The 71,663-nt window shown below is 33.8% G+C and overlaps 6 protein-coding genes across 16 annotated transcripts; 4 read left to right on the forward strand and 2 right to left on the reverse strand.

Annotated features, from left to right (window-relative positions):
- The first annotated feature begins 5,232 nt into the window (after positions 1-5,232).
- Positions 5,233-9,661, forward strand: LOC104883781 (B3 domain-containing protein Os01g0234100). 3 transcript variants are annotated; one of them, XM_048646341.2, is made up of 6 exons: positions 5,233-6,289; positions 6,386-6,433; positions 6,549-6,608; positions 6,882-7,007; positions 7,132-7,338; positions 8,511-9,661. In XM_048646341.2, the coding sequence occupies exons 1-6, from the start codon at positions 6,278-6,280 to the stop codon at positions 9,429-9,431; spliced, it is 1,374 nt and encodes a 457-aa protein (XP_048502298.1). In that variant the 5' UTR covers positions 5,233-6,277; the 3' UTR covers positions 9,432-9,661. The 3 variants fall into 3 exon arrangements, with proteins under 3 accessions (XP_048502298.1, XP_048502299.1, XP_019102988.2); XM_048646342.2 differs by having other exon boundaries at positions 5,233-6,029; positions 6,870-7,007; XM_019247443.3 differs by having other exon boundaries at positions 5,233-6,433.
- A 4,090-nt stretch (positions 9,662-13,751) lies between these two features.
- Positions 13,752-23,072, forward strand: LOC125498296 (B3 domain-containing protein Os01g0234100-like). Of its 3 annotated transcripts, none has more exons than XM_048646340.2 (6): positions 13,752-14,601; positions 18,812-18,866; positions 18,973-19,123; positions 19,218-19,424; positions 21,215-21,305; positions 21,726-23,072. In XM_048646340.2, exons 2-6 carry the CDS (start codon positions 18,856-18,858, stop codon positions 22,403-22,405), a joined length of 1,140 nt encoding a protein of 379 aa, XP_048502297.1. In that variant the 5' UTR covers positions 13,752-14,601; positions 18,812-18,855; the 3' UTR covers positions 22,406-23,072. The 3 variants fall into 3 exon arrangements, with proteins under 3 accessions (XP_048502297.1, XP_048502296.1, XP_048502295.1); XM_048646339.2 differs by having other exon boundaries at positions 18,835-18,866; XM_048646338.2 differs by lacking the exon at positions 13,752-14,601 and having other exon boundaries at positions 17,389-18,866.
- A 1,475-nt stretch (positions 23,073-24,547) lies between these two features.
- LOC104883769 (B3 domain-containing protein Os01g0234100) lies at positions 24,548-42,806 on the forward strand. 7 transcript variants are annotated; one of them, XM_048646330.1, is made up of 8 exons: positions 24,548-24,821; positions 25,673-25,751; positions 26,282-26,313; positions 26,399-26,519; positions 26,674-26,880; positions 27,937-28,018; positions 28,112-28,818; positions 39,471-40,254. In XM_048646330.1, exons 2-8 carry the CDS (start codon positions 25,710-25,712, stop codon positions 39,798-39,800), a joined length of 1,521 nt encoding a protein of 506 aa, XP_048502287.1. In that variant the 5' UTR covers positions 24,548-24,821; positions 25,673-25,709; the 3' UTR covers positions 39,801-40,254. The 7 variants fall into 7 exon arrangements, with proteins under 7 accessions (XP_048502287.1, XP_048502288.1, XP_048502292.1 ...); XM_048646331.1 differs by lacking the exon at positions 25,673-25,751 and having other exon boundaries at positions 28,112-28,504; positions 28,583-28,818; XM_048646335.2 differs by lacking the exons at positions 25,673-25,751; positions 39,471-40,254 and adding an exon at positions 42,467-42,806.
- On the reverse strand, positions 35,189-36,547 carry LOC104883768 (hypothetical protein). The gene is made up of 2 exons (XM_010668326.4): positions 35,809-36,547; positions 35,189-35,626 (listed from the first exon to the last, which is right to left on the reverse strand). Exons 1-2 carry the CDS (start codon positions 36,301-36,303, stop codon positions 35,573-35,575), a joined length of 549 nt encoding a protein of 182 aa, XP_010666628.2. The 5' UTR covers positions 36,304-36,547; the 3' UTR covers positions 35,189-35,572.
- A 22,580-nt stretch (positions 42,807-65,386) lies between the features above and the next one.
- Positions 65,387-67,150, forward strand: LOC104883767 (cell number regulator 1). Its single transcript, XM_010668325.4, has 3 exons — positions 65,387-65,884; positions 66,538-66,750; positions 66,880-67,150. The coding sequence occupies exons 1-3, from the start codon at positions 65,632-65,634 to the stop codon at positions 66,951-66,953; spliced, it is 540 nt and encodes a 179-aa protein (XP_010666627.2). The 5' UTR covers positions 65,387-65,631; the 3' UTR covers positions 66,954-67,150.
- A 44-nt stretch (positions 67,151-67,194) lies between these two features.
- Positions 67,195-68,214, reverse strand: LOC104883766 (calcium-binding protein CML24). The gene has a single exon (XM_010668324.4). The coding sequence runs from the start codon at positions 68,147-68,149 to the stop codon at positions 67,562-67,564; it is 588 nt and encodes a 195-aa protein (XP_010666626.1). The 5' UTR covers positions 68,150-68,214; the 3' UTR covers positions 67,195-67,561.
- Positions 68,215-71,663: the final 3,449 nt, after the last annotated feature.

Consider the following 71,663-nt stretch of genomic DNA (forward strand, 5'->3'; position numbering starts at 1 on the left):
TTTCTCTCTGAATGGAAGTTGCAATCCCTGTTGAAATTCTCCTGATATTGGATGATTGTTGGTATTTCTAGAGGGTTTCAAAGAAATTCACGAGGAAAAGTCAAACATTTATTAATTAAGTTGACCAATTGCCAAGTTATCGTAAATTCTAAATACTTTTGACTTCGTTTAAAAAAAATTTAAAAAAGTTTTTCGATAAAAAAAAAAACTAAAAAAACTTTTGACTTGACTTTTAGTTATGACTTATGAGAGGACATAGCAATTTGGATCAATGGGTAAGAACTAAGAAGGTGAAGTGGTGATTCATGTAATCTTTTTTAGGCTATTAGGGCATGTTTGTCGTCTTTTGGTTGTTATTAAGCTTGGAGTCCACTTATGGTACATCTGGGTGTATCATGCTCATCGTATACCCGGGAGCATTTTCGTAATTAATTGCAAGTTAAGGGGCACGCTGGTAATTTCGGGGCAATAAATGACAAAAAGCAAAAAGCAAAAATCTGAATCAAATTCTTTTTTCTCGCTCTTCCTTCAATTCGAAACCTTATAAACAGAAAAAAAAAATGCAGAAACCAACACAAACTCGGATTCAACTCAAATACAACAATGGAGATCTGAAATTCACTCATTTATCTCAATTCTTTCTCGCCGGAAAAAACTGATTTTCAATACTTCTCTCTCTCCTCCTTCCAAACCTTCCAAACCTTCCAAACACAACAATGGAGATCTGAAATTCGTGGGAAAAGAAATTCCAGATCTAAAATTCACGAGATGAACGATGAGATGATGATGACGCGGACTCGAGATGATGATGACGCGGACTCGAGATGATGATGAGGCGACTGAAGAGACCCACGACCCATCCACGACGATGATGAAGACCCACGACCTATATCTGATTATGTTTTTGCTCATTTGCTTTGTTGTTGTTTTTCTCATTTCCCCTCAGTTATTCGTATTGCATATATCATATATTTTTGGTTGTTTTACATGATCAGGACATGAACAAAATTATGGGTGCTGATTTTGAATTATCATTGTAGGAATGAGCAAATGTATTCTGCAATAATTTTGAATCCTAATGTTCAAATGAGTCAAGCATCTATGCTCATCTAAAATGATTGAAGATTATGTGCTCATTTACATAATTTGTATTGGATGATTATTGGTGCTTAGTCAACTCTTATGTACTTGCTCTAGTTTTTTTTTCTATTCATTTCATCTCTTTCTTCATTTTCTTTTTTGCTCACATGTAATTAGTTCGTTTTCGTAACTGTTCATTTGCACCAAGTTTGCTCATTTTCTTAAATGAGTAGTTATACTTGCTCATCTGCTCATTTTACTCATTTGCTCATTTGATCATTGGCTCACTTGCCCATTTTACTCATTTGGCGAAAATAGCCTTGGGTGTACCATCGATGGTACACCCAGGTTTACTATAAAGATTCTCTTAAGCTTGTTAGAGTTGAATTAATTGTATGAGCTTGATTTAATCAATAGCTTGTATTAGTTGTTTTGATTTTTTATTGTTTTATTAGTTGCAACAGTTTGATTTTTGCAGTATTTATTTTTAACCTGGGCGATTCTCCGGATAATTACAATAATCAAATATATTATTACTCATAAGTTTCATAATTGATTTTATCGGTTTTTCATAATTTTCTTTTTAGCGCGAAATTGAAAAATGGGCATGATAAGTTGTTCTAAAAAAATTCAAGAAATTGGGGCTAAAAATAACAATGTCAATAAAGTTGGGGTAAGATAATGTTATTACCTTAATAAAAGTATTAGAAATCAAAAGGCTTTCTCTATGTTTTCATAGTGATATAATTATAAGACTTTATTATGTTTTACTTTGAAACATTAAACATTAAAATTATACTCCCTCCGTTTCACAATATAAGGCATGCACGATGTTCGAGGTCGAACTTTGACCGTTAATTACTCTCAATTTATTTTGAAATAAAATATTAAAAAATAATATTATTATAGTATTTTTCAAGACGAATCCAACGGTATAATTTTTATAATTTTTACTTATCATATTTGAGAGATATTTGTGGTCAAAGCAAATTTTCGTAAAGCGTGAATGCCTTATATTTTGAAACAAAGGGAGTAGTGGATTGGTGGTTATTAAACTCTTACAAAATATTTTATTTCAAAAGTCATGTGTTTGAATCCTAGTAGTTTCACATTGTTAATATTTTTTAATGGGATCATCATAAACATGTATCAAAAGCTTGAGTAGAGTGCCATGTGGCACCGTTCCTTTGATAAGAACGTCTTTTAATATATATATATAGATAGATTTTATTTTAAACATCATTTGTAGTTACGTAGAATCTTATTAGATTTGTCTCGTATATAGTTTCATAGTATCAACATATCATAATCTTTAATAAAGAACGGACGAAGGTATTAAATAAATCTGGATAGTAGTAGTTAGTTGATAGTTACTTACAACTGTAGAGGTTAGGTAGATATGTTATTTAAATTTTATCATTTGAGTTTTACTCATATTAATGCATAATTAAGATTGTCCATATCTCTAATTATAAAAAAAAAATTGATATTATATATCAAGATGAATTCAACAAAAACTTACATGACTAAAATTTTCTAATATAAATAATCAAAAGTTTCTCAAAAAAATAATTCATCCTTTTTTTTTAGTTTACTCACTTCACTTGAGGAGAGAACCAAAACTTAAATCTAGAAAGTATGAGAGACAAACTAAAAAGGTGGAGAAGAAAACTAATATGTGGGTTAAAAATTAAAAAAGTGGGTGACATAAGCAAAAAAAAAAAAAGAATAGAGCCGATGATACGTGTTTCTAATAACATAAAAGCAAAAATGTGTAGATAAAAAGAAAAAGAAAATAAAGGAATCAAATATACGTGTAGATCCGAATATGTGATGGTGTAAAAATCTAAATGGATTACGGTTTATCTCACATACATTATCAAACTAGATATTTCACCCATTGTTATTAAAATCCCGATCCGAATCTTACGATTCTACGATTTTACGATCCTGGAGGACCTCACCGATCCCGATCCTACGTAGGATCTTAATTTTGTAGGATCTTTCGATCCTACTCAACCACAAAAAATCACATGGTAGGATCTTAACACGATCCTACGACTCTACGATCCGATCCTACCATATAAAAATCATAAAGTAATTTCACATATTATATTTCTCCTATTAGATTTTGATCGCATGTTACTTCAATCTTATTGTATTGAAAAACTATCATCATTTGCTAACTAAGAAATCATTATTAATATGTGTAAATTTTTAACATGAGGTTTTCACCATATTTTAATATAATTATCTCTATTTCACCGAATTGTAGGATCTTACGATCCTACGATCCGATCCCACCGATTCGATTCTACCAGCCCCTACGATCCAAAGTAGGATCCCGATCCTGATAACATTGATTTCACCACATTGAATTTCCGTTGATTTCTATCAGAACTTGAAAGCCAAGTGACAAGTAATAATTTGTTTGTATTAGAGCTAAAACATCCATACCATGAGTACGTGATGTGACACATATTTGTGGTTGGGTACTTGGGTCACAATTGTTGAGTTTAAATCCTATAACTTGTTTGTTTGTTGTTTCAAACTTATCATAAGGTTATGTATATAATGAAATATCTTTTTTAAAGATAAAATTGGCCTCAACATTACAATTATAGCGTGTTTAATGCCGCCAACTTTAACTAGTAGCTAAAAAACCACAAATTATGGGCCTGGATATAGTGAGTGTCATAAATTACTTTGAAATAGACATGGCAAAGTTGGTCCTGATTCGAAAATTCGGTTCGAAATATCCGATCTGTGGTCCGATATGGGTCTGAACCACACAGTTCGAACCTCGGTCCGAATCCAAAATGATTCGGTCCGAAATAATCTTGATCCGAAACTCCGATATGATCTTGCTCAATCCGATCCAAAGGTAACCCAACCTCAAAGCAATAAGAAATTATTGGCTTCCATTACGTTTTGATTCGAAGTACCTGAAATTGACCTGTTAAAAAAAACAATTATCACAAGTACTCTTTGGCACAAGTTCTGACTATGCAAATTAGTTATGTATACCTTTAGAATGCACGAAAAGTGACGGTTCCATATATACATAACAAAAGCTCATAGTCAAAGAAACCATGAGACCAAAGAATTAACAACTCCATACATAATAAGTGAGACAATCTACCATCCGATCCACAACGGTTCGAGCCGAAAAGCACCCCAACCCGAATCATGGTCCGAATTTCGGTCCGATCCAAAAGGATCCGGTTTGGCCCGAATATAACTTGATATGAAAACAGTCCGATCTGAATTGTTTCGGTCCAAATCCGATCCGATTGCCAGGTCTATTTGAAATTAACTATTCTCGACGCATGTCACATGACTTAGGCTTCTAATTAAGGAAATGATAGAATAAATGAAAGAAAAAAAAAAGAAAAACGGGAAAAAAAATTAACACAAATTCCCAAGCCTTTTAAAAAAAAAATTAGTTTCGGAATCGTTTATGACACATTGACACTCATTGCACCCATGCCAATAGTTTGGGGTGTTTTTGGCTACTATTCAAAGTTGGGGATAATGGGTGCACCCACGCCATAGTTTGTGGTGTTGATGCCAATTTTTTGTTTTTTTTTTTATTTTACTTTTTTGAAATAAAGAAAGATAATTAAGTCGAAAACCAATCATTGCTAAGTAGGGGTTTGCATCCATCCTGTACCAGACTGGAACTGGCCGTATCGACGGACCGAAATCTGATATTTTTTTGGACCGAGACTGGAGCGGAAAAATTCCGTCCTGGTCCAGTCTTGGGCTACCACCATCCTTTTTTATTGTGGCAATCCTCTACTTTTAAACACTTGTTTTCCGATTTTCATTAATAATAATAATCCTCTTTTATGCGTCGCACAATTTTCTACATAATTATTGGGTTCTTTGTCTTTATTAGTGGATTTTAGAGTTTGATTTGGTAGTATCTCCTTGTGGGAGTTTAAAGTTTGAATTTTATGATTTGTTGCAAAAATATTATTCATTTTCCTGCACTATCTACACGGTCCTAAAACTTAATCTCTCAAAACCATGTCAAAATGATAGCCAATAAAAGAGGACTTTTCTATGATTTATTGTTGTTGTCATACTGTTATAGTAATTAAAAACTTTACTTGACCAAATCATGTTGTGATTCTTCAACATCAATTGCAAATGGATCTAGGCATGGGTCGGACCTGTTCTCGGACTCGGCTCACGAAGTTTGGGCTATGACGGGTCGGAACCCGAACCCATGAGTGGCAGGTCGGGTTTGAAATTTTCAAAATTTCCTTACGAGTCTGTGGATCGGGCTCTTGCCTCTCGCGAGCCTAACCCGTATTTAATGTTTTTTTGTTTTGGTTTTTTTGGTAGTTTTAGACTAAAAAACAAATAAAAGAGGCGTTCGACCCGCGAGCCAGCCCACAGGTCATATAGGTGGGCTCGAGTCGGGTTTGAAATAAAATTTCTTGACTGTGGTAGGCCCACGACCCATGTAGCGGACAACAATTTGGGTCCGCTCGACCCGACCCATATCCGCCTATAATTATAAATGGAGTAGGACTTTGGTTAATAAAAAAATATCTTTTTCTTTTTTTTTTTTTAGGAAAAAGTTGAGACTAAAAAACAAATAAAAGAGGCGTTCGACCCGCGAGCCAGCCCACAGGTCATATATGTGGGCTCGAGTCGGGTTTGAAATAAAATTTCTTGACTGTGGTAGGCCCACGACCCATGTAGCGGACAACAATTTGGGTCCGCTCGACCCGACCCATGTCCGCCTATAATTATAAATGGAGTAGGACTTTGTTTAATAAAAAAATATCTTTTTCTTTTTTTTTTTTTTAGGAAAAAGTTGAAAAGATTTTTTTAAAGGAAAAACTCACAAAGAAAAAAAACGAAGGGGAGGAAATCAGGAAAAACTACCACCAAGGTTGGAATTTATGTCCAATCTGGCAGAGTGACTGAGTGACGTAAGTCTCCTGGGTGGGTGCTACTGTGCTAGTGTGTGCTAGAAGTTCGTTTTTTTTTTTTATCATTCTTCCTCGGAGAATAATACTCCAATTCATTTTAATGTGAAATTTTGGTGTTTTAGCTTAAATCATTTTTACTTAAACCCCAAATTTTGTCATTTTTGTGTGAGCCAACCTTTTTTTTTTCTATGACTAAAACGGCATTTTGATCTTCTGGGTTTTTTCCATCATCTTAAGCCCCCAAAACCATGAGAAACCCAGTTCGTTCTACTCCCTTAAAATTAAGCTTCTTTCTTCTTTTCTTTTTTCTCTCTTCTTCTTCTTCTTAATGTGAAATGTGGGTGCTTTACATGCAGGTTAAGAAAAATAAGTTAAGGGACGAGAAAATCAACAAGGAAAATCGTGTAAGGGTGTTTAAACTTTAAAATATAGTATATTATGAACAATGTGGTACCTAAATTCGAACTTGGCAAAAGCAATTTCAGGTTATTACAAATGGGTGATTGATTATTTTTGCAGGGGAAGTTAAAAAGGTTGAGGGCTAATAAGATTAGGAGGAAATATTTGCGTCTATATCAGGTGGGTATATATATGAATGTCATTTATACCCTTTAACTAGTACTAGTATATCTGTATATGATTATGTATTTATGTATGCAAATATAAGTTTTTGCTTTAAATGATATGATTCTGTTCAAACTAGTATAATTTATTGGGAGCAATTTACTATGAATATGTTTATCACTGTGAGTTGTGAGTCTTGTGACCATCTTTTCTTATGTTTATTGTTGATGGAGATAATTATGATTTATGACAATCTCATTATCTCATGAAACTCAGTAGCCTGGGCAGGTCTTAGGGAAATGCCGTATGGTTCAAGTTAAAAGAGTTCAATCAAAGATGATTATTGAACATCCTGCTACCATCAGTACCATGAAACAGTTGCTGGAATCGCACGTTTCGGGGGGTTACAATTTGGTTAGTATGTGTATGTGTTTATATCTTTGGAGGTGCTTTTTGATTAGGTAAATGTTACAAACTACTATGTGGTTATCTTGAGGTGCTTTCTTAATTTGGTAATTTGGTGGTCTACACTCTACAGGCACTTCCTACGCCGTTTTGTAGGGCGCATTTACCACCAAAAGATACTATTATGGTACTTGAGACAAAAACTGGAGAGCAGTATGAAGCCAAGTATCTGGCTAGACATTTTAGACTCAGTGGTGGCTGGAGAAAGTTTGCCAGGGATAACAAATTGGAAGCAGGGGATGTTGTTGTATTTACCTTAGTTGAAGCTACCAAATTCAAGGTAGTTGTTGGTTACAGTTTATCAGATTTGCATTTCTTGTTATTAAAGCTTGTTCATCTTCTTTATGATCATTGATTATTGCCATTATTTCGTTTCTGGATTATTTGGCATGATAACATTGTGGTTTTGGCAGAATTGGCACTCTGACTTTGTGTCTTTTGGGCCTTCCCTATATTGATCCAACTATATACTTGAGAAAATTATGTAATCTGGGAATCATTTTAGACCATAGTGATCCTAGATGAGGTTATCTCATTTGCCGTAATCTGAAAATCGTTTCTGGAGGCTTACACATGGGGGTTTTCAGTTCAGGAAACTAGTACAACAACAATGTAGTAGATCTGAAATCCCATAGTTAGAGTATGTTCTTTCAGTAAGTTGCAGTTTTGAATGACAGTGTTATCAACAACTCAACAAAATATGAGATGCAGTTTTACACTTTGTCAGTATCAACTGTAAGTTAGGCCTCAGGAGACTGAGAGTAATGGCACCTGTAGAGATAATGTGAATTGAAGAAGATATCATGGATGCCTTTTCTGCTTGCTTAGATAACAGCTGAAGAACACAAGAATCTGTTTGTTATCCATCTGATACTTGATAAAAGTAGCTATTTTGCTGTCCCAGTTACGCTCTAGATTTCAATTACGTTTACTGCAATCTAGTTTGACCTGTAATTCTGCACATTCAACTTAACATAATCCCATTAGCTTTGTGTGTCTATCTGGTTGGATGCAGAACACTTTCAACGAAAAACTATTTGCTATGGAAAACATTTTCTGAGGGAAAACACAACTGTAAACTGGTTTTTTCTATTTTTGGTTACTTACAAGAAAAGTTGGAGAGAAGGAAAATTGGAAATGCAGGGGGGAGGATGAATTGGAGAAGAGAAAGAGACATAGGGAGGAAAATAAGGAATGGAGAAGTTTTTACATCTGCAAGATAAATATTCCACCCTTCAGAAAACAATTTTCCATCTTTTACAAATGTAAAATAAAAAAACCACTTTTCCAGGAAAATGTTTTCCTCCCAACCAAACACTCTCTAGATGCTGTTAGAATTGGTCGAACCAAGAATAAGTTGGCAAGTAGTATAGTTTAGAAATGTAATTTAAACTCTTACAGATAAGAGTAGATTTTGCTGGATTTGGAAAATAAAACTCTGTTATTTTGTAGGTATATATCATCAGAACATCTGCTAATGAAGTTACTCTGCCTGTTCATCTCCTGAATCCCGTCAATCATGTAAAGCAAAGCGTTTCAAGCCAAACAACCAACCAAAAGCTTATTATCTATAGGAGAGGGAAAGAACATCAAGTAGCAGAAATCTACAATAGGAGAAGTCTAAGACTCAAGTTAAAAAATGCTGGAGCAGGGTCCATGTTATATCCTGGGGAGATACTTTTCAGTAATATCACAAACTTTGAAGATTTCAAAGCTATCATGCACGAGTTGCTTCAAAACCACAAGCTGCCTTACAGTACCCTGCATGATTATTATGAACTCTGTTGTAGTCAGAATGCCTTTCTTCATGCTCATCTATTGAAAGGAATCAACCCCACGTTGAATTATCAGATCATTACTGAGGCCATTAAAAGAATTATCTTCGAAACTGTCAGTATAGCCAATGCTTTAAAAACTTGCAAGCTCTCTACCTTCCTCTATAAGTGTTCGCTATGGGAAGATACCTTGAATGCCTATGAAGGTCTCGGAATGAATGTTGGCTTCCTCCTTGCTCGTCTACACCACTTGAGGAGCCTTGTTTTCAGCTTAGAAGGCGCAGCAGATCACAGGAGCCGATATAAAGAAGCATCTCATGAACGTGGACTTGCAGAAGGTGAAGTAAAGAAACTTAAACTAGTACTTGCTAAGTTAAGGAAGGTTTCTGATGACATGAAGCTTAAGCCTCTTGAGGATAAATACAGAGAAGGGAATTCCTGGCTTGCGTGTGTTCAAGCCGAGATAACTAACCTTGAAGTTTTGCTTGCGGAATTACAGAAGTTTTTCTCTCAATATGATGCTCACATTGAGTCCTTAAAGTTGAATGCGAAGAGACATGAGTTTGAGTTTCGGGAAGAACTGAGTGCCCCTTGGTGAAACACACTCAACATTGGTAATAGTATGCATTAGTATTATCCTCCTTTTACATGTTTGGTTATCCAGGAAATTCAAAGCTTAATCACTACATAGTCCAATAGTCCATACACTCTAAAATGAAGAGATTATACTGATGTTCTGCATGTCTGGTTGTTTATGTTTGTAAAGGTGATACTGTGTATAAAAGGTCCACTAATGGTAAATTTACTAACTCTATTTCTTTTGTTAAATTTGCATTCCATAATAGTGTGCGCCTGTGCGGTAGACGTGGTACTCTAACTAAACTTGGAACTTTGGAAGTTGTTGAATAAGGTGTTACTTGTTTCAACTTGCATGGTTAGGGTTTACTTTTGCTGATTGCATTTTCTTGCAAGGAACAATAAATAAATAGAAGAAGCACCGTCGGACTTTAATTGACAATTCAGTTTTCCATAGAGATGGCCACTGGTGCGGGCTGGTTTGTGGACCCTAGTGGGTTGGGTTGAGATTTGAAGCCTAGGATCGGATTTTGAAATTCACGGTTTGGGTGGGCTGGTCCACGGGCTGAAAAATCTTGGCCCACACCAGTCTGTTACTGGTTTTCACGGTTTGGGAAGCGATTTTGGCTGTTTATGGACCTAGCGGGCCGACATGAGAATTTTTTTTCAAAGTTATATAATCATTTATTATTGTTACATAAAACCTTTAAAATTATTTAAAATATATACTATTATTAATAATAATGAATAATTTCATTATTTTTGAATTTGACTGAATTATAATATATGCAATTTGATTAAAATATATACAATTTAATTAATATGTACACAATTTGGTTGAATAATTACTTGGGCTGGATTGGTCTGGTTCATGGACTGGGCTGGACCGGTTTCCTGGATCGAGTTGGGCGGTTTTAGTAGCGGGCTTTTGTGGACCGGACTAAAAAAAATGACCCACGACCTACCCACCAATTTTACAGTTCTAGTTGGGCCGAACCGGGCTTTTTGCGGGTTCAATCCACACGGCCCAAGAGGCGGGCTGGATTTGATTGGCCCGCACTGTTGGCCATCTCTAATTTTACGTTTGTGACAAATTAGGATCCCATCACAATGATCAAATAAGCTAGGATCAATAGAAAAACAACGATCAAATAAGCCAATAAGGTAGCTCTTAATTACCGATTTATTTTTATAATGTAAATGTTCTAGAATATGTTGACGTACATTACTCCTTAACAAGTGTTTTATTTTTTTTGGGTTCTCTTTCGAAAATTCGTGGTAAGATAAATTTCTTTTTTGCTGTTCTCGCACAGGGTCATTCATCTATAGGCACAACAAGCCTCAAACCCCTCTTTTCCTCCAACAATATTGAAAATTTTACTTCCAGCAAGCTAAGATTTGAACCTTGGTCTCCCATATGGAAGATAGGAAGTCATAATATCGGACCCAAGGGTCCTTGGTACTCCTTAACAAGTGTAGATAATCGACTTTCACTAACTAAAATGAAAAATTAAGGACCTTGAGTCCAATGGTATTGCTTCTTATCTCCCACATGGAAGACTAAGGTTCAAATCTTATTGGGTCTCTGGGCGAGAGTCCTCTGCCAGGACAGTCGACAGGTAAATTCTTCTTACCATAAGTTTCCAAAAAGAGGCCCAAAAAAAAAAAAAAACTAACTAAAATGAAAAAGTTGTATTTTGCAGTAATATTTTCTCATTAGCCTTTTGCGATTTTGTCCAATTTTTTTTTCTTCTTCACATAAATGGCTAAAAGCCAATAATTTTGTTTATCAAATTTTTTATAAACAACTAAGGGCCTGTTCTCCCCAACTTATTTTCAGTTCAGTTCAGTTCAGTTCAGCTCCTATAAGTTAAGTTCAGTTCAGTTCAGCTCCAATAAGTTTAGTTCAGCTCAGCTCCATTCTTTTATAATCATTTTGTTAAATATTATTATTATATTGGTATAATTTATTTTACTAATTACTCTTATTATTATTATTATTTAAATATATATCATTACTATTAAGTATATTATTATTATTATTATTATTATTATTATTATTTTTTTTTTTATTATTATTGTTTTTATTATTATTTTGTTTATTATACCTTTACTCATTATTATTACTATTATTATTAGGAGGAACATGGTTTAGGTCAAAGCACAAATAAACCCACTTTTTTTATCCCATAAACCAATCAAATCGCGTCAAGACGTTTTATGATGTAATTTTCGCGATCCAACCCAATCATTATTTTTATTACTAAATAATTTTATATTATTAAGTCTAATTATTAAAATAGTAATATTAATTTACTTTTTAGATATTATTGTTATTATATATCATCATCAAATATTAATATATTAATACAAATAATATAAAATAATTATTATTAATTATCATTATTATCATTAATTGTTATTATATTAATTTATGATTATTAATATTATTTATTTATAACTATCATTTAAAAATATCCAAAATACTATTATTATTATTATTATTATTCATTATTATTAATTATCATTATAATTATTATTTAATATTCATATTATTATTGTTTAAAATATTATTTATATATTTATTACATTCAATTTAATTCAATTCAATTCAATTCAATTCAATTCAATTCAATTTAATTCAATTCAATTCAATTCAATTCAATTCAATTCAATTCAATTCAATTCAGTTCGGTTCAGTTCGGTTCAGTTCAGTTCAATTCAGTTCAGCTCCAATAAGTTCAGTTCAGTTCAGCTCCAATAAGTTCAGTTCAGTTTAGCTCCAATAAGTTCAGTTCAGTTCAGTTATTTTATGACGAAGAGAACAAGCCCTACTACGATGTTATTCACATATATAGCATTTTTAAAGCACTACAAAAATAATATATATCACTTCACTATAAACAACTATTAATATGCTAGTACTTTAGATGTTCATTTCAGTAATAAACAATTAATCACGGGATTAATTGAATATAAGGCGAAAAAACATATGTTTATCAAATGAATTATAATTATTAATGCAACCCTAAGATATGATGTTCAAAAGGGAAAATTTTCAAAAAAAACTCCTTTTTATGACCAATTTTTTTTCCCATAAAACGACCTTTTAAAAATTTTCTTTCGAAAAACCACCTTATATAACAAATCTCTTTCAATATACTTTCATGTTACCGTCTATGAGGTTTAATCACTAGTAATCGAGTCACTGTAAATTACTTTTCTTTATTCCCCTCTTGTTTCCCCTCTTCTCTCGCTACCCCACCGGCAACAATACCTACGACGATGGTCATTTATTGATTTGTTATAAATGTAAAATGATAGTATATTGAATTTTTTTTTGTTATATAAGGTAGTTTTTTAAAAAGAGTTTTAAAAGGTAATTTTTTTCAAAAAATTTGATCATAAAAAGATAGTTTTTTTAAAAAATTTATCAGAATAAAAACAACATATTACATTTTAATAAAATTTGAATTCTTTTGTTTTGCCTCACTTTACTAACGCGTGTGTTTCTACCAAAGATTTCTTAGCCTAATGGTCAAGATTGAGGTGATGTAAATGATAGGTCACATGTTCGAATTTCCTCTCTATTTTTTTGTACTTTGTACCATTTTCGTGACTTATCTGGATAAAAAAAAAACTAAGAGGACCCTTAATGATGATTGAGAAAATAAGATCAATTACATGATCTTAAAAAAAACCTCTAAATGATGATTGAAACAAAGACCATGTGGTGATTTGAAAAAAAAATTACATGGGACGATTGAAAAGATCGATGATCAGGAATGAGACCCACCGCCTAATCTGTTAAAGCAATTTTTTTTGGGAACTCGCCAAGTCAAAGTGACTAGTTTTGGTAAAAGTTGTTAATAAATTCTTCCAAAACACAGTGTTTTGGGCCGTGGAAGTAAAAAAAAATGTTTGCCACACTAACGAGTACGTCAAAACTAATAATACGCTGCCACTTGGCACATCTGGCAGGAGAGAAAAAAACCATTAACAAATATGAAAAATGCAATATCTTTAAAAATACAAAGCTTAAAAAAAATATATCAATGACTTTATTTTTTCAAGCTCTACAAATAAAGACTCATTTTGTAATATTTTGGACAATTTTTTTCTAGCTATTTATTGATTACCTATAATTTTGCTCATTTTATATGAAATATCTTCTATTTTAACACTTCCAACAAATAATTCTTTGTGCATTTAATTTAGTTAATGATAAAAAATTCAATTATGTATTTACTATAATTAATTAATATTTTTTATTAGTTATTAATGTATATTTTATATGATTAAGAAGTAAATAATAAAAATATTGTATAATGGTCGTTAGGTGACGAGACAAAAAAAGTAATTGAGTGGGATAAAGTCATAAACAAAGTAAGAGAAAGAGAGGGGAAGGTAGGAGTTGTGATTCGCGCATACCCGGTATGTACACTGTTTGTCCGTACCGTGGCAAAGTTGTAAATAAATACAACTTTTTCTTTTTTTTTGGATTTTTTTTAAATTTTTTTTTGGATTTTTATTTACATACATTCATAATCAGATTCACATTGATCTGATTCACATTATAGTTGATCTGATTCATATAATAGTTGATCCGATTTCTCTACTTCGTGATCGGGGTTGTCTAAATTGTCATTAAGTCAACTTTTTTTTTTGTCTTTTTCCGACAAAATTACTAACATACCCTGGTATAACGGTATGGACACTGTTGGCCCATACCGAATATGCGCCAATAGTTTCTCGGGAAAGTAATTAGGATGATTTTTTACTTTTGGTTCATAAAAAATATGTTGGAAAAAATTATAAAATATTATTTTTTAGACAAAGAAAATTAGAAAAAAATAGGATAATTTTATTTCTCAATCATCAATAATAATGCTCTAACGTATGCGTTTCTTGGGTTACATGGTGTAGAATAGAATCAATAAGTACCCTCTTGGTGCAAATGTGTGCTTAGGATCTCATATTCTCATTTACAATATGAATATGTCGGCATATCACACTTATAAATTGGTAGTACACTCTACGCTGTGCTAGTGCAAGATGGCGAATACTGAATAGGGCGAGCGAGTATTGAATCAACTGTCGTGTTAGTGTAAGACTGTAAGTACTAAGAAGAGTGGCGGTGCCGCGGTGTTCCTCAAAGAACCGACGCTTTAAATCCAATTTCCTTTTTCCAGGTATCTTCTCCCCTGCTACTATATGATACTGGATTATGACCATTGCAATTTCTAAATTCCATTCTTATTGTTTGATAGAAAATTTACAACCATCTTTTGTTGTTTTTATATATTCCTTTTGATTTTTGGTTATACTTTAAACAATTGGGCTGGAAGTGGAAGATCTTAAGCATGCAATTATTCTTTTTTATCGGTACCATTATACTTATCCTCTTCCCAAGACCCAAGATTTCATGGATAGAAGATGTTGGTTCAAGTTTTGCTATTTTTATTCTACTTTATGCCAAAGTCTGTATTATAGGCAGAGCCGACCCATGGCTTGGTATGATCCACCCTTGTGCATGGGATGGGTTTGTGAGTCGATGTTTATTTCAAAACAGGTAAGGATACTCAAGATCAACCTGCCCCCCTTTATAAGATTGTGCATGGGTTTGACCTTTGGGCCTCTTGATATGTAGAGGCTGTTCGAAAAGTAGTTGTTCCGGTAGAGGTTAGCTGCTAGCGGTTGTATTAGCTTGCAGATGTTGTTAGAGGTTAGCTGTTAAAATTGCCTTTGAAACAAAAGATATAATAAGGATTTTTGATAAACGAAAACATTTTTTCTTCGGTGAGGTTCAATACATGAATCAAAAAAGCAATATTGTACAAATTGCTTTGCCCTCTTTTGGTAGAAATTATTACAGGTCCCAATTGATTGAACAACTGGATCATTGGAGTTATCGTGTTATTAGTCTATGATTTATCTTTTTAACCATAGGTATTCTTTCAGGGGCAGTATGGGTCAATGAGGCATGGGGATCATATTGGAATATGGGACCCAAAAGAAACTTGGGCATTTGTTACTTGGACCATATTTGTATTTTATTTACATATTCGAACAAATACAAGTTTGCGGGTGTAAATTCTGCAATTGTAGTTTTTATAGGCTTTCTTATAATTTGGATATGCTATTTTGGGGTCAATCTATTAGGAATAGGATTACATAGTTATGGCAGATAGTGTTCGCTGAAAGTATCTCTTGGATTTAAAAAGTAACGAAAATGAATTGCATACCTTCAAAAGCTACCTTTACAAAATACTCCCTCTATCCTACCCCTAGAAAGATCTAAACACTTGTTGAGACATGTAGTTTAAAGTGATAAGTTGAAGTGTGGTTATCACATGTTATTTGATTGAAAAAGTAGATGTGATAGGAGTTGATAGAAGTAGAGTGCGGGTCAAAGGAGTGTAAAAAGATATAACATGGTAATAGTGGGACCATGCTAAAAATAAAAATTTTCAAACTAATTAGGAACAAACGTAAAAGAAAAGTGTTTAGACCAAGGGAGTATATGAGAGAAATACTACCTCTGTTTTTATTTAGTTGCAACAATTTCTACTTTTAGGTGTTTTTTATTAGTTGCAACATTTCCCTTTTTAGGAAAGCTTTTGGGATAATTTGACTATATTACTCTTACTTCACCTACTCTTTTGAACCTGATCAGTACTAGTAGCAGGAGCAAGTGGGTCAATTATACTCTTTTTTCTCATTTCTTAAAGTTTGTGCAAAAAGGTGAATGTTGCAACTAAATAAAAACAGAGGTAGTATGTACCTTGGAGTAGGTGGATGCCTGAAAATTTTAAACTCATACTCGTAACATTACATGATACACCTTATTCTCGGTTAATGTACCTTGAATTCCATCAAATGTTTGTTTCGGTACTTGGGGTTAAATACCCTAAGATGTTCTGGTTGTTCAGTGGTTTGTCTAAATATTTTTGAAAGGGAACTCTTAAGTGTTTATTTGACATTTTTGTGTTCTTAGATTTTGGATTCTTTTATTTGAATTGAAACCAAAGATTCATCTTTTGAAAAAATTCTAATCGATACTCACATAACCATTTTGTTAGTGGAGCAAATCGTGGAAGTTTGAAAAAATTCCATATCGATGAATCTTGAAAGAAAATTGATGTTTGGAACGAACGTATATTCATGGTTTTTGGAATTTGTTGGTGATTTTTTCACTGGGCTCTCAGTATAGTTCTTTAGTACCCTGTACAACTTTCGCCTATATGAAGCTTTTAAAGTTACTTTGAGCACCAGCTTTACCAATGAATTGGTCTGGAACTTTTTAAATCGCTAGCACCGCACGAGAACACTTCTTCTCAACGAGCTCTCAGTATGAACAACTTCGAGCCATTTCTGTTTTCGGATATGAGCTTACGTCTCTACAAGTACAAGCCACTCTTTGGTCCCCAATCTGGCATGCCTCAAGCTCAGTCTAGCTCTGCCCATAACAAAGTTTAGTTGAAGTACACTAACTAATAATTATGTGCCTGTTTGATTGGGAAGAAAAAATGCAGGAAGAACTTCCTGTGAGGTAACTAGAACTTCCTCAAGTGTTCTGCTTTGCGCAGAATCTGCTTCAAAAAGAGATATATCTCAGAGTGAACGAAATCATCTACTAAGAAATTTTCTCCTAACATTACATATTACTAGAAATATATTTTCATTTAACTTTTTAATATATGATTTCTATCAATATGTTTATGGGAGTGGATCATTTTATTGACTCTAAAGATGTATCAATTTATCATCACTTCTTAGTTCTTACTTAGTTCCATTCTTGCAAGTGAAATTTATGGGTAAACTTAATTAGCAAGTCTACATTCTGCATCAAGTAAAAGTTGCACTTCTTGCATCAAACAGACAATGCCTGTGAGGCTGTGAAACTAGGGGTTCGAATAGCATTATCTATAGATATTTGAACTTTTGATTGGTGAGGTATCTACAGGAATCACCTTCAAATTCAGGCATGTTTCATTCTGAAAAGTCAAAAGTGACATTCATTTTGGGGTAGATGAAATATGAATGAGGCAAATATAGGCAATCAGACGTTTTTGCATCGCACGGCCTTGGAATTGCTTCTTTTCTTAGTTTTTGCGTTGACATTTTTTTATTATTTGGTAGTTAAAGTTGTATCAGAGTTGCAGTTAGGTAATTAATTGGATTGATGTCCCCGTATGAGTAGATTTTGTGGTTATGCAAAGTGCCTCAAATTCTTAATTTGATCTTACATTTAATTCAGGTGCTTTGTGCTGTTTGGTGTTTTGCTCTATGTAGGGTCTCCTTTGGATCAAGTCGTGCATCTCTTAAATAGAACTTGGGAATACTTTAATCACACATAAGCACTTACATAGCTTTTAGCTTATATTATGCGAAGGAGATCACTTTTTATAACTTTTAACATGTTATATTGGCACTTATCGTAACTTATTCGAATTTTGAAGTGATTGGCATATATGGAAGTACTTTTCATCGTGAATTTTTAATATCCTTATCTGAGTTAGTGCCACTAATCTGAATGTATGTCTATTAAAAGAAAAGAACAAGGCCCCTAGATAGTTTGTGGCATTTCCCAAAACTTCTTGAGAAACGTAGTTACCTAGGAAGTATAACTTCTTGTATTCTACCAAAAGACCATTTAGTGAACTCGTGGAAAAAAATTATAGTAATTTCTTTCTTTCTGGTGGTACAACTTCGTAATGGAGTTTGGTGGTTTGGTGTATAAACACTGAAATCTAACTTTCATGATCACCTTTCACTCAAATTGAGATCCTTATTGAAGATCGTACGGGATTACCTGCCAACACACCAATGAATAGCAAATTTTCTAATTTGGGTTGGTCAAGTTTAAAACTATTGATAATCATGCGAAAATTCTGATTTCTTCTTAGCTCAGATGTTTGCTTATATCGGTCATTTGTCAGTCTTCTTATAGTAAATTGACTTAACTGCTTTTCAGCGGAGATAGAGAGAGATGTGCCCTTATTATAACCTATATGTAGTCCAAGCCCAATTGTGTATGTATTGTTAATAACTATAAGTTCTTCCTTCAGCCAACTACCAGCAAAGATGGTCGACTTGTGTGTGATTCATGTTGGAAGACATAACATTCTAAGTGAACAGATAAGTTGGAAAACCTCATTTACTCTGAATCAGGAACCAGAAACCTTCTTCTCTCCTTTAAGAATTTTGTGGTCATTCTCTTATATATGACCTCTATGTGAACTTTACTTGCGTTCTTCAATTTCCTCTCAGTGCCTACAAGCTTATTTCTAGTAATCTGGGACTGTGAGTCGATTAGTTTTTGCTAATAGATGGGAATATTTATTTTTGCGTGAAATAGATGGCAATATTTTGAACATCCTATTCAACCTCTTATGACAGACGGATGAATGTGTACTTTGCAGGGGTTGTGACATCAGCACAGCATGCCCAAAAGGTTGTTCGGATTGTCCAGATGATATCTTTTATATTTCATTATCAGATGTCTCTGGATCTTGTTTGTAGTGCAATTTGTGACATAATTGTTGGCTGCTTACTTGAAGATTTAGGCTAAACGACAATCAGGAAAATGCTCAAGGAAAAATTCAGTCTGTTTTTTCTCAAGCTGAAGAGATTAGGTCCAAATTGGATCCGAGATATCCAAGCTTCATTAAAGTTATGCTGAAGTCACACGTTACTGGTGGCTTTTGGATGGTTAGCATTAGCCTGATATGTGCAAATTCTTCATTTGGCTATTGCTGATGTGAAGGACCTAATCATTTAATATTTTGAACTTGTGTGGGTACAGGGACTTCCTGCATCATTTTGCGAGAAACATTTACCACTTAAAGACACTTCCATTACATTGGAAACTCAAAGTAAGAAGCTTTATAAGGCGAAATATCTTGTGAGAAAGGCAGGATTAAGTGGCGGGTGGAAAGGATTTGCTATTTGTGAAAGGTTGTTTGTAGGAGATGTTCTTGTGTTTCATCTAGTATCAGCTGCCAAGTTCAAGGTAATCTTTTTAAAAGCATATCTTATTGTTTCCCTGTGTGTTCTTGGCACTTTTTATTCCTGCAAAGGTTGTGCTTGCTACTCTTTTAAGGACTTTGTTAGAGCTGGAGGGAAATGAGACATATCAACAAATCCTATCATGAGTTTTCATCCTAAATCCAATTGGCAATAGGTGGAATAGTTTAATAAACAATGTATATATAGGAGTTTGCTTTACCAAGAAAAAAGCTAAAACTGGTGTAACAAATTAGTTGTAGAAGATTAAGAAAGGGTACAAACTAGTTAGAAATCTGAATAATGTTGTAATGGCCGAAATCGAATCATCCGGGCTTGGGGTGAATGGTGATGGGCTTGACACATGCAAGTTGGCGGGAAACACAAACACACAGAACGAGGAGCAAAGTACATAGGATACTCAGTTGACACATGGAATATCGGTTGCTTGTTAAATTATTTAATTGCATGGAAGTAGGACACTCTTAAGAGTTGTGAAAGATGTTCTTGGTGGAAAAATATGTAAATGAACGATCTTACTGAATCAAATTGGGTCCAACAATCAAGATCCCAATTCCCAACTTGTGCTTGAGATGCGGATAATCTAAGGGACATTCGCATGCAATACTCGTCAGTTTGAATGGCGTTGTGAACACAAACTTCTCCCCGGGAGGATAGATGAGGTAATTTAGTTTATTTAGGTGAAGGTTGCTCCATTGGGACGTGTCCATTAATAAACATCTGTTGTTCGTTATTGCCAATAAGTAGTTTGAGAATTCGGTATCATATGCCTAAGGGGGACCCTCATTATAGCCCATGTAAGGCTCTGTGTGCGAAAAAAGTAAGCGACAATAGAATGTTTTGTCCGTCTTTACATTACAGATATAGGATCATCGAACTCTGTCACATTCATCAAATCCTCTTGAAGGAATCGTTTATGAAGAAAAGAGGCTCTGAACCACTTTTAAGAAATGGAGAGATAATCAGATGTGGAAATGAGTTGCCCTAAGCTAAGTTTCTGGCTAGTTCAAATACGCTGAGTTCAAGGTCAATAAATTAAATAATTAAGTTCAACGCTGATAAAGGCTACTCAAGTTTAATTGACAATTACATGAAGTTTTCGTAAATTTAGATAAGTTCAGCTAAGGGCCAATCAATTAAGTTTAAATAAGTCGAGATAGATTCAGAATAGTGAAAATCAGGTGAAAAGAAATAAATTGAAACTCTTACTATGGTAACATGGTGGGATCCTTGACTTTTATGACATTCCTCCATCATACTTCTCATAGATAGCTATGGTAAGTGAATGTTCAAGCTCAAGGAAATTTAATCATGAGAGTAAGAATTCTCTCGATGGCAATTATTAACACACTTAAAAATCACTTAAGATTAAGGTACTAAGAAGATTATAGGATTGATTTTCTAGAACCCAATCACGCATTCATGCTTTTCTTGGTAAGACCTTTAAAAATCAAAAGAGCATGAACGCTACAGGGCAGGCGTTATTGGATCAGCATACGGAGAGACAATGAATCTCATCCTCATTAAATTTGAGGCATTTCTTTTTGAAAGAAAATTTACTGTCCCTTCATTTGAAGTAAACTATTTGTCCCAGAATATAAGAAGGTTGAACAAAGTTTTAACCGTAACTCAATACCTCTAAGCCCTAGCATAAGCAGTTTTGAGTTTTTACCAGTTATCCTGACTTCTATAGGCATTTTTGCTTTTGCGTACACTTGGCAGCTGAGAAGCTCAGTTTTTTTTTTCGTTCTTTATACTTATTAAGATCCTTTGTAGGTCTACATAATAAAAGAAAATAACTTGACTGAGGTAGTTGGAGCTCTCTCTCTGCTAAATATGAATATTCGCGGTGAACAAAGTGATCCTGGTAGGTTCATCTATGCTTTTTATCGAATTATTTAGTATTGCATCCGTCCTATGATAATCTTCCTGTATTTATTTTGGATTGTCGTAAATGTGTCAGTCTTACCTACCTCAGTAAAGAGAATCACCCTTCAAAATGTTGCGGGTCCTACTTCCTCTTACTATGACCTCGACCCATCACATTAACTCATTTTTTCTCACAACTCCAATAGATTTTCTTTCTACTTTTAGTTGTTTTTTCTCCATATAACCACATTTTGGCTCGCATCTTACTTATTTCCTATACATGTGTAACATAGCCTCAGTAAGATACACATGGAACAAAATAAGTGCTGTCTAAAGTCTCAACAATAAGGGATGTCCAAAGTTTCAACTTTTTCTGATGAAATTAGTTCTGTAATTTTATGTTTATATATGCCTACAGGAATCGGCAAGGGTAAAGACTTCCCTGAAGTTGATCAGAGTACTATGCAGTCACCTAAAAAATTAAGAATCAATAATACTGAAAGCTCATCTAGCCTTGCTAATAGTTTCCAGATATGTGACGTTACCGCTCCAAGTTCAAACACTCTCTCGACATTTGAAAACTTTAGCATTGTCATCAACAACTTGCTAGACTACGAGCTTGCTGATAATATCCAATGGAGCTACTATGAACTGTGTTGCAGCCAAAATGGGCTGCTCCATGACCATCTTCCCAAATGGATGAACCATATATTGGTCCAGGGAATCATAATCGAGACTGTTACCATTGCAGATGCACTAAGGCAGTGTGAGCTCTCAACTTCCAAGGATACATTTGTACTTTGGGACAAGACTCTGAATGCCCTTGAGCTTCTTGGCATGAACATTGGTTTTTTGCGTGCTCATTTGGACCGTCTTCAAAAAATTGTGCATGATCCAGAGGTAGCCACATTTAGACAAAAATGTTTGGAGCTATGTTCTGAAAATGCCCGTTCTAAAGATAAGATCAGGTGTCTTAAGGAAAAACTTGCTGAAATGAAGATTATGCATAATAAACGTGGTGCTGATATCGAGAATCTGAAAGCAAAGGTTGAGAATCATGAGCTCAAGTTTCAGGAGCAGGTGCATGCTTTATGGTGAATCATGAGCTCAAGTTTCAGGAGCAGGTACGCGCCTCATGGTGATGATCGACTTGTTTTTCCAAAAAAGATCCGGGAAGCCATACTTAGTAACGGAGAACTATAAATGCCCGCAACCTTGTCCAAAATTTTCAAAAACTTGCCAGGGAGTGGACAAAAAATCTGATCCCAGGTAGTGGACTAGAGTTGTATATTATGGTAATGTCAGTAGTTGCTTTCTTTTCTTTTGAACAACCAAAGTATCCCGCCGCTGACGATAGTGACTAATTTCTTCGCCTCGGGTGCTCAACTTAAGGGTGAAGCGTTGGCCGAAAATCTCTCCATTCCAAAGGTTGAAGATCAAACCCCTGCTCAATAGATTAAGGGATGAAGTGAGCAACTAAAATGCTAATACCACTTACTTGGTTATGTCAGTAGTTGCTTACTTGTTCGAAATGCATCCCTGTCTATATCATCTATGGTCTACGCTATTGTTATTTTGCATCGCTTTTCCACTGATTAAATAGGTCTAGAGTAATGTGTATCAGTTCATGTATATATGTATGTTTCTCAGTATGAAGAAACAATTTAGTATGATGTGCAATATAAAACCCGTCAGGAGACTATTGGGTATTGCTTTTCTGGAAATAAATTTGGTACCTACTAGAGAAGTAGAGATATTCATTTCACATGTTATTTTGTTATATTGTCTCGATAATTTTTCAGAATATTGATTTGTAATTTTTACTGTATGATTAATGTTCAAAGTTAAGAGCTGATAAACATGCTAAGTTTATATAACAAAGTCTTATTTCATTATTTCTCTATGATTAGGGTAGATTCTTCAGATTGACAATTTTTTCAAGAACTAATCAATGCACAATTTCCGAGTACTATAGAAATTCAATCTTCTTCACACATCCTTGGGTCCCATCTCCTTCCTTTTCTCGTTTATAAAACTCTAGTCTTCTTTCAACTACTTGGAGTTTTTTTTTTAAGGTAAGGAAAAGGCGCTTTAATCGGATCGTAATTTTGCTCAGATCAACTTGGTCTGGAATTGCAGGCAAGACTCCTTAAAAGTGGGGGGAATGATAAGAGGAAATCTCCATCCACAAAGTGCCTCTAGTGATTTGAACTCACAACTTCAAGATTATGAGATACAAATCCAACCACCAGATCAAGTATTACTTGGTTTTCAATTACTTGGAGTTGCCATCATCCTATTATATATACCTCTATTATTGTACATTTAACTCATATATTCCTATTTTTCAATTGAAATTTATCTTTCCTTCAAAAACAACTAGAATAGAAATTGAATAGTAATACTTTTGTTTCACAATATATGTATCATTTTTGTATAACACACAATCCAAGGGTGAGGAGAGAAGGGGTTGTGGTTGCACATTAAAACATTCCTCCGTTCTGTTTTGAATGAAACATTGGGTGAAATGACACTATTCATTGATCAATCTTGACTCCAATTTTCCGTTATATAAAGAAAAACATAGTCAATTGAGATCTTGTTAGATTAGTCTCGATGTATACTATCAAATCATAACTGTTTTATATTTTTTACCTGTAAACAACTAAAAATATTAATGATTAATAAGCGCGTTGGGTTGCCTGAAAAAAGCAAACGTTTCATTTAAAACAGAACGAAAAAGTATCTATTATGAAACATTCAATATTGTACTCCCTCCATCCCTTAATATAGTGTTTGTTTCTTTTTTACACGATGTCGAAAACGTAACTTTGATCTTTAATATCTTCAATTCCGTATTAATAAATAATATAAAAAGTTGATATTATGAAACTACACATTGAGACGAATCTAACAAGATCCTATATGAATATGTTTTTTTCTATATACAAATGAGAATATTCAGTCAACGATTTGAAAGTTTGACCCACCAAAAATGAGTAGACACTATATTGTGGGACGGAGGAAATTAAGGGTAATGTTATATGTAGCCCTAAGGGCTACATATAAGCATTAAATACATTTCTTTAAATGGAAACAGTTTAAGAATTCAAGACACATTTTCACATCAACTGAGGTAATAAATGCTTGATTCAATATTTTATTTCCATTTTAAGCACCTTATACATAGCCCTAAGAGCTACATATATCATTTTCCATAAAATATTTCAAATAGGGAAATGGTGCCCGTGTTGTGAAACTGAGGTTGGTGGTACGACTTACGAGTTAGACGCCAAATGTCGGACTAGGAAAGCGGGAGAGATTGCTGAGGCTGACGGATTGAACTTTAGACACGCTATTGACATCATCTGCTCACTCTACTAATGTAAATTATGCCGCTTTCATCCTCTAAATTTTTGTTAAAGGGTGAATAATTATTTTGCAGGGTGAAATGAAGGAGCTCAAGGCGAAGTTACGCAAGTTCAAGAGGAATTCCTCAACTTCGTCATCCAAGGTAAGAAATTTAAGTGTTTTTTTTTGGCTCTTTTGAAGTTTAATCCAATGTAATTTCCTCAATTCCTGTTAAATATCATGAATGCATGTGAAAATTGAGCAAATTTAGGACATGAAATAGTAGGGTTATGATTTTTGCTCCACTCTTTATTTCTAATATAGAAATTCTTTTGGGGAGATGTTACATTGTTACTGCGAATGAAATACTAATTATTACGGAATTAATGAGGAACTAATACATTACAAATGGATGAGCTGACAATTCTACTAGAAGAATCAGTAGGTTAGCTTGGGGATGAAGCTGACTTTGCTACGTGTCTCGGTTGAGGGTGAGAATTGAGATGGCATGAAATGAGGAAGACATTTCTAGGCAGTGGCGGATCCAGAAATTTAGTTTGGAGCTTAGATATATGTTTTGGGACCAGTAATATCGAATTGCAAATTCGACAATCAACATCATACTTATTATCTCAAATTCTTAATATTTCGGCTTTTAACTTCTCATATGCAGCCTTAGAGTGTCACTTAGGGTTTTCTAGCTAACTTAGTTTTAAGTCAAAACTCACACAATGGTTAGCCAATATACTTGTTGTTTGAGTAGGTCCCACTTGAAGTAAAATAGTTTTTGGTAGAGAAGAATACAAAAATCGTTTATCAAAACTCCCACATGGATCCACAACTTTAGCTCAAACAAATTGGCTTAGTTTAGTTAGATTGGCTAGCAAATGAAATTTCAGCAACTCACTCTAATAGTTGGGCTAATTGCTTAACTTTTTTTTATTTGCTAGTAAGTTCCTAATGCTCACCATTGGAGTTGTTCTTAAGGCTGCATATATCATTTTGTTTTTACAGATAATTGGCCTAAAGATATCCACAACATATTGTTGGAATGAGGATTTTAACCCCGGGCAAAACATTGGAATTGGTGGTGGTACTCCACTTAGTTACCACCTCTTGCTCATATATCATTTTCCTTTATATATTAATTCTCATTTTATTGTTAACAGTTCATAATTATTGTATTATACTAAATCTATGGAAGAGTCCAAAATATCTCTTTCTTGGAGAAGAAGTAGGCTTTCAACCCTATGTACAGGGGTTTTGCGACTATTATTTTGTAAGGCCAAAGAATGATGAGAGATTACAAACACTCTTAAGAGACTTGCTAGTGTTTTTGAGAGAAATTTTGTAATACACAAGCTGTTGGTGTTGGGCAAGCTGCTTATATTTGTTGAATCATTACATGTAATCATGTATATCATTTGTCATTGTTTGCTTTTTTTCGCACCTTACATTTATTCTTATATTTCGTGTGTGCTTCCGCTCATGTCCTTAGAGGATCTGGTATGGCTGTGCCATCAAGAAGGGGAGTTATCGGGCTTACTAACACTGGAAGGTTATAAGACTTTTATTGCTAAGTTATGCATATAATAATAATAATTAATGAATCTATATTTACAGGGTTTATATTATCAAAAGCGGGAAGTGAAGAGGTTCGTGTACTTTGTAGTTCAATGGTCTTCTCATAGAGTGTAGACTACTAGCAATTTGTAATGTGGATGCTTCTTTAATCTGTAGGCAAAACATCAAGCCGTCAATAATTCGTCAAGCTGAGGAGCTTCGCTCTCGATTAGAGGCAAATTATCCTTGTTTCATAAAACCTATGTTGAAGTCCCACGTTGCTAGTTGTTTTTGGATGGTCAGCACTATTCTAATATGTGACTTTTTTCATGTTGGCTTATGTGTAATGAACTTTTTGTTTTATTTTAAGCATGAGTAGTATATATTTTGTTTCTAATCCTTGAAGCACAGAGATAGTATAATCCCTGCTAATTTAGTTTCATCCTCTTCAGGGGCTCCCTGTTCCTTTTTGCAAGATGTATTTACCGCAAAATGACACTTATTTCATCTTGGAAAACCAATATGGTAAGAAATACAGGGTAAAATATCTTGCAAGAAAGACAGCATTAAGTGGTGGGTGGAGAGGATTTTCTATAGCCGAAGAACTGTCTCAAGGAGATGTCCTGGTATTCCATCTAATACAGCCTACCAAATTCAAGGTTATGTTTGTGCTCTTCCTCCGTTTCAAAATAGTTGCACCATTTGGTTTTTCATGTTTGCCGAGACGCTTTTTTGAACATTAATATCTCTAGTTGCGTATAGGTAAAAATTAAAAAAAGTTGATATTTGAAATTCTCGTATTGACACGAATCTAATGAAATCCCACTTGACTATGTTTTTTCTTATATAATGGTGAGAGAAAGCTTGTCAAAGTTGGTTGATAAATAGTGACCAAATATATATAACCTTTAAACCGTTTTCTATGTCTGAGATGAAGGCGAGCTTGTCATTAGTGTTAACTCAATCTTCCCTTAATATGAATGGGAATTAGATCTAGAAGGCATGGATAGAGGACTGAAAATTTCATCTGGATAGGTGATTATATGTCGGAACTGTGGTAGCAAACTTATGTCATGCTCAACCATGTGAATTAGTTTTGGGATTTGGAGTTGGTATTCAAGTCAGAAAGAAGCTGTATTACATGTAAAATGATTAAGTATATATATAGAAACATGTTTCTAGGTGTTGAAGTGAAACCATTTCTGGAAATCTGGCACGCAATTGGACGACCTAAGTAAAAGTGTCCCTATCCATGCTGGACTATTGATTTGTCTACATATGGGTACTTGAGGAGGGGCACCATGCCAATATGAAATGTAATCACAAGATGATTAGTGCAAGGGAGGTGTTGAAAAATCATTTTCTTGGTTAGATCAGAAGGAGTCACTGTTATTGAGTAGGATCCATCATTGTGAACTCGTGATTGTAAACATGTAACTCTGAACATTTCTAGAAGATTCTGTTTGCTTAATTTTGTCAGTAGTCAGTATTCGACTTTCTAATCTAGTTAGAAGTGGAAAGGTCTGTCTAGAAATCAATTTTATACTAAACTGTGGAACTACTCCTCAGAGAGAAGTTATATTTGAAGTGCTTACCAACTCGAATAAAATTATCTGAGTCATAGGTCTATCTTAAATGTTAATTCTTTTTACTGTTCCTGAATTTTAGAGCATCATTTTAATTGTTCTTTTACGCTACACAATTGTCTTTTGCAGGTGTACGTATTAAGAAGTGATTTGACAGAGAATGATAAACCTCGTGTTATACAAAACCTCCCAGCTGAAGTAGTACAACGTGGTAACTCAGTTGACATCTTATTCTAATAATATACTCTTAGCATAGTGATATCTTGTATGCGAATGACTTCTTCTACACCAATTTCATGTTCAGGTCTAGAAGTTGGCACCCTTGAGCCCAGTATTGAGACTCATCGACCTTCTTCAATTTCTGAAGATGATTCGCTAGCTGAAATGTCTAAATCTAATAGAAAAAATCCATCACAAAAAGATGTATCTAAATCTAATTCAGGAACTCCCAAACACGTTTTATATCCTGATGCTGTAGGTGATGGTGGTATTGCAAGCTTTGATGAGTTCGTCATTCTTTTAGAAGATTTGCTAAAGAAAGAATATGACCTTCCTCATAATCTCAAGCATAGCTACTACAAACTTTGTTGCAGCCAGAATGAATTCCTCCATATTCATCTCCTAGAGGGCATCAATCCTTTTCTGATAGCTGGAATCATCATCGAGACTGTCAATGTTGCTCTTGCCATGAAAAGCTGTGAGCTCCATACTTCTAAAAATGAATTTTCTATATGGTATGAAAAACTAAAATCCCTTAAAATTCTCGGGATGGAAGTAGGATTTTTGGTCAGTCATTTAGACAATCTTCAAAGGGTTGCCTATGACCCTGAGGCTACCAGGAACAGGCAGCAATATTTAGAGCTGTGTTCAGAGCATGCTATCTCGGAAAGAGAGATCAATAATGTTGAAGCCAAACTTTCTGAGCTGATTGGGGTTTTTGATAAGCGTGCTGATGAAATTAAGAAGCTGAAATCAGAGATCAAGAATCACAAGTCTAAGTTTCTAGAACAGGTCAGTGCTCAGTGGTGATACTCTCTATTCTCTACTAGTTAGTACTCCGTATATATTTCATATATCTGTTGCGTGCAGTTGATCTCCTTTTGTATGTCTCCTATATGTATATCGAATACAATTCTGCTAATAGACATATCATAGGAAAAATAACTAGAACTAGAGGCCTCGAAATGGTTTGATCATAATATTGTGTACATGGAAAAGAAATTAGCTGATAATGATTTCCTTCAGAATATCCCTATTTTTATGAGAACTTGAATGACTCTCTAGTTACTAGTGGTATTTATGGTCAATTTGACACTTGACTTGTAGCTTCTGGGCCTTTTGGCCAGTACTTGAGGCTTAAGAAGAACTGCACTTTGGTTCTATAGTGAGGGAAACGTAGTTATTTGTTTCAAGATATGTCAATATGAGCATGACTTTGATAGCAGAATTCTCAAGTCAAGAAATACTGTGGGTAATATGCTATCATCAAGCTTTTATTTGACCAAAGCATAAAAGTTGAAAGATTTTGAGCTTGAATTGCATGTGCTTAAAATGTTTGGCAAAATTAGTTATTGGACTAGTTAAAATATGAAACACACCAATAAAAATAACATTGTGTCTAGAAATACTCTAGCTTGTAATTCTATATCACCAAATCGCAAGTCGCTTCAGCAAAATTAGTTGTCCTTTTTGTTGGCAATTTGGTATGGCTTATTTAAGGAAGTTGATGAGGTGTATAATCGATGATGTTTAAGTTGAATCGCTTCGCTGACAGGAATATAAGAGTTGGTTTTATTTTTGTTGTGTTTTATTCTGATCTTATCTTATTTAATCTGAACTTTACTAGAATTTATGTTTATAACTGATTGAAACTTATATAAACTTAATTTTGCTGAAAATAAGTTAAAAGAAAACATTGTCTTATTGAATCTTGTTTAAACTTATACTAGCCTAAATTTGTCATGTGCTACTTGATACTCAGACTTTTTCACCATACACCCACGAATAATTTTACGGTTTTTTCACCAGGTACTCATGTGGTTTTTCAAAATTCATAAGGTACCGTTACTTTTTTTTAATGCACCAGGTACTCTTATTTTGGGGGTAAAATGTACAAAATCCCCTTAATGACTAACGGTGTCAAGTTTTCGTTAGTCATTAGGGTCAATTAACCCCTCTAATCCTAATTAAATTCTAATTAACTAATTTAATCCTAACCTTTAACACTATCCTAACCCCATAACTTCAAACCCTAACCCCACCACCACCACCTCCCCTCCCCTCCCTTTCCCCCTTCCCCTCCCTCCATCACTCCTTGCAACAATCCTCCTCCCGTGTTGATTTCCCTAACCCACCCCCCACCCCCACCAACGCAGCAACCACCCTCCCTTAGCAGCAACCCTTTTCCCCTGTCGATTTTCTCAAAATCGCACCCCTACTCATCCACCACCTCACCTCTTCTCACACTCCCGCCGCACCAGACCGCCACCACTGCATCACCTACCGCCGCTCATCAATATCACGACACCAGACCATCCACCACCTCACTTCCTCTCACCCTCCCCAATCGATTTTCGAAATCATTTTCGAAATTAATTTTCGAAATCAGTAAAGGCCACTCATCCACCAGTGCATAATTTTCGAAAATGACGAAGGAGGAGAGAGAGATTGTCACCTTTAAGAACAGCAGCAAAGGCCATCAACGGGGGTGGGGAGGGGGACTTCGACGGGGGTGGGGGTGGGGGTGGGGGTGGGGAGGGGGAATTCAACGGTGTGGTGGGGGAGGGGGGAAGGTGGTGGTTGGGTGGTTAAGGTTGGGGTTAGGTGTCACGGTGTTAGGATAGGGCTTAAGGGTTAGCGTTAGAGAGGTAATTAGGATTATAGAATTGATTAGGGTTAATGACTAATGAAAACTTAACACCGTTAGTCATTAAGGGAATTTTGTGAATTTTATTGAAATAGTAAGAGTATTTGGTGTAGTAAAAAAAAAGTAGTGGTACCCCATGAATTTTGAAAAACCACATGAGTACCTAGTGAAAAAACCGATAATTTTAGTATACTTTTTAACTTTTTAAAATTCACCTATACCCCACATTCTTAAAAAAAATAACTATATGCCCTTGATGACTAAAGATCGACAATTGGTTTAGTCATTAGCTCTCTAATTATATTACTAAATTGTAATTGACCTTTGTTTGACCCATAAACACTATATATTGCCTTTTTATCTTTCTTCCTCTATTAATTTCTTTCCTCCTCATTGTCATAAGTGGTATTTCGATGATGGTCTATTAGGGTTATATGTCAAATAGGAGTTAAATTAGGTGTAGTAAAGAAATCAAGGGTTTAGCGACATATGATGAATTTTAGAGATATTGAGGGTATATGGTGAATTTTGAAAAGTTAATGGGTTTATAGTGGAAAAAAAGATTTACTCAAGGATATATAGTCAAAAATTTGTAATTTATTTAATCCCTTTAGGATGGGTTTATCTCTTAAGACTCTCTTCTAACTTTAAAAATAAAGTCTATGTCTCATCAAATTTCCACTATTTTTTATTATTTAGTCTTTAGACTAACACAAGATTTAATCCAGTCTTGTGGTTTATTCCTCATTAAAAAAAAAAGTTTGGATACCATTAGTGATGTGGCACAATTTAATTGAAAAAGAAAGTAAGTGTTGGATGGCTCATGTAAAAGCATAGTGTCTTGTGGAGTCTTTGATTTTCAAGATTGTTCTCAAAATTCAAGTTAAAGTCTTGGGCACATTTACTAGACACGAAATCTGAATTAAGTCTCTAATTAAGACTCCCTTTCAAGACTTCCAATAATCATACTCTAACGTCTCGTTTGATTAGTGGTATTAAATGGGGATAATAGTAATGTTTTTAGCGTAAATATGTGAAGATATATTCAAGATAATATCCATGGTAATGGAATTTAATGTCAAAACACGAGTTTACCTTCATAAACTAGTATTTTCGCTCGGGCGATGCTCCGGGTTAGTTATAATTATCAACACATGTTACTAAATATAAATATTATGATTGATTTTATTAGTTTTTCGTAATTATCTGTTTAATGAAAAATTGAAAATGGACATTATGACATGATAAGTTGTTAAAAAAAAAAAGCTCTAAGGAATTGAAGATAAAAAGTAACAATTTCAATGGAATTGGGGTATGAGAATGTTATTACCTTAGTAAAAGTGTTAGAGATTAGTAAAAGTGTTGAAGATCAAAAAGTTTGTCTATGTCTTTATAGTTACATATAATAAACTTTATTCCGTTTTACTTTCAAACCTTAAACATTGAAATTGTATTAGATTGGTGGTTACTCTTACATTTCATTTCAAATGTCGTGTTTTCGATTATTAGTAGCTACACATTGTTAATATTTTTAATGAGATCATAAACGTTTGTATTAGAAGGTTGAGAAGAGTATCACGTGGCACCATTATTTTGACATGAACGTCTTTTAATATATTTGTATAGATTGTCATTACTACTCAATATCAGCTTCTCGAGTGGTAATGGATGGTAAATACTTCCTCCGTTTCTAAATAAGTGCAACATTTGCATAGTGTTTACTATTCACAGTTTAAACTTTAATTAGCTTTGGTGATTTACATTTTAGGAAAAACATAGTCATGTGGGATCTTGTTAGATTCGTTGAATGTGAATTTTTTTAATATCAACTTTTTATAATTTTTACTTATTGATAATTGAAGATATTAATTAATAATGCATTGGCAAACGTGCAAACAAGAAATGTTGCACTTATTTAGAAACGGAGGAAGTAAAGTTTTAGGAAAAAAATAGGTATTTTAGGATAAAGTAACATTATCATAAATGTTCATGTGTGAAAATGCTTTCATAAATTTATACTAGAAACCATTAACATTATTACCATTTAATACGACTAATCAAACGGGCAGTAAAAATACTCATCACTCAACAATAATCTACAATTTGGCTAAGTAAAAAAAAAAAAGACAGGTTCATTACCCACTTTTTCGGTCCCATGATATAATGAAAACAAATCATTTCAAAATAAGCGATTGGAAAGTGATGTTGAAATAATGATTTTGGGGTCCATTCTTTTGGCTGCACTTATATGGGGTAGGGCCTTTTCTGTTATTCCGCAATGCTGCTGGACGTACTCTTTTGTTTGGTTATTTTTTTGATTTGATGGTTACATTTTCGTGACTTGGGCTTTGTGGTGGGATGTAAAACATTTGCATGGAAAACTGTTTGTCATATTTCAATTTTACATTGTTTTGTTTGTAAAAAAGTGTATAATTATTTTCTATTGAAGTAGAATTGCTCTTTTAATGATGGAAAATTGTTTTCCTTTAAGAATGAAGGTTAACTGTTTTCCTTCCTTCTCCTTATCTTTCTTGCACATTACCTCCTTACTTTCCCTTTTATTTTCTAGTCATTTCAACATTTTTCTTACATGCAACCAGGAGACGGAAAAGTAATTTTGAAATTGTGCTTTTCATTGTAAATTATTTTTCATGAAAATTATTTTACAAAAATGTTTGACGCCCAAACAAACAAAGCTTTAATGTCGATTTCTGGACCTTTTCTCTTTTTTACCCTCCTTTCCCGGGCATGTAAGTCTCAATTCAACTCAAAAAAAACAGGGACTAAATCTTTCTACATGTCTAAAATCCTTTTTCTTCAACCGTAAAACGTACAATTATAGTCCTTCGCCCGGACCTTTCTAGCTAACATTTATTAGATGGTGAACCGGTTGGACCACTTTCTTATTAGATTTAATAATTCGAAAACAGAGAAAACTTCCTTATTCCTATCATGATCTTGATATCTTTTTTTTTTGTCCAAAATATTTGAACTCGTTTAGTCATCTTCACAAAAAGGAAGGCAGAAATGCCTAAATTTCAACCACATATTTTTCACAATGAGTGAGGGCCTGAGGCATATTAAGTGCAAATTTAGTTCACCAAAATTTAACTAAAAGGAGTTTTCTTTTGTGGACAAATAAGCTAATTTCTCATCTATGTCCTTTTTTTTGAATGGGGTCCAACCGTCCAAGTATATGCTCTCTTAACTCTTGTTTGCCCTTTTATGCTTTTTTTGTTCTTATCCAAAAGTAGATTAATAATGTTAAATTAATTCAAAAGTAGATTAATGTGATAAAATAAAACCTAACTTAACTAATTATATCATAATTATGTCTGCATTTGTAACACAAATACCCATTTGCATCCTTACCTTAAAACAAATCTGCATCAATTATTTAGAACCCATCTACATCCATATGAGCCACAAAGGCAGTTCAAACAAAGAAGGGAAAGGAGAATTCGAACCTTTAACCTATCGTTTACAGGTTCTCAATCTTAACCACTAGGCCAAGACATCCTTAGTATCCATATCTAAGAAAACCCCATTTGCATCCTTACCTTAAGAGAAAATGTTTGCATCGACTGTATCAACCATCTACATCTATTCTTTAGAAACTCGTATGCTTTCTTAGCTTAGATCATATGCGTCAACTGAAAATTCTCTTTGCCTAACTTAGGCAAGAAATATGTGCAATATTGCGCCTTCATGTAAGCTGCATCCTGCATAACTGTTTGGCAATTACTATCAGTGAACCTTTATACCTCAAACCTCCTCTTATTCACATAAAGGTTCCTCTGTGCCAATTGATTATTTTCACTACGGTTCTAAATCAGTTGCAATGTTTTCTTTTTGATGTTTTCTCTATTGACAATTTCTGCAAAGATGCACCTTGCATCCACCAACATGTTTTTTTTCTCTCTTTGATTCACTTTCCTTACATTGTGCCAAATGCAAATTTACTACTTCATGTGTTCTTTTTCTATTGCAATAATTGAATTTTTACCTTATTCACCTACCATCCTTTCATTATCTACTATAATTTTAACACAAGAAAGAAATATAGTTAGGTGGGGTCTTGTTAGATCCATCTCGATATATATATATATATATATATATATATATATATATATATATATATATATATATATATATATATATATATATATATATATATATATATATATATATATATATATATATTTACTAAAAAGTAAGTAAAGAGATTACTAGTTAAAATTTCATTACTGAACGTGAAAACTCAATTATTACAGTAGAAAAAAAAAAGGATGAAGTATAAACTAATTTGGAACAAGAGTAGTATTATAAATTAATACCAATTTAAAATTACCCCACCTTAAATGACAAAAAGAGAGAGGAGAATAGAAATAAGCAACTGACACAAGAAAAGCAATGTGATTATGATGATATTAAAGATATAGAGTAATCTAATCTGCAAGAAGTCCTTTCATTTGACCCAAGGGGGGGAAGGGGGTGAATGTTTGAAATAGTTGATTACATAACCAAGTACATTATAGTGGAATGGAGGTACATTACAAGACCCAACTAAAAGCAAAACAGATCTAATCAACTGACCAATAGAAAAGAGAGAAAGAGAGTGAAATAAAAACCTGCAAACAATTTTTTTTTCTTCCAATTTGTACATCAAAACACCTAAAAGGACAAACTTCTAGTGCATAAAACACTAAAAAGTCCCCAAAAAAAAAAGGTGAAGAATCAAAGTTGAGACCAATACACTAATCCACATATTAGCATTCTCTAGATTCCATCATAACCTCCTCTGAAAAATTGAAGGTAAATAGAAAATAAAAATTTAATAAAAGACAAAAACAGTCAAAGTTGCACCTTCTCTCTATGAACACCATATGATCTCTGTAATTATATCCCCATCTCCATATCATTGCTACTTGCACCTTCATTGCTCACCATTTCCTGAAATTACAAGCAAACATGAAGAATTCAGAATTCAGAATTCAGAATTCAGATATGATGTTACTTTTTGCTATAACATATGAATAATTGTGGATCTAAGGATCAAATATGAATCAAGAAAACAAAACATAATTAAGCAGAAAAATCACAATAATTAAGAGTTAAAAAGAAAGAAAGATTACCTGAGGAGATTTGGTAAGATTTGGATCCTCAAGGGAAAAAGAGAACATTCTAGCAGAATCAAAAGAAGCAACATTTTTCTCAGGCTTTTTAGGACCAATGTGAGACTTTCTAAGACCCAGAAAACCTTTCCACCTATTAGAAGAAGAACCTTTAGGAGGTTTAAGAGAGAAATCAGTCTCATCATCATTAACAAGAAGTTCATCTCTTAAAGTCCTCTGCATCTGAGTGTTGCCATTGTTGTTGTTTTTGAAGGGTAAAAGTCTGCCTTTAGAGAAAAGTTCATCAGCACTACTAAGCATGTTATGATTAGTAACAGAGAACTCAAAATCTGAAGAAGCTGGTTGTGTTTGTGCAGCAGTTTTAGTAGTAGTATTGAGCAAATGCTGTGAATTATGGGAGTGAGTTTCAGCAAAATCATTGGAGAAGGAGATTCTTGGGCTCATAGGAAGAGGATGAGCATGATGATTGTTGTTGTACATTTCTAAACATGCCATGAGAGAATAAGAGAAGCCTGCACTGAAACAAGGGAGTAAAAGGGTATTTTTATGTAGAGAGCATAACCAAACAAAAAGGACTTCTTTTTTCTTCTCCCTCTTAATTAATAATCATGGACCCAATCTAGTTTATTGCCTTCTGTTTCTTTCCCCCTCTCTTAACCCCACCTCTCTCTTTCTCTCTCTGTCTCTGGATTTATGTATTCTTATTCTACAGGCTTTAAGGCTGTACAGGGTAGGAGGAGGTTTTCAGTGTTTTTCCTTTCTTATTTTTACTTTTCATAATGTAGTTTTTTATTTATAAAATGGTCGCAGAAGGACTCTGATTATACCTTAACGTGGTAACATATGAACTCTAGACCTCTAAGATATGAGGTACGAGTGGTTTTATTTAAGTTATCTCGTCTTGATTTTATAATATTTTAGTTGCCATGTTAAAAGTTAAAACATTTTAGACTATGTTGCTCCACGATTTCATCTCATTTCAATCATTGTTAACTATTCTTAAATTGCCTTGTGCTACAAACTAGAGTTAGTTTTAGGGTTAATGAAGGTTTTGTAAGTGCTTATGGTTGAAAGGAAATTTCTTTGGAGAGGAAGTCATGTTCAACATCCTTTTGGTTGCCTCAATAGATCTTAATTAGCACTAAGATTAGCTCTAGTTGGTTATAACTATCATTAAATGGAAGCAAGTCAAGACTTAATTGACAAGGGTATTGCTTGCAAATTTCAAATGTATAAGGGTGGAGTTTAAAAATATTAAAATTTGAAGATTTTTCTTAGGCTCCCGCCAACAACTCCTTAGTAAGAAGGGTCTTGATGGATTAGCACCTCTCGCTGGTCAACGCTAGAGAGTAGGGGGGCATAAGAGCAACTCCAATGGTAAGTTACAATACCTTGTAGCTTGACTTGTCACATTAGATTTTTAAGCAATATTGCTTTCTAGCTACAAAGTATTTCAATGGTAAGCTACAATACATTGTTAATTGCTTGAATGGTCTTACGTCTCAATCAATATTTTCAACTTTAATTTTTTATTCAATTATAATTAGCCAGGAAACAAAAGAATTGTTTATTTGTTGTGAATGAAGATGCAATCACCAATCATATGGAATGTGAGCATCACCTTCCCTATTTTCTAATTACAAGCCATATTGTCTTTTTAAAGTCAAGCAAGTAGCTTGGTGGAGCAGGTGTTGCTCTCAAGCAGGTATCAATTATCTTGCTGTAATGGTTGAGCAATTTGCTCACTACTTTCAAATATTGCAAGTAGGTCCGAAACAGCCATTGATGTTGCTCTAAGGGAGTTCATACTCCCCTACACTATTAGGTAGTAGAGTTCAAACTTGTAGCCTCAAAATCACAATATGAGTTTCCCAGCACCTCCACCCACTAAACTTGGTATTAGGGTTTGAAGATAGTGTAAAGACAAAACTATATAAATACAAGAATACCATATAAAACTTTTAATTTTGGATTTGGAGGTGTTCACGAATGATTTAAAAAATTTTGTGAGAAGAATTTCTCTGGGTTCACCCAGAGGTCCATTATAAGCCAGACATTCCTCAATCCCTGTCCCTTTTTAAATCTCAGGCAACTGCTTGGGGTAGGAATTAAACCCTAAACCTTGCTATGGAAGATGGAAAAGTTCACCACTTGAGCCAACCTCAATTATTCGGGGATGATTATGAGCTCCTAGGAGGTTAGAAAATTACGTGTACAATCACTTTTTTTACAAACACTAATTAGGAATGGGTTGAAGCCTTGGAGACACTATTTGATTATTAGGTGCATGCCTGACTCTTAAACAATAAGCTGAACTCCGTAATAGTCTTTGAGTAATTAAGTACTAGCCTTTTGTGCACGCAATGCGTGCGATGATATTTTTAGGCCTAATACTAAGTAGTAAACAAACTGAAAATGCAAGTTAGTATGTAAGTTCACGTCTATTTTGTGAATAAGATTCTTCCATGTTCTTTTTCTGTTGTCATTCATTTTTGTGATTTTGAATAGTTTTTTGTTTCTCAAGTCTTATATGCGCATGTTCTTTTATAATCAGTATGATGTTCTTTACTATATATCGTCATGTTCTTTTTTTTGGTTTTATTCATTTTTGTAATTTATAATAGTTTTTTATATGGATTTCAGTAATTTCTCTATGATCCCAAAATTGTAACCGAAAAGTATAATACAAGTTTTTTTTCCTTGTCTAACTTCTAAATTCTGATTTCACAAGATATTTAAGAATTTTCATCATTTTAATTTTTTCTCCTTTTCTAAATGTTCACACTTTGAGTTTCAGTTATATTTGAAAGGAAATTTAAGTTTTTCATACACAATCTGATTTTGCATGAAATGGTCGTTTTTAATTTTTCTCCTTTTCTAAATTTGAACACTTTCATTTTCAATTATAGGTGAAATGAAATTTCAAATTTTTCATACACAATCTGATTTCGCATGAAATGATTTTTGCAAAGCAGTTTATAGAAATAAAATACCGTTATTTGTTCATTATTTATACTTATTTATTAAAGTGTTTTTAAATAATATTTGATTGTAGTTCAAAGAATCTTATTTCTACAAAATGGAGGTGAACTTAAATACTAACTTGCATTTTCTTTTTGTTTACTACTTAGAAATAATTAGGCCTAAAAATGTCATCGCACGCATCGCGTGCATAAAAAGCTATGATGTGTAGTCGTCAATGATAATAACATGAAACATATTTGTTGATCAGTGAAAGTAGAAGCTAATCAAGCAGGTATTTTATTTCTATAAAGTTATAATAAGAGGAAACTTTAATTTTCCTCATATAAGCTAATCAAGTAGAAGCTAATCAAGCAAGTATTTTGTAATTTAGAAAGGAAAGGGGGGCAAAATAGTCAGTTCAAAAAAGGACACCGTTGCTCCTCCCTTCTCTTATGTAATAGAGATATGCTCGCTAGTCGCTAGTCATTGACCACGCATGTATAGACCTTTTTCAAATTTTGATTCAACGCAAGATATACTGGGCCAATGTTAAAATTCGTATGTCATATTATGATGTGATGTTCTTTTGGCAATATGTGAAGTTTTGTTGAATGACTGGGTTTTGCTTGCAATTGCTTGACTCATAAGAAGATGCTCTGTTGCTCTTTCACTTGTTTGTCTGGATGCTTATTCTTCAGGAGCAGCTAGTTGATGCCATTCTCATCAATGGATATGAGAATCAAATATATAAGCCAAATGCGTTCATCTTTCCAAAATATATCTTATTTCCTGAAAAAGATCAAACTTTTGCATATGTATTTCCATCTCTCTCAGATACGATAATCTTTTATTTAGAGCATGTTTGGTTCATGATTTTTGGGCTCCAAAATACGAAATCAATTATCGATTTTCTTTCTTTTTGTTTGGTTCAATCCTTCATTAATCTATTATCATTATTTGGTGGTAATAGACTCCCTCAATTTATTACTTTTTCCTCCCCTCAAGTAACAAGATGCACCATTCTATAGCTTGAACCAAACATCTAATAAAGGTAACCATTTATATTACCATTCGTCTCCTATATTTGTTTCATTCCCTTTTCATTCCATACCTTGAACCAAACGACCACTTAATAAGGTAAGGAGAATTCCCTTGCAAGAAAGAGAGGAAATTGGGGATCCTGATTGCAAGGGGCGAGAATCGAACCCTTGTCACATGAGTGGAAGGAGGGTCTTACAAAAACTAGGCCAACCTTGATCCTCTAAATGGCCCCTTAATATGTCTTTGTTGAAGGAATTCAGTATTTCACAAATAGATTCTTATCAATATGTATGCTATTTATAATTCTACCCTTGATAACTACGAGTTTTACACAAGTATTGATTTATAGGACAAAAAATATTGTGGTTGCCTTTTTGATATATCCAATGAATCATCCCTATAATAGTCGGATGAGGTGAGAATTTTACGTATGATTTTGAATGGAGATTATTTTAATCGAATAACGACCGTAACAAATGTCATCTCACCCCGAGGGATTATAACCATAACGATGAATCTTACTTAGCTGTGCAAATCTATAGCTATAGTTTGTTGCAACGGTTGTCTTTTGGCGGAGTACTATCTATATAGTAACATATTCCAAATGTCCTTCATTATAGAGTCGTGGTTATGTAAACCACTCAATGGTGTTTTACATATGAGGAAAATGATGATTGGAAATTTTTGTGGGTGAGTTGGTCCACATCAATACAACATACCAAAATCCAATAGTTGGTTTGGTCCACGACCTACGAAAATTCAAATTGAATCTTATGGTAGAGTAATAAACCAATCAGAAAATCAACATGGCAATGGCATAATTCACAGAAAGCCAGTATGTATGAGACATTAGTACAAATGGTAGTATATGCACACCAGGTACAGCGGTACTCTGGTGGGGTCGTTTATATGGTTTTCAAGTACAGAGGTATAATTGTAATCCTCAGTTTATTGGTGGGAGAGTAATCATAGGTAAATAATCATGAATGTTTTCTAAACCAATTTAGAGATGCATAAAAATAAAAACAGCGGCTCAGTATGATTATGTTTAGTGAGGTATAATACACTTCTTTCGTTCCTTTTTTTAAGTGATACTAGTATTTTGGGCCCAGACGTTTTTTCGGGTTGGTATTGTGTTTTCGAAGTTGATACATTAAAATATATTATGGAAAACTCAACATGTAAAAGGTACAAATATAATAATGTGGACATTTGAAGCATAATTAAAAGTTGGTTGAGATGATAATAGATGGAGTACTTTACACAAAAAGTTATCACATTAAAAATAAAAGAAGTGTGTCACTTAAAAAGGAGCGGGTGAAGTATATAATAAAGATGCCCACAATGATAAAACTATGAGAGGGAGCACAAAAAAGAGATGAACAAATCAAAAGTGTGAAATTTTAAGATAATGGCAAATGATATATTGTTTGCGTTGTGAAATAATTAAAACACCTCTATCAAAAAGTTCTCACATAAAAAAGAGAAGTGTTTTACTTATTTTATAATGGATGAAGCACATAACAAATACAAGGGAAAAAACCCACCAATATTACTAATCAATCCAACAAACATTTAGTAACTAGCCTAATGCTCTTGTCCTGTGAATTCATGAACATTAATATAGAAATCATAAGAGTGTTCGTAATCTCTCTTGTTGCTATGCGTCCTAAACAATGATCTCATTCTCTCTTGCAGCTTCAAATCCTCGCTTAGTAGAACGAGGAAACGTCTCTAGCATATAACAAGACCTTAATATTGAAATCGAAACTAATTACAATTATATAGGAATTTAAACACCTCAAAAACAACCATTGGTCTAAAAATATGACATATGAGATAGACTGGTGTGAGTGCTCCTTCTTACCATAAACTAGTTTCAAACGCTCCAAGGTTATGCTTGTTTTTTCTTGCTCTACCTAGGAGCTTCTTGTAATCGGAACCAAGACCCACCATATGTTGCTTTCAAGTACTATTCTTCTTGTGTTTAATTTATTGGGCTTGCTCATACGATCTCCATTTCTATTTAATTTACACAATTTGCAAAGAAAAGTGTGTAGATTAAAAAGAATGGGGGTAGTATACTAGTATACCAAAAGAAACAATATTGATTGGATTGTATTGGGAGTTAATTTTTTACATTTGAGTTTTGATTCTAACATCCCACTATTAAAAAAGCGTTTTCAAATACTTTATTGCAAAATAAACCAATAAAGCATGACCCTTTTTTTTATATTGCGAAAAACTGAATTGATCTAAGAGAAAATTGAACATGAAAAAGTGTCTGAATTGGAACGAACTGCGAAAATTTGAAATGAACCGAATAACATAGGGCGTGGGCTATCAGATTAGACAAGGTTCTAATTGCCTAATTATCTCATCAACTTTTTTTTTTTTCTTTTGGAGTGATGTACTAGGCTCAACTTGGGCAAGGGGTTAGCTGTCAAATGTAGAAGTAGTAATTAGTTTGATCTTTCAATGATGGCTTTTGAAAGCAACAGGAGTCTATTAAAAGATCTCTGTGCATTTATTAATGTAGTAATTGGATTGTTGTTGTAAAAAAGGAAAAGAATTTTGATGATATTAGCTGTGGTATCTTGAGAAATGAGAGAGTGTGATCTTTTGATAATTGATTGGGATTTTACTGCAACAGTTAACAATGAATTGGGTTGGCGTTGCATAGTGGCAGAGTTTACCGTGCTTTGACTTGTAAGTAATCAGGTATGAGCTGGCTATACTGACCGATCAAAGTAATCACGTGATCAATCCATTGGTCCAAATTTAGCTTTTGTACCCTTTTTTTTAAAAAAAACTTTGCAGTAATTGCAATTTTTTTCCAATAATAGACTTAGGTTTCATTCTTTTAGGTAGAATTGAAGTGAAGTGAGGTAAAATTGTGAAAGTAAATTAAATGGAAACGAACTAAATTGAATTGAAATTTTGCCAAAAAAAACAAAATTTTAATGGAGATTGGAGTATAGCTGTACACTCTCTCCGTCTTTTATTAGTTTACCCCTTTTGACTTTTGATACTATTCATATACATGACTTTGACTATCTTTTGTAATTTGTATTTAAGGAAAAATATAGTCATGTGAGATCTTGTTGGATTCGTCTCAATGTGTATTATCCAAATATCAACTTTTTGTAATTTTTGCTTATCGAAAATTAGAGATATTAAGATTCAAATTAGTATTTCGACAAATGTACCCCAAAAAAATAGGTAAACTAATAAAAGACGGAGGAAGTAGTTCATTGTTGAACACATATAGTGTAATTTGATAAATCTTATTTAGCGCGGACCTTACATTAACTCAATGGTTAACATGTTTTTTAGTGTCGCTTCTTACTGGCTATTGCACCTCAATTGATTATCTTTATTGTATTACTCTCAATGTCATATAAAATCCCTAACACTATTCATATTAGGTCGTCCCAATTTCATTGTAACAAATTTATATAAGGGTTAATCAACTATCTATACAACTAGAGATGATTAAAAAATGGAGTATACTTGTTATAAACTACTCCCTCCGTCTCTTATAGATTTCTCATTATAAGATAAAGAATTTTCATGTGGACTTGTGAAGTGTTTTGGTAAATATATCAGCTAACTGAGTAGAAGTAGGAACATAAGAAGGAACTATCAACCATCCTTTATAGTATCACGCACAAAATAACAATCAACCTCGATTTATTTGGTGCGTTCATGAAACATGGGATTATTAACAATATGAAAAGCAGACTGACTATCACAGAAGAGAGCAATAGCTTTAGGATGATGCACACTAGCCTCAACAATAACGCTTTGAGCCATTTAAGCTCACAAGTGATAGCCGTCATCGAGCGATACTCCGCTTTGGCTGATGACAAGGAAACAGTGCGCTGCTTCTTAGTCTTCCAAGAAATCGGAGAATGGCCTAAGAAAAACAAGCCAACCAGACAAGGACCGATGTGTTATAGGACACGTATCTCAATCTGAGTCACACCTATCCTGAAGAGTAAGATCCCTATCAGCATGAAGAAGAATAACCTGACCAGGAATACCTTTCAAGTACCGAACAACACGAACAATAGCCTCTAAGTGAGCCACATGATGAGCTTGAAGAAAATGAGAAAGAATGTGCACAAAATAGGCAAGATCCGAACAAGCAACAACAAGATAGATGAGGCAACCAACAAGACAATGGTATCTCTCAGACAAATAAAGGGCCCTCGTCATGAGCAAGACGATGGTTTTTTGCTCCATTGGAAAGCCACATGGCTTGGCACCCAACAAGCCAACCTTAGAAATAAGGGAAAATTCCTCAGGATCCCCTGAGGTTTGGCGTAATTTCCAAATTACCCCCGACATTTGGGGAATTCCTTAGATACCCCTGAGGTTTGTGTTTGTGCTCAAGATACCCTTACTATGGATGGAAACCTAACGCCGTTAGGTTTTCCTCTCCTTCTCCCCAATTTTCTTTTTCTCTCTCCACCCATCATCCTCCATTGATGAACATGGAAGCTTTCTCTCTCCTCTCACCCCACTCTAAAGCCTTAACCACCCAACCCCACCACCTCCCCTTCCCCCCAACCCTCCCCTACCCCCGCAGCCCCCCTCCCCCACCCCACCCCGTTCAAATTGACGCCCAAAACCCTGTCAAAATCTACCCCACCCCTTCCCTATCCAGTCGCAAACGATGCCCAGTTCAGTTTGGTTAATGAGCAGTGGCAAAATCGATCTTCTTCAGTCGGAGATTTGAGATTTGGGAAAAACAGAGGAGAGAGAGAGATTGCAAAAATCGGGGTTGCGGCTGGCAGGAGGTGGGGAGCTGTGGGGGTGGGGGGAAGGGGAGGTGGTTGGGGGTTGGTGGTTAGGGCTTTAGAGTGGGTTAGGAGGAGAGAGAAAGCTTTCATGTTCATCAACGGAGGATGATGGTTGGAGAAGGAGAGGAAAACCTAACGGCGTTAGGTTTCCATCCATAGTAAGGGTATCTTGAGCACAAACACAAACCTCAGGGGTATCTGAGGAATTCCCCAAATGTGGGGGTAATTTGGGAATTACGCCAAACCTTAGGGGTACTTGAGGAATTTTCCCTAGAAATAATGTCAAGGGTATATTTTCGTTGACAAAGAAACAACCCATAAGAGTTACGAGAAACTTCAATGCCTAGAAATATTTGAGATAACCCAGATAGAGTAGCGAAATCATTGAGATAAGCTTTGAACAAAGACAGAGTTGCGAAATCATTCCCAAAGATGATAAGATCATCAACATAAACCAACACATTGATGTGAACAGTGTCTCTGATGAAAGTAAACAAAGAATAATCAGAGTAAGATAGTAAGAAACCATGCTCTTTTAGAGTAGTAACTAGTTTGGCAAACCAACACCGAGAAGCCTGCTTTAACCCATACAAGGATTTGCACAAGCGACAAACAAGATTAGGATTGTTACGAGAAAAGCTAGGTGGAAGTTTCATATAAACTTCCGCATCATGATCACCATGTAAGAAAACATTATGTACATCCATTTGATGAAACACTCATTTTTTGGAGGTGGCAATAGCAAAAAAAAAAAAAAAGCACAAACTGCGGTCATCTTGGCAACGGGGGCAAAAATCTCATCGTAATCAATCCCAGCCTGTTGATGATTACCAAAAACAACCAATCGAGACTTGAGATGTTCAATTCGCCCATCATAATGATATTTGATATGATAAATCCATTGGCTACCTATTGCATGTTTTTCCTGAGGAAGAGGTTCAAGAGTCCAAGTGTCATTGTCCTCAAGAACCTGAATTTTTTTTTGCATGGAGGTCCGCCAATCTGCATGCTTCATAGCCTCTTTGAAAGAACGAGGTTCCTGTTCAGAAATAAGTGTTGTAAGAAATTTTCGATAATTCACAGAGTAATTGTCACAATTTATATAGTGAGCCAAGCGATAAGGAGTACCTAAAGGATGAGTAAATCATCCAGAAGAAGGATAGGACGGATGAACACTTGGAGCAATGATAGTATGGGTTACATAGTCACGATACCGAGAAGAGTGAATTTTGTCACGAAGCCCACGGCCCAAGGCCTGATCTGGTGAAGAAGAAGGAGGCGAGTCTGTAGAAGAATAGGGATCGAAATGGCATATGAACCTAAGGGAGAAATGTGTTGGGAAATAGTAGCGCTAGGGGCAGGACGTGCTGCATTTAAAGGAGAGGAAGTGAAGGCTGGGCCGAGAGAGTTTGAAGGAGCTGGGCCAGATTTGTTTTGAGGAGCTGGGTGAGAGATATTTTGAGGAGCTGGGCTTGACAAGTTTGGTGAGGCGGGGTTAGGCGAATTCTGATAGGATGGGATATGCGAAGGGTGAGGAGCTGAGTTGGGTGAGTTTTGTGAATCTAGGTTGGGCATGATTTGAAGAGTTGTGCCAGATGAGGAAGGTGGGCCATGTGCAGAGGGAGAGGCGTTGAAGGTGGAGAAGTGATTGAAATATCATGGGCCAAAGAAGCATTTTAGGGAGCAATGGATGAAGTTTTAGATGGAGCATGAGTATGGGAAGATTATTGAGATGTGGGGGCCTAGGATGAGTAGTAGGGGAGATGGTCTCAGATTCATCAAAATCATAATGAATAAAAGAAGGCTCATGAAACATATTTCCAGGGACAATATTAGCATCCTTGGGAGAAAGAAATGGAAAAGTGGCTTCAAAAAATTTGACATCTATAGAAACAAAGAATTTGTGAGTGTCTAGATCATATAACTTCCAACCCTTTTTCCCAAAAGGATAACCAAGAAACACACACTTTCGACTACGACTAACAAACTTATCCTCTTTGGTTTTTTGATTGGGAGCAAAAGCAAGGCATCCAAAAACATAAATAACATTTTAGGAAGGAATGTGACCAAATAAACAATTAAAATGTAATTTGCCATGAAGCAACAAAAAGGAAACTCTACTAATTAAATGAGCTGCATCAAGAACACACTCTCCCCAAAAATAAATAGGCAAATGAGCTTGAAAGCATAAGGCATGGGCAATATTAAGAATGTGTTGATGCTTGTATTCCACCCTCCCATTTTGTTATTGAGTACCCAAACATGAAGTTTGAAATAAGATGCCAGTAGAAGCAAAGTAATCAAGTAAGCAATTGAATTCGGTATCATTATCGCTTTGAACAACTTGAATTGTTTGAGAAAATAACCAAAGTCACAAAAGACACGTCCAACCTGGACGTCATGGTGGAAATGTCTTCCCTGCACGTTTCCACCAAGGTGGAAACGTCTCTCCTGGACGTTTCCGCCAAGCCGGACTTTTCTGCGGTGGACACGACTAAATTTTTGGGGGGGGTTTGTTGGTGGCCGGTTGTACGTAGTTTACTTGGTGGTGTGCGTGGCCTCAGTGCTGGTTTCGGTGGTAGTTGTGGGGATGGAGATGGTGGTTGTGGAAAAGAAAAGAAAAAAGAAAGGATAAAATTGAAAATATTTTAGAATTTTTTCCTTGAATAATGCAAAAGTGAGTTTTAATTCCCAAAATATGCCCAAAAAAAAATTCCCTGCGTACTGTCCACGTAGGACGGCACGCGAGAATTTTTTTTTTCAACTTAAGTAAAACCAGCTACTTGAAGTAGCGGTTTAAAAAAAAAAAAAATTGTGTGTTGTGTAAACCACTACTTCAAGTAGCGGTATACTGAAGAAATCCCCAACTCCATAGTTTGATATGTGCTTGCAACATTTTGCCCAAGTAAACCGCTACTCAAAGTTTATAAACCGCTACTTGAAGTAGCGGATTATTTCAAAATAAACCGCTACTGTGAGTAGCATTTTTGTGGGCAAAATCAATTTCTCGCGTGCCGTCCTACGTGTACGGTACGCAGGGAATTTTTTTTGGGGGGCATATTTTGAGAATTAAAACCCACTTTTACATTATTCAAGGAAAAAATTCAAATATTTTAAATAATAACGGGTAATTTTAAGTAATTTTGTGACATGGTTACGAATTACGATGGTGAGGTATCCGGTCGAGGAAAGTAAAGCGCCATAAAATACAAAACTTCTGAAATGCAGTGGTTTATGTTGTTGGATCATAGATCACTACAGGCCAGCGGGAAGGATATGGTGATTGGTGATTGCACAAATGAGTAATCACATGATTAAACAATAGTTGGATGAAGATGTTCGAATGGGGAAATGCCACGTGGTGATTCCCCCCTAAACAAAGGCCTAAAATTGGATGACTAATTGACCAGTCAAAGGGCATTAGAAACTGAAAGTTGTTTTTTAGGCTTGCCTTAAGCCTGCTACCTATCTTTTTGGTCCCCAAGATGGAAGCAATTTTTGGTGTTTTCTGTATGTCTTTTACTGCCTTTTGGACCGTATGAAGGAGTGTTATAGCATGTTTATCTTATTAATTAGTCGGAGGAGTAAGGATCTAGAACCAGTGTTTTTAATATGATAAATGTATTGTTGTTTGTAGTCCTTACCAATTACAATATGTTTTGTAGCCACAGAAAATGATGATAATGGTGGAGCAATGAATTGGTATCAAAATCTATAAACACAACTTTTGATCATCTTTGGAGATGTATTATCATGTGTCTTTCATCATAGTTTTATCTTTATCAATTTAGACATGTTTGTACTAAAAGGTAACGTATTCGTGAGAGTTAATAGGAGAAAGATAAAGAGAATGTATGTGAATGAAGGTGATAATGAATAAGATTATGCAAGTAGTTTGTATCGAGAGGGAAGAGAGAAGGGATGACAAGAAATGATATCCCCGCCTCGTTTTGAGAATAATAAGCGAGTTACTAATTTATTATTAGCATAAATGCGGTTGTTGATATTGCAAATATAGGGTTACTAATAAGGATTAAGGCTAATTGATAAGAGCTACATATTATTGATATCTTAGCTCACTGATAGGAGCTAAATAAGTTTTGCACAAGGTTGTGTGATCAAATCTTATCAATGAAATTTGTATTGAGCAACGGATGATAACTTAGTATTATTAGTATCACCTCCAATCCTACAGGTCTTGGGATCGAGGTTCGCCCCTTACAAGAGTGATATCCCAATCCCCCCTCCCCTACTTGCAAGGGACTTCAAGTCTTAGCTTGAATATGTGACCTCAAGTTTGAACACTATAGTAACCGGCCATAAATCCAAAATATGATCTTATAGTTTATACTTTAAAACAAAGTATTAAATGACAATATGGAAATAAATTAATATAAAAATCAAGAAAAACATTCGTTCATCAATATTAACAATTTAATTTTGTATTTATCCATAGGACCTTGAAAGTTATACTTATTGCTCATGCAAGAAGTTGGGGTTAGTCCCAATACTGATTTATAATAAATTACACGTATTTTAGACCCTTTTCTTTGGATTTAGTTTCAATTCAGTTTATTTAGTATTCTCTCACAGTTTTAGTTCATTAATAGTTTGGTTAAATTTAATTCAATTGATTTCATTCCAAAAGAATAGAGTCTTAGTGTTAAATAATTATGATATTTCTATCCTTAAAAGTACTTTCTTTGTTTTTTTTTGTTACACTTCACTTTGGAAGAGATCCAAGGAAATTGTGTAAAACAAAAGGAAGAAGTGCAAAAAAAAGAATGTGGTTTTGGAAAAAGTAAAAAAGAAGCGGTAAAAAAATTATAGGATAGAGAAAAATAGGGTATGTGAAAAGATTTTGTATGGATTATTACAATTGGATGGTGGAATATATGAGGTAAAAAAATGTATAAGTTGATGTGATACGTTACTATATAAGGAAAAAGTGAAAGTGTAACGATAAAAAAAGTAAAAAAAAGCGTAACAATTAAAAAAATTGAGATAAATAATATTAAAAAAACTAATATGAACCCGGTGCACACTAATTAGTGTGCACTCGATCCATATCACGTGAGTTTATGATAGTGTATATTGATATGATATAGTGTATGTTAAAATGATATAGTGTATATTGAAATGATATAGTGTATGTTACAGTGATATAGTGTATGTTAAAATGATATAGTGTATGTTAAAGTGATATAGTGTGTGTTAAAATGATATAGTGCATGTTACAATGATATAGTGTATGTTAAAGTGATATAGTGTATGTTAAAGTGATGTAGGGTGTGTTAAAGTGATATAGTGTGTGTTAAAATGATATGGTGTATGTTACAATGATATAGTGTATATTAAGGTGATATAGTGTATGTTAAAGTGATATAGGGTGTGTTAAAGTGATATAGTGTATGTTATAATGATATAGTGTATGTTAAAATGATATAATGTATGTTAAAGTGATATAACGGATCACGTGCTTGGGCTTGGTCCACACTATTTTTAGTGTGAACCGGGTCCATGCAAGTCGGATTGAAATAATATATGGGAAAAATTATATGCAGCCTTATGTATATAAAAAGTTAAAAATGGAAAAAATATGCATTAATTGATCATTTATTACATCAGTTGATACATAATTTTTCCATAAATTCAAAACTTATTTCCATTTTAACTAGTATATTTATGTTTTATATACAACCTTAAGGACGGCATATAACATAACTTATACTAATAGATAATCCGAAAACAAAGTGTAAATATGTAATGGTGTAGGTCTTGCACATTCCATGTATTAATTCTACTAAAATAATAAGATCAGTTAAAGTCTTCAGAAATGAGTATGCATTAGAATAAAATCTCGTTAATCAATGTCAAATCTGATTACAGAGAGAGATAAATAGGAAGCTTCTTCCGAAATGCATGTAGCAGTCCAGCTCCAGGCTGATCACACCCACCAATGCCGTGGGTAATTGGGTCCTTCTGCTTTTGGAGAGAATATAAAACTTGGAATTTGTGTTAGTTTTGCTTGTATTACGGTCCAACGGAATGAAGTACTGGAAACTGCAAACTTCACATGTTTGTTTCATTCTTTGGCCTTTGTTACGCTATTATCTAGAGCCCATTGGAAGTAACCCCCTCCAAACAGCTTCTAAGATTTTGTTATGTTGATCTTATTTTTACATATTTCAAATTAGATCCGGTAAAAGAAATTAATTTATATCAAATTAGATTAATTCAGATTAAATAAGTTTAGATTAGATAAGTTCAAATTATACTTATATTTAAAAACTTATCATTATTGTTATTACTATCATTATTATTAGTAATACTAATGTTATAATTTTTATGATTGTTCTTGTTGTCAATTCGACTTGTGTGGACCTGGTTAACAGTAAAATTTGTGTGCACCCGGTTCACGCACGTGAATCGGGAAACACACTACTATAATACACAGAAATCCACTATATTACAAACAAATACACTATACAAGAGAGATACGCTATATCACAATCAAATACACTATATAAGAGAGAAATACACTATATCACAAACAATAAACTATAACACAAAGAAACACTATCACAAATAAACACTATAGATAGCTCTTGCAAAAAAAAAAAAAACTATAGCATAGAGAAACACACTATACCACAATACCACATACAAACACACTATATTACAACTGACAATATTATCCTAATCTTCTATAACAGGTTCAATTGCACAATCAACTATAATACACAGAACCACACTATATTACAAACATATACACTATATCAGAAAGAAATAAACTATATCACAAACAAACGCACTATAGCACGAAGAATTACTATCATAATTAAACATACTATAGCACAGAGAAACACACTATACCACACACAAACACACTATATCGAAACTGGCGATATTATCCTAATCTTCAATAATAGGTTCAGCTGTAAAATCAACTATATCACAAAAACTGAAAAACAGTGTAAGAACTTGAAGAGAGAGAAAACGAAGCACTTATGACTTATGAGAGAGCCATTGAAAAGACAAGGAAATATGAGAAGAGAGAAAGACAATTTAGTAGAACTTGTAATCATTACAACCTACATAGCATCCATTGGTTGCACACTAATGTATTACACCCGGTTCATACGAGTTTTTTTTACTATTGTCGTTGTTGCTATTATTATTATTATTATTATTATTATTATTATTATTATTATTATTATTATTATTATTATTATCATCATTATTTATTATTATTATTATTATTATTGTTATTATTATTATTATTAATATTACTTTATACGATTACTATTATTATATACTAGTACATTTGTTCAAAAGGATTATTATTATTGTTGTTATTGTACTTATTGATTATTATTAAGATCATTGTTATTATTATGAATGTCATTGATTTTACTATTTGAAGCTATTTGTGTTCAATAAGAAAAATGTTCTTTTGGCATTTACACGGGTTCTATTTATATTTGTTCTAATTAACAATTTTTATCTGCGATATTCTTTTTGATGTTGTACATGTAATGAACATGACAATAGTATATGATGTTTATTTTATTCTTTTAGCAATTTTGTCAGAATAATATAAAATATATGTTACTAGTTTATATAAAACATGAGTAGCATGGATAACCTAATGGTGTTGGCATCACGTTCAAAATGTTTCCTATAAGGGATTTCAACTTATCTTTAAAAACAAAGGTTATATAGAACATGGCAACGATATAAGAAGAATAGTTCACAATTTTGTTTAAGATTATATGATTATATATATATTTATAGGTTTATTTCTAATAAAAAAGAATAATTTATTGATATAAAAAAACATGTTGTTAGTTAAATCCAAAAACATCATCAATATAAAAATAAAATCTATTTTTTATTTTAGAATATGTTCTTTAAATAGGTTTTGTAACTCTTTTAATATATGTTTTTTTTAATTATTATTATAGTTCTTTTCGTTACTACCTAAATTCTTATTATAAACGGACCTTAAACATGAACAATACGTTCTCTTTACCATGAATGATATTTTTTTTACAGGAGTTGAGATATGCTACAAAAGAAATAATACTTACTTCATAACAAAATAGATGTTACACTTTTGAGAAAACATATTTCTAGGCAAAATTTCTTAGTGAGACATTAATTGTGTTAGAGAGTATGTAATTAATGTAATTGTGAAAGAGAAAGTGGGGTCAAGGGTGGGAGAAAAACACCACCACCACTCTAGAAACCAGCACCAACACCAACACCACCTCTACTAAAATAACCACCACTAGCATCCAACAACCACTGCCACCACCGAAAAAAAACCACTTTAGCGCTGGCATACCTGTCGCAACACCAACATCACACATATGGCCACATACCCATTGCAGCACCCTAACTCACCCCCTAATCACCACCAAACACCACAACAATCAAATACTTCCTCCAATTTTTATTAGTTTACTCCTTTCCTTTGCACAAAATTTTAGGAGAAATAATGTTGTGGGTCATAGAAAGAAAGAAAAACTATTATTTTATATTAAAGTTGAATGCATGTGTGATGAAAATTTAGTGGTCCCATTTCAAAAATAGAAACAAAAGAAAGAGGTAAACTAATAAGAGATATTCCAAAAAGGAATATAGGTAAACTAATAAAGACTGGAGGGAGTACCACAAAACCCACCAAACACCAGTCAACAATCATCGACACATCTAAACCCAACCCCTATTCACCACCAATCAACAAGACAACAACCACCAACCACCAACTACCGAAGGAGAAGAAGATCAGCCAAAGGCGAAGGTTGAAGTTGAAGGCAAAGGCGGATGTGATGCTTGGTGAAGGAGAACGCGAAGATCAGTAGTTGGTTGTTGATGGTGGTGATTGGAATTAGTGGCAAATTTCGAAGCTCGGTGGCTTGTGGGTTGAAAGATCGGTCGCTCGTAGGTGTTGGTGGATGCTCGTGGATGCTTGTGGTGGTTGGGTGAGGAGTTAGAAGGTGGGTCGGGTGGGATGAGGAGTGAGAAATGTGGGTGCAGTGAGGAGAGAGAAAGGTGAGGTGGTGAGTGGTGGTGGCAGAAGAGTTATTAATGATTTGATTAATACTTAAGTATACATAAATTAGTTTCATTAAGTATTCTTAAATTTATTTAGTTAGGGTAGTCTTGTAATTTTGGCACTTAACATTTATCAAATTAGGAAAGAAAAAAGTTGTAATATCTATTTTTCTACAGCCTGAAATGGAAAGTGTAACATTTATTTTGTTACGGAGAAGTATATTATTTGATACAATAATGAAAATATTTAATATTTTTCAAATTTTGAAAATAAAATAATCATATTCACTAATTAAATAATACAAAAATTGATTATAAATTAAGGAAAGATTATATCTATATGATTGATCATATCAACTATATTTTACATATTATTGGAAGGTTCATATATACTACGATACATATATAAAAATATGAGTTTATATCTGCTTACAATTTTCATCAAATAATTTCCTTTAAAAAAAGACACTTGGCAATTGAAGGAAGAGGCAAGAGTCAATTCTAACATACTAAATTGTTTTTCTTTATTTATCATTATTGTTTTTAGGAAGTGAAAAGTGTTGTCTACTTAAACTAGGTAAGTAATTATGTTCATTTTGTAAAAGGTTAAACTTATATTTTTGATAGCCAAACAATTTTCGGGTGTTTGGTAATTGGTGGTTAGATGTTGGCTATTTTACTTGACTTGTTTGATCGGCTATGTCTATTGCCTTTTATATTTGTTTGACTCTGACCGTTGTTAATATTGACTATTCAGTGCAAAATGAATACAAAACCTATCCAAAAATGTTGCTAGTTACAACTTTTGGCTCAAAAGTTGGCTTTTGGTTGGGCTATCAAAAAGCCACTTGCTCAATATTTTTTTAGGTTGTTTGAGCAAATGAGAAAGCCAAAAATTAGTGAAAAATCATCCAAAACCTAGTTAACATATACCCCTTTTATATTATTCCACTTCTTAAGAACTTTCACTTTTCATTTTTTATTTTAACCAAAAAAGTACTTGTGATATGAAATAAGGAATTATTTCTGCAAATTATGACATCAAGGGACAATGATGGAAAAACCAATAAATATCTTTAAAATGAAGATGAAGGAAATTACTATCTTGAACCTACAAGCTTTCTCATTTTATGTTCACTTACTTTAGGATAAAAAAGTTCAATTAAGTTCATCAAAGTTTATAACTAATAAGCTTATGTAAATTAAGTTTAGAGCCAAAATGTGTATTTTGTATAAGTTGATGTATGGAGTCGATCATGGCAGTGAGTGCAATTCATTACTAATTTTAATAAGTTCAGGTTAGTTGAGTTCATTATCAATGAGAATATAGAAGTTTCGAGAGAGAGGAGACCACCGGAGTGAGAGAGAGAGGGAGAAATAAGGGATAGGGAAGAGAGAGAGCGGTTGGGAGTGTTTTTTTTAGGGTTTACCCAAGAGAGAGGGATATATGAGAGGGAGAGAGGCGTCCCACTTAACTTATGTTTAGGGTTTTATTTTTTTTTGTTAGATATATTGTTGCGGTTTCTTACAAAATCGCGGCAATATATTAAAATATTAATTTTTAAAAATATTGTTGCGGTTTTTGTCAGAAACCGCAGCAATATATCTGGTCAAATGTCAACTTTTTTTCAAACTTTTTTCCGTTGAAACAATATTGCTGCGGTTTCTGTCAAGAACCGCAGCAATATAGTTATTTTATATTTTATCTTTTCTTTTAACGTGATATATTGCTGTGTATGAGTAAAACCGCAACAATATCACCGCAGCAATAAGCAATAATTTTACTAGTGAGTATTAGTATAAAGTTTCTGTCGAGAACCGCAACAATATGGTTATTTTATATTTTATCTTTTCTTTTAACGTGATATATTGCTGCGTATGAGTAAAACCGCAGTAATATCACCGCAACAATAAGCAATAATTCTACTAGTGAGTATTAGTATAAAGTTTAAATTGGCCAAGTTCAAGGCTTATGAGTTTGAATAACTTGAACAAATTAACGTTATGATAAGTAAACATCCAGTGAAGAGAATGACCCTTAATAAAAGACACACTAATGTGTGTATATAATAAGAAAATTTTATGACATATCATACATACATTAATTAACTCTAGTATTTAAAAATAGGTATTTTTTTTCTGAGTAATTAATTTTTGAATTCATGACAAATCACGCATAAATCACTTAAAATTTTCTTGTTTTTGATGCTTAGTAATTCTAGTTTTAGATTCTTAATTATACTTGGGCCCTAAGGCAATATATCGTAGCATTTCCTAGGATAAGCGGTACTCTGTTTTTGCTTGATAATACTACCAGGTGTGGTTTAGGGTTCAACTATCTAATACTTTCATTCGAAGCTCAAACTAAAAGAAAGGGTAAGGGATTTCGCCTTCAGAACGTCTTGATTAAAACTTGAATCTATGACCGAAAAATAGAGCTATTAAAAAATGACCTGATTTGATAACCTAATTTGAACTAGTAATGACCTGTAACTGACTTGCACCTGAAATTTTTGTTAAATAGGTCAGCTGCAAACTGACCTGATAATAACTGATACCCGATCTTGAACATGAACAATCCCGACTGAAAAAGGCCAAAAACTAAAGTGACCAGACCCGACAATAATGCGAACCCCATTCAACATCTGACCTGATTAGGTCATGAAACCGATTATAACTTGACTCAACCTGTTATTGTCTCGACCAGTTGCAACCCATAACCTGATTTGCCAGACCTGTTGCGATCTAGCACATGGTTTTACCCGACTTGTTGCTACATGGTATCCTATTTTTACCCGACTTTTTGATTGTTGATAACTCGACTTGTCATTGATTTCACCATATAGTAGCATAAATTATAAACTAACACTAATTCAAAAAGGCATATAACTAGATGAACTATTCAAGCATTGATTTTCAATGAAAACTTAAATAATGACACAAATTTGAAGCAGTGCCACACAAGTTTCATGACATGTTCTGTTCTCGAAGCGACCCAAAACCAAATGTGGTACAACCCAATTATAACACAACCCGATAACTATCAATCTGAACTTGAATCGAACCTGAACTAAATTGCTATTCTCCTAACCTGATAAGTAGTTGATTCGACACTTCATGACCATGAAAGATAACCTGATCCAAAATGGACTATGTTGAACCCGAACGAACCTGAAATAAGAAACAAACTGAGATAGACCTTACCGTATTACGACCGTTCCCGACCTACCCCCGATTTGTTTGATTTAATGACATGACACGACCTGATTGAGCATGACTTGAAACCTGAGATGACTCAACTCAAACCCGACTCCAGTAACTGATGTATTGTTTATTGCTTTACTTTTAGATAGCTTTTAGTTGGTATAATAGTCGTTTTTTAGTTAGTTTAGGCTAGTTTATTAGGTATTTTCTTAATTTGCGCCATTTTCCTCCTTGTATGAACTTTCTTTGGGTGTTTTATTTTGTTTCAGGACTTAGCAACATGCTTGGAAGACACTTGCACAACTTTGGATATCAAGATCAAAGAGGAAGGTCAAAGAAGAAACAAGGAATTAAGCATAAAACCGAGCATAATCGAGTTCATGGGGCCAAATACAAGAAGTTTTGGAAAGGTTTGCACACAAGAGTCAACTTCAAATGACCATAACTGTTAGCACACAAAACATTTTTGAGCGATTCTAGTTGGATATGAAAGCTTAGATCACTACCTTTCCAACGAGTGGTCACAAGTCCAATTCCATTGAAAATCGAGTAAGATATGACCATTTGAAGGGAGTTGACAAAACTAAAAAAAGTGACCGACCACTCGGGTCAATAGACCCGCATAGGTCACTTTGCAGGAAACTGAATTTACAGTTCTGGTGGTCTGATCCGTCCGGGTCAGAATTGACCGCAAAGCCCCATAGTTGGGTAATCACCCAAATACCCTCCAAAATTGAAAAAGCCCCAAAAGTCAGGCCATGTTGAATTTGATAAAACACTGAAAAAACCCCAAAATCAATTAAACGCAAATCGAGATTGAAGAACATGATGGTTTTATTCATGTGAAATAGACTAAAGACCTTTAAACAAAGAAATGAAGACAACTGAAATAGAAATTTCTCCCAAAATCGAAACCCTAAATATGCAAAAAAAGACTGAAATTGAGCTTTTTCTAAAAGGACACTTTCACCTTGGTGTTTGTGTAAAGAAGATTCACTTAGGTGTGAAGAGTAGAGTAACAAAAAAGCAGTTGATTGATCAAAAATCGTCGAGGAAGGAGATGAGATGGCTAGAGAGAGAACACGGGGAAGGAAAAATGATGAAATCGAGGTTCAGGGGGAAAAAGAGGAGAAAGAAAAAATATGGGTAATTTTTTTTTTTGGTGAAAATAATTAATTTTAGAAAAATTAAATTATTAATTTTTTAGGATTCTCTTATTAATTTTTAGAATTTACAAATTTATTTTAAGTATTTATCGAAAATATTTCTATTTAGCAAAACAAATGAAAAAGAAAAGGGGTGGTTGAGTTGGCAGACTTTGTGGTTCTAAGGACACTTGACTTTCGTTGACTTTGGTGATCATACTTTTGCTATGGCCGCTGAAGAATCATCCTTAAAATATATATAGAGACAAATCTAACAAGACATCATATGACTATATTATACCTTACATATGGAAATAATAAAGAAGAAGATGTCGTCAAAAAAAAAAAATAAAAAAAAAATAAAGAAGGAGAACAAAGTTATAGAATAAAGTCAAAAAGTCTGACACGATTAAAGGAAAACGGAAGAAGTATAATAATCCATGGGCCTTCAATCCAGAAAAGATGTAGCGAGAGTGTTGTTCGTTCAAGAAACAAATGCACAATGCAGAAGATATATGCGGATATGCCTATTATAACTTTAAATCAAGTTACCGGGGGCCTGTTTCTTTATATGGGCTCAGCTCTGCATTCAAATGGACTAATATATTTAGGATCAAAGAGTTCATTTGAAGTTTTGTCATTCGGTAGAAGGCAGATATCTGACTCAAGCAAGCTACGCTGCTCGACGACCACAACTCCACAAGTCACAATCTTGTCGAGCGACCATTGTCCCAATTGTTGATCCTAGCTCTGAATAATTGGACACAAACTCGTCCCAATCCGACACATATCTTTCATAGGTCTAAGTTCGCTATTAGAACACTAAGAAAATTGAAATGTATACAGATATATTAAAAGGTTAACCTAAAAAAAGAACTGTGCCGTATTCGATCTCATAACTTCAAATTTATATATTAAAGTTTTAACCATTAAACCAACTAAATTTTGTTGTTATAATTTTAAAGTAAAGTATTGATACATGAACATTATAATTACCTGGGAGATAGCCCAATCCTAAAAACTAGTTGATGTGATTCTATGGATTTTGTCGAACTCTTTTTGTGATTTTATGAACTTATATACGAAAGCAATAACCAATGAATGATAAACTCTATATGTTCCCTCAAGAACTAGAGGATCTCTATCTAGCCTCAACTAGTAGATTCACACAAACCACGATTTATGTGTTCTTGATGCGACGATCAAAATCAATGCAACATGCACTTGATAACTTTACTCAAAGTAAAACGAAAACTCTCTCTAAACTTTATTAATAAACTCGTGTACTTATATATACACGTTTAACAAACCCTAAATCTTATCACCTTAATGCTAATAAGATAAACACAAACTAAACAAAGATAAACACTAGAAAACCTAACACACGCCACCTAGCACACGCCTAACTAAAACCTAAAAATCCGAATTCACTTAGGATAAGGATTATCATGCCTTATCTTATTTGGATTCCTAACTTGACTCAATGACAAAGGAATTAGACTCCTAAATATAATAGGATTCCTTTTACCATTCAAACACTTACTTAAAATAAACACCTAATAAACACTTAAATTACATAGAATCCTAACAGAACTAGGACACTATGTATGAATCCTAACAGAACTAGGATTTGTAGAAAATGACCATACTCCATATGTATCACTAGTTTATATTAAGTTCTTGATGTATTTATAACTAAATATACACAAAGTCTTATATGAGGTCGAGTCCACATATAAGGTAAACTATTATATACTCAGACTACTAATTAGAATATCGGGAGTTACTTATATTGTTGGGGTTACTTATATCCCTTGTTGGAGTTACTTGTCTTAGAAATTATTAGGGGTTATTAATGCAGTATAGATTATATATAATTATTAAGGGTTACTTATGTGAATTGGAGTTATTTATATATATCCTAATATAGTTAGTTTGTCTTTTACGGACATAGCTCCACAGTTGTTAATCATGCGGCCTCCGACCACACTGAAAACTTGTTGCTAAAAATATTATGTCACTAAATATATATTAAATACACTAGGGGAAAAAAAAGGAAGGGCTGCGCAGGAAGGGCTGCGCTTTTTCTATAAGCGCAGCCCTACTAGTGAAGGGCTGCGCTTTTCTTCAAAAGCGCAGCCCTACACAACAGAAGGGCTGCGCTTTTTCTAAAAGTGCAGCCCTTCACGTAATAGGGCTGCGCTTTTAAAAAAAGCGCAGCCCTTCTCACAGTATGAAGGGCTGCGCTTGTCTAAAAAAACGCAGCCCTTCTAAAGAAGGGCTGCGTTTTTTAGACAAGCGCAGCCCTTCATGGGTTTTTTTTTTTAATTTGAAAAGAAGTGGCATTGGGCTTGTAAAATAATAAGCGGGCTACTAGGGTTTTCATTCTCACGCCCTCATTCTCATTTCTCACGCCCTCTTCCTTCACTCATTTTCTCTCTCTCACAAATGCTGCAGTTTCATTCTCTCTCATTCCCAGTTTCATTCTCTCACAAACGATTTCACTCATTTTCATTCTCTCTCTCACAAACGATTTCACTAATTTTCTCTCTCTCGAACTTCGTCTTTGAGTCATCCTCATCACAAACGATCTTTCGTTCGAAAAAGAAGGTCAGAGGCGATTTTGGGGGACTGTGCTCCACCCCGGTGAACTCATGCGGTTCCGACGTGCCCAGAGGCCAGAGGCGAAACGGTTCGGACTATGAATATGAAGAGACGAAGAAGGTGAAGCAACGAAGATGAAGATACGAAGAAGGAAACTATGATAATTCAAGATCTCGATTTAATTGAGTTTTCTTTTCTTACTACTTACCGATTTTTTTTCTTGATTTTTCGTTCAATTTTAATTTTTGGTTGATTTTTGTTTAGATCTAGGCTTTGTTAATTTTTCCAATCATATTCTCATTTCTCTCTTGTATTGTAATTTGCTTGTTCCTTTTTTTTTTCATTTTCGTTCTTTACTCTATTTATGTTTTTTAAATTGTAAAAAAAAACTCTATTCTTCAATTACGTTGCAGAAAAGAAGTATATGGTTGTTCCAATTGCTACTGTAATTCTTTTCCTACAGTTGCTGATTTGTTGCTGTAAACTTGTATATTTGTAATCTTGTTGTTGTAAACATGTACTTTCGCTATAGCATCTCTTTGTTTTGTGAGATTGTAGGAATTCAGTAAAGCACTGAAATGTTCCTTTTTTTTCATTTTGGTTCTGCGCTTTGGAGTTGGATTTGGATGGTTTACTTTAAGATTTAATGCAAATGTTAAAATTCAGAAAATATGAGTAAAAAAACATAAAAAAAAAAAAAAAAATTTATTTTTTTTATTAGGAAGGGCTGCGCTTTTACCTAAAAAGCGCAGCCCTTCAAGTTTAAAAGGCTGCGCTTTTTAGTAAAAAGCGCAGCCCTTCGTTGTGAAGGGCTGCGCTTTACTAGCGCAGCCCTACTTGAAAAGTGAAGGGCTGCTATTGAAAGGACTGCTGTCAAAAAGCGCAGCCCTAAGGGCCTTTTTTAGCGCAGCCCTTCCTTATTTTTCCACTAGTGATAGTTTTCACAATCGTATGATTCACAAATTTGTCAAAATACTAATATTTTTAGCATATATGGTCTATATGTCAGGGTTATTTGAGATAATATCCCTTTTAAAAAAATGGTTGTTAGTGATATATTTTTTTTTCAAATTTGAATTAAAAATGCATGTTATTTTAATTTAAACAATATATTAAGTTACATACGTTCTTTTCATTACGAGCAATGTTCTTTTATAATTGGATATTTACATGTTCTTCAATTTTAAATTATGTGTTGTTTTTATCTCTATTATATAAGCCAAGGGGTGAGCTACGGTGTGCTTCTGTAAGATTACTTTTCTACCCTTGACTTATCAAAAAATAATATAAAATATTCAATTCCTTCTTGATCTATATTTATGTGTAATAACTAATAAGGAAACTTAAGATTGTATAGCTTATAATAAGATGTAATGTACACATAAAATATTCTCCAAAAAAATATGCATAAAAAGAGATATTTTTGATTGAAAATTAAACTAATCTAACTAGAGCAATTCCAAACAATTAAAAAGTAAGAACTTACTAATTTTCTTTCTAACTAAACTTCTAATTGCAATCAGAATTTCAAAGAACATACATTAACACAAACATACAAAAAAAAGGGATACTCTCATCTTTTTATTTTTTGCCTTTTATAATTGTCTTATGTGTTGATTAGATAATTTATCATTTTATTTATTTAAAGGCTCATAGTGATTTTTTGTGTTAGTTGGGATATATAATCCATCTCATCATTATTTAAAAATATGTTCGTAATTCAAATATATAAAAAAAGAAATAGGCTTATACCATTCAATTTCTCAATGTAATATTACGTAATGAATTACACATATATTAGAGATATTAGCATATATCATCCAATAATATCAACTTATAATACATTCTGATACACGTTCATTTATCACATGGAAAAAAATTGTGAATGATCAAATTAAACTACAATAAAATAGTGTAAGTGCATTTAGTGCTTTTAATGTCAAAATTAATGTTAATGTCTTCGCACGCATCGCGTGCATATGAAACTAGTTTTAAAAAGTTATTGAAGATGTCATGTGATATGAATGTTATGCTTTTTCGATTCCACAATGAGCATTGGGCATCTAGTGCATAATCCATTTAGGTACCTTGCTTCAATGAGTCCAACAAACGTCCGTGAAACATTTTTAAGGCACCCACACTTAATATGTTGGATGATTTTTGAATGGCTAAAGGTTGTTTAAAGCTATAAACTGGAGAGTAATCCATAAACGAATCTCTCCCCTACTGTGAAAATCGACTAATGTTTGGAAAGGGGTGCAACCTTAACAATTGTCATCAGGTTTGGGTTGATATTTGGAGCATGGAAGCTAGTCCAAATTAGGTTAAATATTTTCTCTGAAGTTTATGCACAAATTCCTTACCCACACGGTCTCTTATTCATCATCGTCATTTGATTGAGGAAGTCTCGTGTCCCTAGGGATGCAGTGTAGAGAAGTCGGCTAGGCATGCGCTATTTGAGTTCTCACGTGTTGCTGAGTTGTGGCTGGACCTAGGATGTAAAGGTATGTGTGCTAATGTTTCGAATCTTCCTATGTGTGAGCTTGTAGCAGGTTTGAAATAAAAATCTTGATAAATTGATTGTCACTAGAGGAGTTTTTCTTGCTTGGTGTGTGGGGGTGGGGGTGTGGTGGGGGGGGGGGGGAAATCAATGGATTCTTCAAAATAAATCTACCCCAAACAAGGTGTTATTTGATCGTGTGGCTTGTTTAGTTGAAGAGCAAGGCAAATATTGTGCTGTTGTTGTCGCCAAGGATTACATGCTTCCCCTAAGCTCTAACGTATGACATCCCCCCGATATGGTTAAAGTAAATGTCGATGACTCGATTGATGCTGCTGTTTGGGTGGGCTTGGGTGCCATAGGCAGGAACTCGAGTGGTGATGTGCTCTTTGCTTCAACTCGTCTAGTTAGAGTCTATTGGAGTCCTGAAGTGGCGGAAGATAAAGCTATCGAGATGGGTGTGACTGTGTGAGGATGGGTAAGCGTTTTGGGTTCAATGAAGTTATCCTCGAATCAGATTGTCAGGTTGTTATTAAACGTCTTTTAAGGCACTTGCTAATTCTCTTGTCAAAAGACAAACTAGTATCTTTTGATGTTGAACAAATTTGGGAAAACCACTCCCCTTCGAAGGTGGCGCGCTATGTACTTATGAACAAGTTACGTTGTCCCTAACTTAATCTAGCTTGCTTTTTCCCTTAAAGATAAAATAAAATAATAATCTTCCCAAATATGAAAAATTAAGGCAAAATTCTCTCCTAAATAATGAAACGCTAAATCACTCATCAATATCATGAGAAAATAACTCTTACATATGAAGAAATGTATATTAGGAAAGAGCTAACCGATAAAATGTTTACTTCATTCACAAGATAAACTTAAACTTTTTGTTGGAATATACTTGTTAACTATTTTGCTGGAATATACTTAATAAAAAACTTTTTAGTTGAAAAAAAACCTATTATCATACCTCTCTTATTATTTAAGACCACCTTAATGTTTTTCAGCCAAAAAATGAACATGACCTTTTTCTCCTTCCTTTTTCATTAATTGAGACCACTCTATTTTTTCTTGTTACCCTAATCCCTTAAAATGGGAAGCAAGAGCAAAAGTTTGGTAGGATTAAGGGATTACGATAGCTAAAAATTGGTTGGGCCCATTTAATAGATTTAGGCTATATTCTTTTATAATTAGACTGTATAAGTCTAAATTATTCTGAATTGAAATGAATAAGTCTAAATTATTCTGAATTGAAATGAATAAGTCTTAATTGAACTGAACTAGTCTGAATTGATCTGATCTGAATTGAACTGAATTAAGTATTATTAATAATTACATGTAGAGTAATATTTTTCTCGTCGTTGATAATAATAATATATTAATAATATTAATGATAATAATAATAATATTAATTAAAATAGTGATAATAATAATAATATTAATTAAAATAGTAATAATAATAATAATATTAATAGTAATACTAGTAAAAAACAATCATGATCATGATTAATGATAATAATAATATAACAATAATAATAATAATAATATAATAATAATAATAATAATAGCAAGAACAACAACAAATAATAATAATAATAATAAGAACATTTAGTTGTAGTCTGAACTGAACTGAAATGAATAAGTTTGAAACTGATCTAATCTAAACCGAACTGAAATAAATTTTCATTTATTCAATCTAAAAGAACAGAACTTTAATCGTCAATATACAATGATCACATATTCATGAAATTGTCACAGGCGACCTTTTAAATTGTTAAAAGAAGGGGAAAAGCTATATGTAGGGCTGTATATAAAAAGCTAAAAATGGGAATAAGTTGCATTATTTGATCATTTTATTACATCGGTTGATGCAAAATTTTTCAATAAATTCACAACTTATTTCCATTAGTGTATTTATATCTTATATGCAACCGGCTGCATATATCATAACCCAAAAGAAGTTATCACGAGATCATTTACTTACGGTTAAAACTTGGAACAACACTTCAAGTCTTCAATTCTACTAAAAGGAAAAAACTTTATCTACCCAGTGGGTCAACGACCCACTACTAATAGAAATAAATAAATAGTGGAATCTAACTCATCAATTCTAATAGTTTTTTAATACTCTATTTCTAGGGGGTTAACTACCCACCGGGTAGATATAACATTGCCCCTACTAGGCTACTAATGTCTAATGTACATTAACTATATTAAAATGACCCGAACTTGGGTATGAACGCAAGTTTGCAGCAACATCAAAATCCAAGTTTCCCAAGGTGTCTCTTAGTAAACTTAATGGTTAAGATTTAGGTTGGAAGATCAACACTCACAACTCTAGTTCCAAAGCCTATCTTTAAGCGCTGCACAAATAACCTTGCATATGAAAAAAAAGGGTTACTTCTAGGTAGTTTCCTTCCAACCTGATGAACCAAAAAGTATCGTGTTATTACTCTATATCAATACTATCAAACTTACAAACAGGAAATTTATAAAAATGTATGCAACATATAATAGTAGTGCTGCAAAACAAACGCAAGGACTACCATATCCTGCAGCACCGATGAACATTGCAGGAGGGCAGCCATATCCATCACATTATAATGCTTCTTCGGTAGTTGGTGGGACGGCGCCATGGTCTACCGGACTGTGTCATTGCTGTGATGATCCAGCCAACTGCTTGGTTACTGCCTTTTGCCCCTGCATCACCTTTGGCCAAATTGCTGAGCTCGTTAATCAGGGCAACCCTGGTAATCAATTAGCTTATCTAATACTGCTTAGATTTTCATCCCTCTATTTATTTTTGTTGTTTCAAGTCAAACAATTATCGTAGTGATGTTTTGATCTTGCCAAGGAAGATGGGTTAGATTGATGGAATATGTTGTAAATGGCTACGAAGTTGGTCTTAGGGTGGTGTTAAATTGTTAATTAGCAGGGTTGTCTCAAAATCTTGGTTGTCACCTGCTAATATTAAGCGCTCAAAAATGAACAATATAACCAATTTCCTTTAATGTTGCACAATATCAATAGGATTTGTTTTAATGTTGGACTATCTAAATTATCTTTAGTCAAAAGCTTTAATTAACACTAAATAGACATTATGAGATATGAGAGCAAAATAACAATATTTGCTTTAATGTTGGACTATCTAAATTTTTTGAGGCCCCTTGATCCGGGGGCACTGTGCTTAATTAGACGATCCTGTTCTTTTTGATCGGGTGCTTAGAGAAAGACATAGCATGGTCTAGTTACTACTTACTGAAGTATCCTTTACCTTTCTGGGTATATCAGCTGTTTATAAGCATGCATATTGCACAATAGCATTTGAGTCCTGCGTTCGAGGCCATTATACCATTTGACCGGGCACAATAGACTAATTGATGATGAAAATGGATGAATGCAGGTTGTGCAGTAAATGGAACAATATATGGGTTACTGATGGGATTCACAGGCTTACCATGCTTATATTCATGCTTCTATCGGCCGCGATTGAGAGGACAATATGGGTTGGAGGAGGGACCTTCTGCTGATTGTTTGGTTCACTTTTGCTGCGAGCCTTGTGCACTTTGCCAAGAGTACCGTGAGCTCAAGAATCGTGGTTTTGACATGGGCATAGGTAAATAAAAATTATTTGGTTTTATATACTACATAGTAAATGCTCTGTGATATATAATGATTCTATTTCACTTGTGTGCACTATGAATCTATGATATGCGCCAACATTTTTATTTTTATATTTATGAAGGCTGGGAGGCTAACATGGAGAGGCAGAAACCAGGAATGACAGTGGCTCCTCCTGTGGGAATCATGATGCGCTAGCTAGGACCGGCGGCTACATGTTATTTAAGTTTTGGCAGATTTCTATTGAAAATGGGCTTAGTTGATCAACTTTGTTGTATCACGCAATATGAACAGATTAAGATATGGAGAAATAACAAAACGCTATCATATATAGCTGTCTAAAATATGTAATTATACCTTTCAGCCTTCAGGTACCGTTTTGAGTTTAATCTTAATATGTTTCTCCGTCATAGCGCTCTTAGTCTCACTACAATCTTGGTCATCTCCAAACATAATACCCATTAATCTATTAAAATTTTATGCTTCTCTTCACAAAATCAGAACTTTGAGAAACAACAAAAATTGGATTCAAACAATACAAGAGTATTACAATGCAACAATATCCCTCAGGAAACTTATACTTTCAAGAAATTCACAAGTTCATGATTAAAACTCATTAGTAACTTATTGTGACTTAAATGTCACATATCTAGACTCGATCAGGTTAATTAAAGCTTGTGGTTGTGAGATCAAATTCACTAGAGGCACTTTAGGGGGGGATTTCCTCTTACCATTTTCCCTACTCCCAGATAGCCTTGTATGCAAACCCGAGCCAGGTTGACCTGTACGAGGTATTATCGTAGCAGTCATCGATTAGTACCTAACTTCAAGGTGCTAGTCATCATGGTTGAGAATTCAGCCAAATTAATCAACCCATCTCCATCATTATCAACTTCTTTAATCATCTTCTTACAAGACTCTAAACTATACATTTGGCCCATCCTCCTTAGCACTTCCATTAACTCCTTAGCACAAATTTTACCATCACCATCACAATCAAATATCTTAAATGCACTTTCAATATCCTTAGACTTCACCTTGTTATTATGCAACAACATGAACTCATTGAAATCAATAAATCCATCTCCATCTTTATCAGCCACTTGGAAAGCCTTACTGGCCTCCGTGTCTGAAATTACTGAAATACCCTTGCCGCTAATGGCCCTCACCATAGCCTTGTATTCCTCCTTAGAGACTTTTCCATCTTTATTTTTATCATACGTATCAAATACCTGCTTCATTTCTTGCATGTTTGATTGAAAGGTTTGAGGATTTTTGGTCTTGGAGTCTTGTCTGGCTGCAAACTTGAAGGAGCTTGTTTGGGATGCGTTAATTAGAGAGGATTTTCTTGAGAGGTTAAAGCCATAGCTATTGAGAAAACTCAACTTTGACATTTTTTTTAGTGTATGTGTAACTTGTATGTCTATGTGATTATAATCATATGAGCTTAGTTCTCGTCAGTATATATATACAAGATTTGATTCTTGTGTTACATATGTCACGTTTGCGATATATAAATAAAACAGACTAAAGTAATTATGCTTGTGGCATACAGAATCTAGAATCTAGATGCTTGTTCAATCAATCAATTCCATTCAACTTCAAAAGTTAAGGATTCTTTCTGAGCTGGTCTTTCATCACACTGGTTGTATAAGAAAATTAGATAAGAATGAGATTAGTTTTTATGAACTGAATTTAGGATTAGACAATAAGGAGGAATGGAGGATGGACCATTTTTGAACGTTCGGAGGATGGACCATTTTGAACGTTTTGTTCGAATTTAAGAGTTACGTAAAATTAATTTTTAGCATTATTTGTTACTGATATTTTATTTAATACCTCCATCCTCAAAATTAAAGAATTGTTGATTTGATTTCATCGAATTCGTCAAACTTTACAATTTCGATCATAAATTCTCTCTAATTTAATAATATGCCATTGTGTTTCAAAATATAAGGTATTTACGTTTACGAAAATTTGCCTTGACCACAAATAATATCTCTCATAATATGATAAACAAAAATTATACTGTTGGATTCGTCTTGAAAAATACTATAATAACATTATTCTTAAAAAAAATTATCAACGTAAACTGAGAGCAATTAATGGTCAAAATTCGACCTCGAATATCGTGTGCCTTATATTTTGAAACAAAGGGAGTAAATATGAAAAATCATTGTTATGTAAGACTTTGTTAATTAGATTCAGAATGTATACTATTATAATATATTGAAACTATTGGGTCAGACCGTCTGACCCAATAGCTTTGGTCGGACAGGTTGGGCTCACTAATTTTCTTCCGCGCGCGGGCTAGCTTTGTAATATTGCAATTCATACGCCATTGTCGTCTTCCTATAAACTCTTCATAGAAACATCTCTTTCAAATTTCAATCCTCATAAAAGAAATAAAGAATCAACCAAAGACATCCTTAAATTTTCTCTCTCCTTCCTCCTCAAATCTTTGCAACAATGGAGCATTCTGGGTATGGCAGAGATGGCATTTACAGATCACTTAGGCCAAGTTTAATTACACCCACAAATCCAAATCTTAATATGGTGTCATTTACAGATCTTGATATGTTAGCCTTCAGATATGTAATATACAAAATGCCTGTCCAAAGGCACAACGCTGTCTCTTCAGAGATGTACCACCTACAACAGTAACAAACATATCGTCAAGAATGTAGTAGAAGACTAAAAGGTAAAAGACGCAGAAAAGAGCAAACTGTCCCATTTATTCTTTCAGTTGCTATTTTCCATTTTCAGTTGGACTATTTTTCATTTTCATTTGGACTATTTTTCATTTTCATTTGGACTATTTTCCATTTTCAGTTTGACTTTCTTTTCTTTCAGTTGGACTTTCTTTTCTTACAGTTGGACTTTCTTTTCTTTCAGTTGGACTTTCTTTTCTTTCAGTTAGACTTTCTTTTCTTTCAGTTAGACTTTCTTTTCTTTCAGTTAGACTTTCTTTTCTTTCAGTTGGACTTTCTTTTCTTTCAGTTGGACCAACTGAAAGAAATAATGGACTAACTGAAACAAAGTGAAGACTACCTGAAGAAAAATGTAGACTACCTGAAAAAGAATAAAGACCAACTGAAACCCAAGTAAGTCTAACCGAAGCACAAAAATCCACTGAAAAACAAAGAAGACTAACTGAAAACAAAATGAGAATACCTGAAAAAAAAATTGGAACCACCTGAAAAAAAATGAAGACTAACTGAAAAAAATTGGAACCACCTGAAAGTCGTCCGACCAAGATTATGGTCGGACGAGTCCACAATACGTTCTCTATAATATAATATTTATGATTTTTTAGTACTTTGATCAGAAAATCATATATATATATTTGCTCTTAATTAGTTGCAATATTCCTCTTTCTATTTCTCGTATTTTTCATCTTCTTAAGTCTTAACCCTTTATGTTGTATTTAATTTGGAAAGGAGGAAGTAAATACATATATATCAAGGAGACATATCACAATTCGTTTTACATAATTATAAAATTGTTAAATTTTACTTTTTAAAGGGAAAAATTTATTAATATTTTCATAATAGACGATCATTTTTTTTTACCTTGTCATCTCTTAAAATATAAAATAAATTTTTGGGATATTCCACTAGGTACCATTGTACTTTTGGCTTTTCCATTTGGTACCACTATTTTTCAGATATTCTACATGGTACCACTATAATTTGATTTTATTCTCTATTGTAGCATTCAACTAAGTAAAGTGTTAATTCTTCGCAAAAAAAAAAAAGAAGTAAAGTGTTAATTTAAGTTAGAATATGCTGGAGTTTTACTTCGATTTATATGTTTTAATTTGCGTTAAGGTTTTAGTAATCGTTTTAGTCGTTAAGGTCAAAGTTGAGGTCATATTTGACAATAAAAAGACATAGAATATTATGATCATTTTTATGAAAATTTTGACTGAAAAATAGAGCTTTAAGGGTTAAAACGATATCCTAAAATCTTAATTTATTAAATTTTTTCAACTGCAAATAGAAACATGCAAACCCAAACAAAATCGTATTCTTGTTCAACCATTAACTAACATTTTACTTAAAAAATGGTATGATAAAGATTAATATTGAATTAGAGTGGTATCATGTGGAATTTTAAAATAACAGTGGTACCAAATGGAAAAGCCAAAAATTCAATGGTACCAAATGGAATATCCCTAAATTTTTTGATCAACCCTATAATAATTTTCTGGTTCTGCCTCTAGTGTCAAGTGATAACGTGAAATATTACAGCGGAGTTTGAGTTGTACACCAATTTCAGTGTTAGTCGTTTGGAGTTGTCAAATTGAAAACTACTAGAATGATAGAATCTAGTCTAGGCTGGCGAGTGGCGTAGAGCATAGAGATGCTTCAAATAGTTGAAAACCCAGTACAGTACACAATACTTGAAAACCCACGACAAAAGAAGGTGGAAGGCGCATACGGTTTCTCGTTCTAGATTTTATGTGTGGCCCAAATGCTTTAGAATACCAAGTTCTATAAAGCAAACTGAAATGGCGGTAATGAAATTCAATCCAAAATGATTGGCTATACATGGAGGAGAAAGTATTCTCCGTTTTTGGACAACTTATCTCATATCACGGTATTTTTTTGTAATTTTACTAGTAATTTAATACAATACAATATAATATACTTCTTCCCTCCCAAAATATATGGAGTTTACATTTTACTTATGGTGATATTTTCATGTTGATACCAGTAGAGTATATAGCGATAATAAAATTAAAAGCCACTCTTGTCTCCTAAGGTATATATTCTCGTTTCATTAACTAGAGCATATAAGGAACTTTAAGCAAAAACAAATATGAAATTCTATGGGGCGCATCTATTTTTTTTTTTTAAAATAAGAAAGAAAAATTAGAAAGGATCCCAACTCCTGGGTCACCCT

Source organism: Beta vulgaris, chromosome 6 (assembly GCF_026745355.1).
Source record: "Beta vulgaris subsp. vulgaris cultivar EL10 chromosome 6, EL10.2, whole genome shotgun sequence".
Classification (NCBI taxonomy): domain Eukaryota; kingdom Viridiplantae; phylum Streptophyta; class Magnoliopsida; order Caryophyllales; family Amaranthaceae; genus Beta; species Beta vulgaris.

Excerpts from the sequence above, each read along its gene's own strand:
- LOC104883766 (XM_010668324.4), bottom strand. The coding sequence starts at position 68,149 with ATGTCAAAGTTGAGTTTTCTCAATAGCTATGGCTTTAACCTCTCAAGA.
- LOC125498296 (XM_048646340.2), top strand. Across the intron at positions 19,124-19,217 it reads TTACTGGTGGCTTTTGGATG|GGACTTCCTGCATCATTTTG; the intron begins GTTAGCATTAGC and ends GTGTGGGTACAG. Across the intron at positions 21,306-21,725 it reads CGGTGAACAAAGTGATCCTG|GAATCGGCAAGGGTAAAGAC; the intron begins GTAGGTTCATCT and ends ATATGCCTACAG.
- LOC104883769 (XM_048646329.1), top strand. The coding sequence starts at position 24,759 with ATGAAGGAGCTCAAGGCGAAGTTACGCAAGTTCAAGAGGAATTCCTCA. Across the intron at positions 26,520-26,673 it reads TTGCTAGTTGTTTTTGGATG|GGGCTCCCTGTTCCTTTTTG; the intron begins GTCAGCACTATT and ends CATCCTCTTCAG. Across the intron at positions 26,881-27,936 it reads TACAGCCTACCAAATTCAAG|GTGTACGTATTAAGAAGTGA; the intron begins GTTATGTTTGTG and ends TGTCTTTTGCAG.
- LOC104883781 (XM_019247443.3), top strand. The coding sequence starts at position 6,365 with ATGTGGGTGCTTTACATGCAGGTTAAGAAAAATAAGTTAAGGGACGAG. Across the intron at positions 7,008-7,131 it reads TTTCGGGGGGTTACAATTTG|GCACTTCCTACGCCGTTTTG; the intron begins GTTAGTATGTGT and ends TACACTCTACAG. Across the intron at positions 7,339-8,510 it reads TTGAAGCTACCAAATTCAAG|GTATATATCATCAGAACATC; the intron begins GTAGTTGTTGGT and ends GTTATTTTGTAG.
- LOC104883767 (XM_010668325.4), top strand. The coding sequence starts at position 65,632 with ATGTATGCAACATATAATAGTAGTGCTGCAAAACAAACGCAAGGACTA. Across the intron at positions 65,885-66,537 it reads CGTTAATCAGGGCAACCCTG|GTTGTGCAGTAAATGGAACA; the intron begins GTAATCAATTAG and ends GGATGAATGCAG. Across the intron at positions 66,751-66,879 it reads TGGTTTTGACATGGGCATAG|GCTGGGAGGCTAACATGGAG; the intron begins GTAAATAAAAAT and ends ATATTTATGAAG.
- LOC104883768 (XM_010668326.4), bottom strand. The coding sequence starts at position 36,303 with ATGGCATGTTTAGAAATGTACAACAACAATCATCATGCTCATCCTCTT. Across the intron at positions 35,627-35,808 it reads ATCTTACCAAATCTCCTCAG|GAAATGGTGAGCAATGAAGG; the intron begins GTAATCTTTCTT and ends TTGTAATTTCAG.